Below are 72,089 nucleotides of genomic sequence, written 5' to 3'. Positions count from 1 at the left end.
CTTTATTCATTTCCCCGCTGGGATGCCAGTTTTGATATTAATTTGGCTATGCAAAATGTAAAGCTTTGAAATATTTTTTTTTAACTATACTGGAAAACTAAATATAAGTTATGATGAAAAAGTCGGTTATTGGAGCATGTATCAGTTGTATTTAATTTAATGTATGTTTGACTTTTCCTAGACTGAGCTAAACTTCAAATCACGATGTTTTCGCTGACATTTTTATATAGTTTGTCCATATATCATTATTTCGCGGGAAAAGCGGTACATAAGCAAACGAAATGGAAAGATTTTTTTAGATAACTAAGCAGAAGAGTAATGCCTCTTTCAATAGTGTAATAAACCAAAAGGTTGTTGCTAACGGTTATGTTTTATTACGCAGTTTACAGTTTAATTCATAAGCCTTACATGGTTAAAGTTCTACCCGTTCGAGTCATACGGCTACTGTTTTATGTGCCAAATCTGATTTTACTGCCCATCGGTTCTGTGTGGGTTTGCTTTTTCGACACACAGTGTAGAAAAAAGGGTCCGCATAGGAGTGTGGCGTCTCCTTTCTCACAAGGGACACAAACTCGTACAATTTCAAGATCACTCCGAAAGGATCGTCCACACGGCGTACAAACCTTCGGGGACCAATTTGGTATTGGACACATTTAATCTTGCATCGGTCTCCCCAATCGCCTTATGACAAGAAGCTATGGAAGGAACACCACCTCGGTTTCCCGCCGGGCAAACCCGGCGCTGTCCTTCCGCTGTCCTAATGAACATCCGTTATCATTATCACTAATTTGTGCAGTGCCGACTAAAGTGGGGTTAGGATTACGACACATCACATTCCAGCCCGGTCCGTCGCTTCAATTATACAACGCCACAACGAGCTCCTCCTCCTCCGTGGAAGTGATTACTTCCGGTATTCCGGAAAGCAACCATCTTCTCGCGAACGCGACTCCTGCGCACCCGAGTGTAGTGTCTAAGACTAAGGTCCCGTAATTATTGCGAGCAGCCACCCAGCCGGGTTCTTATGTCAAACTTCGTTCTTGTGTTGAGTCACAGTGGCACGCAAGTAAGACAAAATGGACGAAATCTAAAGCAGCGAAAGGCGGAGGGTCAGCCTCTCACAGGTTTAGTAGCTAATCCGCTGGATTTTTGTTCGCCCAGTTCAACTTTCTGTTTTCCTTCCTGGAATCCACTAACGAACAGAGCTTGCTTCTTCCAACAAGATGATCCGTAGGATTTTATCTCCTTCATTTGCACCTCCTCACGAATCGATTCGCGTTCGAATCGAAGGGCCAACACGCAGTGCTCGTGAAAAGCCCACGAAATTACACAGGGCAATCTCTTTGGGCAGCTCTATTCGGGGAAAAAACAACATTTGCACCATTCCCTAAATCAAGCTCTATCCAACGGAGATCTATCCGCTGGAAGTCCTCCTCGAGTGATAAATAGTCTCTCGCAAACTCGGTTCTCTGAAGTTCCGACCCGGCGTCAGATGGATTGGAAAAGATCATCAAACATTCGTTGGGTACGTAAAAACTAAATAAAGCCATAAACAACCACCATGCTACGCCGTGCCGCGAGGACCGCTAGTCTTTGTCCATCTCGGAGAGTGAAAGTGTAGAGGCCGTTTTTAGCTGTTTGGTGTTTTTACACCCTTTCTAGAGTTTTCACGACTTTCTTCATTTGGCGCTTTTGCTTTCGATAGTCTGGCGGACATTTGCTATTTTTCGGTTTTACTAGCCAATTGGGCCAATTTTCCGATTGGTGCGAAGTAGTACTTTCTTTGCGGTCTTTTTCATGTGAAAGTTTGCAAGTAGGTGTGAAGATTGTGAACGTGTTCACGACCGCTCGCTAGTTCCTTTAAGATAAAAACAACGAGTTTCTCGCTGTCCGATTTGAGGTGGATGCGAAGTACCGTTGTCATAAGGTGAATTCTAATCCTTCATCAGACGGATTGGGACGGATTCTTTCTGGATTTGTGCTGGGCTAAATTGCTGTCTGAGCAATTGTTGTTCAACAGTAAGTAAGGACATGAAAATAAAAATAACACTGGAAATCTGTCATGTGTTACGAATCCACTTAGGGTAAATTTAGATGCGTGAAGTTGCCAAGGAATCAGCATCGTTTTTAACGAATAAATACTGTACCTCTGTACCGTTAAAAGGCTATGGTCGAATCGACACGTAGGCCATTGCCACTGAAAATGGCAATCCAGCGATTGTGTCAGTGGCGGTTAAGTGTGCGATTCTAATTAGCGACAGAAACATAACAAGCATCGTTAGGTGTCAAACTTATTGCTAACGGCTCTGTACAGCAGAAACCGTCAAAATGGGGTGGTGCGTGCTTTAATGCTCTGAAGTAGCAAGAATACGATACCGTATCATGTTAATGAAGCCAGATAAAACTCGTGTTTAGTTTAGTGTTAAATTTAGTCATTGTTGCAGAGTTTTGTAGAGATCTACGTAATACAGCGTCAAAATTGAGAGTGTTAAGCATGTTTGAAAAATAATATCAGGCTGGGGAAAAAGTAATCCATTATTTCTCGGTAGATGACTTTAGTGATCGATATGTCGTGAAGTATCGCTCGTACAGTTTTAAATTTAGGCTTGTTTTAAAGCTGATACTTTACACTAAAAAAGATGCTTTCACTGTTTATTGTTTGTTCCATTCGTTTGTGAGTTACAGGGTGTTAACAATGGAAGTCACCAAAGAAAAAATTGGGTATATTTTACCATTTTTGTCCGATAAAGGCGAAAATTCAAGCTAGGCCGCTGAAATTTTGCATGGTGTTCATGGTGTCGATATTCTAACAGCTAGTTGCTACAAATTTTGGTTTCGTTGACCCTATTCAGTTATTTTTTATGTTAAAGCCTGGGCAGATACGTCATCGAAAATGTCGATAAAATCACAGAAATAATCAAAGTTGATCGGCATGTTAGTAGTCAGAGCATCGGTCAGGAGCTGAAGATTAACTATCAAATAGTTTTAAGCCATTTGCGCAAAGCTGGATTTCGAAAGAAGCTCGATGTTTGGGTGCCACCCTATTTACACCAAAAACCATGATGGCTCGAATTTTCGTCGGCGAAGTTTTGGCTAAACGGAATGAAAACGAACCATTTCTTAAACGGATAGGTACTGCGGATGTGAAATGGATACATACGACAATAATGTGTGAAAATAATCATGGTCTAAGGGTGGTGAAGCATCTTAACCGGTGTTAAAACCAGGAGTCACGGCCAGGGAGGTTCTACTGGGTATATGGTGGGACTCGAAAGGAACCGTTTATTATGAGTTGCTCCCATGCAGCCAAACACTAAATTTCAGACCTCTACTGTCAATAACTGCACCGTTCAAAGCTAGCAACTGCCCAGAAACGACCAAAATCGGCCAACGGAAGAGGTTTTGTGTTCCATTAGGAAAACGAAATGTCACGCACGACTTTAGTGACTTACCAGAAAGTCCGAGATTTTGTTTGGGATGTTTTAATGCATCCACCGTATACTCCGGACCTTGCACTAAACGATTGACATCTTTTTCGCGCATTAGAAAATTTCCTGAGTGATGAAAAACTGAGATCAAAAAAGGGTTGTGAAAATGGATTGCTCCAGTTTTTCGTCAATAACGACTAAGACTTTTACAAAGAGGCATTATCAGCCTACCTTTGAAAAGACAACAAATTTTCCAACAAAACGGTACATATTTGACGTAAATCGGACCATCGGAAGTATCTTAAATAATGTTTTGAATTTCACCCAAAAATAATGGATTACTTTTTCCCCAACCTTATATAAAAACCACTGGCTTTGTTTTCAATTCAAATGAAGGCATGACTCTACGGAAAACTTGGTGCCATGCGCGTGAAATATTCAATTATACGACCAAAACATGGCTATTTCATTGAACATAAGCGGGGACAGCGTGTGGTTGTTTGTAATCCACGTTGCAGTCACTCAACTTTTGATGAAATTTTGCACAGTTCGATCAGCCTGTTGTTGGTCAGTGAGCAGGGGTGCATATATGTCCCACCCTAGCTAATTGCTATTGGCATTGTCTCATAGCAAATTTAATTAACTTCGCGCTGCATCGTGGCAACAGGGTTATCAGTGCTTTTGCATATTTTTGCCTCTGTTGAAGAGCGTGATGGGTTTTAGCAAACACACCATACAGGGACCAGTTTTTCATCGTACAGTCACCGCCACACACACAGGAACATCCTCAGCGTGAATGACTGTTACGAGTTTTGTTATTTTCGTCCAGAATAGACAGATCTTCCTCTGAGAGTCTGTGAAAGATTGACAATCACATCGAACGTCTCACCCAGCAGCAGCAGAGAGGTGTCGTGAATGGTTCACAAACAACATCCTCGCGGACCCTTAAACACTCGTGTTCTTTCACCTCTAGAGAGCACACCAGGTAGCCCTTGGTAGGTAGGTCGTTCGTCTAAGAAACGGGATTCTATTTCATTGGATCCGTCAATACCCTCATAAAGCTCCACCAGCTTCGCCCCGTATTCAACGACACTCAAATTCCACTCCAGTAATCCAGCCACTCCATCGGCCACCAGAGATTGGATTTATTTGGGATTCTTCGCGCCGCTAGCTCTCGTCGTCGCGATGGCTAAAGCGTACGCTAACGAAATGACACTCTTTGAGCTACGTCAATCGCAGTGTGGCCGTCACTCGGCAATGCAATACGGCAAAATCAAAGGACTAACAAGCAGCAGACCACACCGGGACGCGTGTGTGCTCTGGTAAGATAGAAGTCGGGTGGTTGGTCGCCCCTCAATCACATTGAGTCGCCAGAAGCGTCCGCCGTAAAAAGGATTCACATGTGATGGCTGCTCACCGTTGCCACCGGGGATTGGGTCGGTGTGGTTTTTATGTTTTCAGGCAGATAAAAACCGTGTCCTGTGTGAGCTTGCCCTGGACGGACGCCCAATGCACTGTACTCTTTGGGCATCCTTGTCCGGGCAACGAGGTATAATGAATAAGTGAATGTTTGGCAGGCAATCTTTCGGTAATCCGCTTGGAATTACTCCATTCTGCGAGAATCGCAAGAGCTGTTTTGCACTTGTCCTAGCGCCCTTCAGCTCCAGCATCAGACATTCGCATGCATCAGTCATTGCATCACGGCGTTGTCGTACCCTCATTCTAGTGCTGACTCTTGAGCAGAACGTTTGCGAAGCTGCGTCAAAAAATACATTCGCCGCCCGGACGTACCTTGCCAACGGAGTACAATGGAAACCACCCCAGAGCCACAGCTACCCGCATGGTGTCTGCGTGTGCGGTATCTTGACGCGAAAAGACAACATGAAACAATCATCTCTCTTCAGAATACTGCATCGCTCGGTGGCGCCGTTGATGACGTACCTTGAGCCGCGGACCTGAGAGAGATCTTGAAGCAACGATTATCGAAAAGTGGAGCTTCTCCAGGCTAACGGAACGCCTGCTTCAAACCGTTGATGAATTCTTCATCACCATAACGGCCCCCACGTGTCCTATGTGCACTTCAAGTGCTGGACTGTTGGCAGCGCAACTTTAAAGAGTGCTTGCGTTTCAAGTAATTGTTATTTATTTGCAACTCTTGCCTCCTTAAATTGACACCCGGGTGGGCAGCCCTTTAAAAACGCTGCAGGCAACAGACTAAGATTAATGGGGCTTCCATTGTGTGCTTCACTGTGCTTCTCACGGCGCAAGCCACTGGCAAAGGACTTTTGGCTGCGCTCACTGCTGGCATATTGGAGCCCTTTTTGCCGCCGGTGGTTTCTTTTGCCACATAACGCATTGCACATTTTTTATTCGCACACTTTCCATCAACAAAATTCATGCCTTTTATTTCCATAAATCATTCATTCTACAACGTTTGGTGCACGAGATATCCTTTTGGCCCACAGCTTGTTCGAGTATTTCCTTTCGAAGTCAGCTGCCAAGCCTCGGCTAGTTCGATTTATCTTTTCGCTCGATGCGTATAGTTGAACCTGAAAACATACGTCGGGTTGGCCTGTTTTTTCCGAATGGCAAAGTTCGGAAAATAACAGCTCAGAACAGAGGAGCAGAAGTTGTTATTGCTTTCCAGTTATATTTCATCTTACTGTTCTCAGCTCTCCAGACACCTAAATTCATTTTTTTCTGGTCCACTTTGTTCTGAAATAGTTTGGCGACAGAAAATCTGGTCGATTGGTTTTGACTGAAATCGAAATTTCATGAAAGTTTCTTGAAGGCAGAAACGTAAAACATGTACGAAAACCAACGTAACGATAGACTAGGTCGGACTATTAGATGTAATGGCTTTGAGATGCCATTTCCGTGTATCAGAACACTGTTAGAGATTCCATTTCGCAGATAATCCCTTTCGTAGACAATCAATTTTGGATTATTGCAAAACAATTGTATTCCTTTTTTGTTATAGATAATCTGTTCAAATCCATGAATTTCCATTCGCTTGCATTCTGTTGGACTAGCAATCAGCTATAGTGCAACGGTTTCATAAAGTTTGATGAAGGTTTCGACAATGCAAAATTGGCATCTCAGCCCAAACCAGATGAAATCAGCAGACTGGAACAATCTATATCCATCTGGTTTTTAGTTACTTCATAGAAGTTCACTAACATCCGTAGAAGAGGCTAACCTTTTCTTCTTGGCTCATTGGGATGAAGTCTGGGGCCGGGACCCATGAACAACTTTTCAAACGACCACATGTATAGTGTGCTTTAGTTCGCTCCTGACATCGAAACATTCCAAAACATTCAACGCATGGGAGCATGCAGCTCTGCAATCCACAACCCGCCACGGTAAAGGACAAACAAAACATCCTTTCTAGGTTTCTACAGCTTAGGAAACACAAACGACTAGTGTTAAATTGACAAATACCCCAGAGTTTTCTAAACAGTTATCAAATTTATGTTCAAAATTGATTGCTGTGCAAAGCAAAACTCTTTTCTGAAGTGAGTTTTCAACCTGATGTTAATTTTTCTTTTCTACATTTGTATAATAATTATTGGACACTTTTATAATCTTTTTAGTGACACAAAGCAAAGCAAACCCGTGACATGGAAAATGGAAGCAAAACGGGAAAAGCTCATTTTCCTTTCAACAGTTGAAAGCGCGCGATAGTATAACTTTGCGTCCGATGCAAAGGCATCCCTCAATCGCTCTGTGTCATTGTTCTTTTGATGCTGTCTCAATTGCCAAAACCCTTTTCGGAAAAGGATATCAGTCCCTGACCTCGCTGTGTCATCAATCATTCAATGGTTTCTTTGACACTTTTGCTTTGATGTGATTGACAAGGTACATCACATCCCCTTATCAAACTGGAAATTGGTTCTCAAAATGTGTCCTTTTTTCTTATTCCAGTGCGCTTTTATTGATTTCCTCTGTCATGTGCCCATTTCCGAAAAGCTTTCTTTTCATCACTCATCACGGCGCACATTTCTGCGAAGCCCTTTTCTTGTGTGGTACAGTTTAAACGTACCCGTAATCAGTTATATACTATACTTATGTGGTCTATCAAATGCGCTTTTTCACATCAAATTCGGGAATGGCGTGACACCTGGTCACTAACTATCGGTTTTGGGTCTCACACGAATTCGTTTCAGCACCGCGTGATATTCTAGCGCTCCGACGAGCCATGAGGGTGGCCAATGGCAAAAGAAAATTACACGTTAGCAAGATATCCCGGCTAAATCCGTCGGAAAAATAACGTCGGTCCACGTGATAATAAATTTGTTCGTCCCGGGTGTGTCCACCTTTTTACCTCGTTTGACATCCTTCCTCACATGTTCAGAATCTCCTATGAACAGGCTTTACGTGAGCCCCAGCGACCATTGTCGTCATGTTCGATGGCCGGCCGTCGGCGCTCTATCCGTTACGCAGTGACACATGATGATTGATTAATAAAAGCATTGTGAAGCTAGGCAGACGGAAAGAAGGTGTTTATGCGTTTTGTTGCTTTTGCCCACAAGCTGTGCCCTGTTTTGATTAATCTATCACGAACTTTTCTCCAAGCTTTGGTGGCGCAACAAAAAAACAGTCGGACGCGTATCTCCAAGCTAGAAGCGTACGTCAGTAAATTTCTTGTGGTGTAGACGGCTTCAGAGCAATGCGTGCCGCCAATATGTTCAGAGAACTTGCCAGTGGAAGCTATGGGAAGTTTATTGGTACCCATCTAGGTAACGGCAAGCAGTCCTGTTCCGTAGACGAACAGCAGATGTATGCGAATTAAATAGAAATAAATAAAATTATACGTTCTCGACTTGTTGAAAAACAAAATCCGTCATTGCCACATATTCACGTAGAGCTAGGTAACTGGAGTAAAAAGTATTTAAGCGCGTCATCATACAAAATGTTTCATTAGTTTTTAGATTCTGCCACATTAACGCACTGGAACTAAATGATGTTGGAACTAAATAAATATTTAAAATAATCTTAAAGGTTATATCAAACATATTAAAAGTAACGAATATTGAAACATTTGATTTCACGCCGCCATTTTTTAAGATATGCTTTATAGATAGTTGTATATAAATTTGATTGGGTATTTTGTTATGGAAAATAGGCTAACAGGTTCACGATCCAGGCCCTTGTACACGTCACAATTCCAATTTTGCCTTATTTCTTCTCCAGCAAACGGTGCGGCATGGAACTGGCGCCGGAGACGAAAGCTTATTTGTATTGCATTAAATATTCAAACGTAATATCTACCCTTCTCACTTCACTCGAAGGTCGGAACGTCCATCCTATCAGTTTCTTTGGGTCTCAAAAAGCACAACAAAGCGCAAACATAATCCGTCCTCCCGACAAACATGACACAGTTTTTATAATATGACAAAAATATGCTGTAACGATCAGATGGACGTGTTGAATCACAACACACGCGCGGATATGGGGCGTTTAGTAACATTCTTGTTAGTTTTGTCACGCTTTTGGAACATGATGTAATTTGATGGAGCTCATTTTGTTCACAAAACTATTGCGCTTCTTGTGTTCTTATGCAGAATGCATAATCCCAACATCTTACAATGTATACCTTAGTAGTTAATTTTGGTTCATGTGGTGATGCAATAGTTTCTCATCCTAAATGAATTGAAAGACTTTATATTTATTTTATCATGTTACAAATAGATAGTAGATCCAACTTAACTTGGTGTGGATACCGCCAAAAATGTCCAGCAAGGGTCTAGTTTTAGGTCATCAATTTGGCTGTGTAAAAATAAATATAACATCATTAACTGATGTTGTTGGTGGGGTAGCGTGCGGTAAAGCTAAACGTTGCGTAGCTTCCTTCGGAAACGCTTTACAACAACCATTCTTCCGCATTAGCCCAGCCGCCAGAACGTTCCGTATATAGCGCTCCCTTTGACCTAGCCCAGGATGCGTGAAAAAAAAATATCACTGTCGTTTGCCTTTTGCAGCATAAGAGCCACTCGCAGACCACCGACCCTAACAGCGACAACGGCAAAAATTAATTAATCGAATAACAAAAGCTTTCACGTGGTACGCATAACTTTTCGATGCTTCGGAAGCCGGTAACGCATCCACGCCAATAACGTTGTACGGTTATTGTGTGTTATCGAAACGCTGAACAGTGTGTATCGGAAAGGACGATGTTAACTTCGCCGCTGTAGAAGCTCTGCCTTCGCCTCTGCCACTTTTACTTCCTGCATTCGGAAGAACGAGTTGTGTTTGCTTAACTTTAACTTTTGACTCAGTTTCCGGCACAACGACCTGGAAAATGAAAATCAGAAAGGTAAAGTTTTTGGTTTTGATTTCCGATTGCGCACACATTTGTATGTTTCGGAACGGAAAGCAATACAGTTGACTGTCTTTCTTAGCATACACTCTGATTATGCAAAGAAGGTGGCCTAATGTTTTTTATGAAGTTGTTTGGTCGTCTATGCTTCTTGTACGTATTATGCTGTTGTGCTGGTTTTTGCTGATAATAATTGTAGCGATTGAAATGGTAATTGGTTTCAAGTATGATTAGATTTCGAGTTCGAGCGAATCACAAGTAAAAGTTTCACAAATAACCAGGTACCAGGTAAATTTTGCATAAAATTTTTTTAGTTCATTTGTGATGATTATTATTGTTTATATATATTTTTGAAACGCCTTATGATTTTTCATTAATGCAAGTTAGTTTTTATAGAACAGCGATCATTTCGAAAATGGGATGAATCAGCACAACGAATCTCTGGTTATCAGAATTTCAAAAGCATGAAACATCAAGCATGGTGATTCAATCAGGAGGTTATTTAGTTGGAACCCATAACAAAACTCATTGCATAGCAAAATCAGATTGAACGATACCAGCATTTTTTTCTATATAGGTTTTATTGCTCAGCCTTTTGATTTTTTTTATATTCAGCTTCACTTCACGGACCATTTCTGTATCATACGCCCTTCTGTGCCACTGCCAAGGTTATTTGTCGCCGCCGCTATACATTTTTGTCCCACAGGACATGTCCCTGGTGGCCGTGATATACTGACTGACGGCGACGTCTCGCTGGTTTCCGTTTTAATTTCGCTTAATTGTGATGAATTTTTCCACTGGAAATGGCTGGTATGTCCTGGTTTGATTAGTGACGTGCAGACGACACGGCGACGGCATCACAGCACTAATCTGTGCGACACTTGCTGGCTTTGCCTATGTGCTCTGGCCCCGTCGAGTTTTTTCATAGCAGGAAATGATTAGGTTTGCCTTTTTGTGGTACAAGTCATTTTTCTTACTCCCATTTGTAAAGTTAGGATCCCCCTCGGCGCCAAAACTTGGCCACTTTTTTGGCAGACAGTTTTCTCGAGCAAATAATGTAAGCAAATGAAACGTCCTATCTGTTCCTTGGCATCGCTCATAATTCACCTTCTTTTGCATCAACTTGGTCCCATTTTTCAACAGTTTCCACCTATTGCCACCCTTGAGGAAATGAGGAAAGAGGAAAAGTCTTCATTGGCACTTGATGTCACAGAATTCGGATTCTGCTCTCGGTGTTTCGTGGTTTACGTGGTCGCGGCCCACGTTCATTAATATTCCAAGTGAAAACACATTATTTTTCCGTTACTCGAGGGCTGGTAATTAAACTTTTATGCGCTCCGCAGGGATATTTTAATGATTGAGATTTTTAAAGGAATGTTGAAACGACTGTGATATGTATCACATCATATCTGAAGGGCTGTTTTGCACTAATTTTGATATAAAATGATTACCGTAATAATTTACTGAAGTAAACTACAAATAGATTCTCAGAATTATGCATTGGTCAATAACTTTATTTAGTACATAGAGTAAGTCTTGATTTTCGATCTTTTGCGTGAATTGAACAAGGACTACTACTTTGCCCAAGTGATATAAACTATGTTTGTGTTATTTCCTGATCAGAGTTTAACATATTTAGTTCGTGATCAGAGTTAAACATAAACAAACAGTATGTACCACAGACGAGAACGATGTGTGAAACACGGATCAGATTTCTGCAGAAGCCGTGAGTTTTATGTGTGCCGATGGAGTAATTTCGCTCCTTACATTCCGATTGATGTGATGTAAAATTTTAAACACCATATATCAACGTATGCCAACGTAGCGTGCCCCATAACACACGAAACTTGATCGGGACACGGACGTTTGGCATCCTCGCGTTTCGTCCTGCACGTCCACTCCGCCAATCGATTAGTCGTACCACGAGCTGACTAGGCGATGGAGCGAATTTCTCATGATGGATCCCATCAACCTCCTCAACCTGGCATTGAGCAATTGCCCAAAGCTGCTTGCCCGTGTAGCGCCATCGATTGCCAATTTCAGCATCATCAGCGGCGCAACGGCGCGCGTCTCATGAATATTTCAATCACGGCCGCTAGTCTTCCGGCGGTGGTTGTCGAAAGTTCTGACGGATAGGAATCTCAACCTTCTTGAATGTGTGGTAGCGGCCAAACCCGAACCCTGGGATCCTTTTTCGGTCTGATTTTCGGTCGCTGGATGACTGAAACGCAACCAGACGGAAAGATAAGCCCCAGCTCCTGGGGCTCGCTTCAAAACTGCCTTGTAGAGTTAGCGAGCGGAATAATCGGAAAAGGCATCGTTCCCAACCGTCCGCGGCCTTTCACTGTCCTCCGTTATCAGATTGTTGTGGAAAGTTTCGAATCTACCAAATTTCAAAACTGATGTTGGTCACCATAATTACGATTACGGTATTTGGTCGTTTAGCTAGCAAACTATTATGCTATGCTACTCTCGATTGCCGTGTCAAGGGTCCTTGTTCTCTACCAGCTGCCGTGTCCAAAGCTACCACCATTTTTATCGTATGTCTTCGTTTGAGCGAACTTATTGCAATAGGCATTTTCGCTTCATCACGCTCCATTTGCAATCACGAGACGTTCCATTTTTAATGAAGGTTTTAGGTTGTGAACAAATTGAACCCCCAACGCTACCCAACCATCAATGCTGCCCCAGTGGCATTATTCGTTAGCACAACGAAATACTGATATCCAACGTTTCGTACGAGATGGCATTTGGTTACACCCTTCTGAATTGCACAATAATTATCTACGGTACATAAATAGAAAATATTGCTTTATGCTTTATGGCTATGACTGCCAACGGTCAATAGAGATATTATAAAATACGTAGAAAAGAGTAGAAACTTGTTAAATTATGTACGCAATTAATAATATCTATGGTTTAATATTGAATTGTATGTAATAGTTGGTTTTGCTTGGAATAGGTTTTTGTTATTGCAAAAGAAGTAAATTTTGCAATCATTCAAAAGATAAAAGTTCTTGTAGTTGTAAAAGTACTAAAACATTATTAATGTAAAAACGTCCAGCATTGCGTTTTTTATAACTTCATTTGAATTGATTATTTTGTTGATAATGATAATTTATACTGATAATGCCATATTGGCATTACACCATTAGAACAAAGCGAAATTTTCTTTTCATGTTAAATGATAAACGTAATTTAAGCCACTTCCAAAGATCGAAGTTGCAAAAACACAACATAAGAACTGTAACTGTATTCTACAGTTTTGTTAATTATACAGTGTTTTCTATTTGCTCGGTATCTACTATATTTCTCTATTTCTCAATGGTGCCTCGAGAGCACAGGACAACCAGTTTGCAAATGGAGTTGCTAAGCCCGGTACCTCCTCAAACAGACAAGTCTGACACCCTTCGTAACGAAAATGGAATAGCTGCGTCAATGGAAAATAGTTTGCCTACGGCCACTCGATGATAACGGGTTGCATAAACCATATCATTTTCATCCCACAATCATGGATCCAACTTTTCATCCATCCATGCCGTAGGGGCTCTCGCAACCGACGATAGGGCAGGGCGGCGGACGTACTGATCGATCCTTGAAATTTCCCGAGCCATTTTCATTGCGACTTTCCCCAGGAAGCAGCCGGTTCTTAACCTCTGCCCAGGAATGAGAAGAAAAATGTAAAATTGAATTTCATATCATGCCGTGTAATCTGTCATCCCTCGCTCCTCCGTCGTTTCCCGGAACCGCGATGGAACCCCGGCTTTGCATGGCCTGGCAGAAACATAAAGCTCTCTCGCACGGATTCCAACTCTTCCGGTTGTCCTACTTTTGAGCCTTGGCTCATCTGATTCTCCTCCGAGCCTGCGGCGGCGAGACGGTCGAAATGTTTTACCTTTTTCATAAAGGCACATCGCATAACAACGCCTCTGGGCGGACCGGGGCGGACGAATGCCTGCCAATACAGTTTTATACTCAAATGGAGTGAATGGAAAATACGTTACTCTCCGACTCCGATGATATGGAAAAACTTCGAAACGCGCCTCTCAGATCAACGAACGTTCCGGTTCGAGGCGCTTCGATTCCCGCTTCCGGTCCTCTTTAAGCTGCTTACTGTGAGCATCGCATTCGGGGTGTTGTTTTTGCTAGGAAAACACGTGCGCCATGTTGTTCGCGGCGTCTTCCGCCTTTTAATGATTCATTAAAATCTATTACTAGGTCTATACGTTGAGAATCGGAGTTTTAAAAAGATTGCTGTACCTGCCGATTGGGACTTCCCAATTTTGCGGTTCATTCATCATTACCATGTTTTGATATCAGGTAAATGAGTTCAGGTCGAAAACTAAATTATTTCGGTGTGCAACCCATTATTTAAAGGGTTAAACTATGTCAACTTTTGTGCCTGAAAATGATGTTTTGCGGGGATTATTATTTTTCTGCTCCTTTTGAAGAAAACTGCTTCGGAATCGCACCAAATGCTTGTCAGGACTTGTGTTTGGAAGATCACAGTGCTTTGAGTGGTTTAAAACATTTCAAAATGGCGATTTTGACTTTACAAAAAAATCCTTAAAGGACTCCAAAAAACGAACTTTCTGGTGGGACAGAATGTTGTGGTGTTTCACAAGCTCCTAAAATCTGATGCAAACGTTAATTCCGATCGCTACTGACAACAAATGATCAATTTGAACCATGCATTTATCGAAAAACGACCAAAATGCAATTCTAGGGGGTTCCAATGGGGGCGCCTGGTGGCCCGTGGAAACAAGCACGAGGCCCCCCAAAAAACAAAACTGTTTCAGGATACTATCAAATCACTTGGATGGAGTTGCTATCCCTCCCCGCGTTATTCACCAGACTTGGTTCTTTCCGAATATCATTCATTTTCCTCGATAGGACACGTATTGGCTGAGCAGCTTTTCGTTTTTCTACGAGGAAGTCGAAATTGGATGACTAATTAGTTTACTTAAAAAGTCGAAGAATTCTTTCGTCTGGGAATCCATGATTAAGCAGAGAGATAGGAGAAATGTATAGCTAGCGATTGCACATACTTCGAATTAAATAGAAAGTTGCATAAAAATTTTATAAACAAATTGTTGTGTGCTAACAAACTCCGATTCTCAACGTATAGACCTAGTATATCGTACGCTTTTTCGTGCTGGTTTTTTTACCTATCACTGAATAATCGAGACAAGTTTATAAAATTGATAATTTTTAAGCCCTTCCGTTATTCAAATTAAATTCATAGATGAATTTGTAATTTTTAACCATTGTCCAGTTACTATTATCTATCTTAAGTCATTTGATTCCACCATTGCACAGAAGCATTTTTATTTGTAAAACTTAAGCAAATAATTGCATTCCACCAGCTACCAATTCTCGTCATGCCTGACGCTTAAATATTATCGTTTTCCAATAATGTTCGAGATGTTGCCAGCCGATGCTAACTCATTGATATGATAATAGATTTAACCGTGCCACGAACGTGCCCCTTGGTGAATAAATTAGGAATTAGAAACTAAATTGGGTTTGGCAACGGGCAGCGAGTGGAAAAAGGACTGCCAAGAGAAAAGGACATACTCTTTGAGAGTGGGCCATAACCGAAGTGATCCAATTAACGACTATGGCCAGATAGTGAGCAGCATCTAAGGCAACTGAAAGAGGCCACAAATATTGCTTGATCCGAATTCATATCAATATCCTAATATTACCCGTTTTCCAAAGTGTGGCCCAATATGGTTCAACGTTCAACGAATTCACTGTGACGAATACCAGTGGACAGCTCTCTCAAAAGCAGGAGTATTGCGAAAATAGACACGCCAAATGCGATGGTTCGCGATGGCGTTGGGTTGGGTATTGACACAAACGTTCGACAAAATAAACATTCGCCAAATACTTTTCACCCGCAAGGCACAAGGTCCTCGTCGAAAAACAATAAAAAACGGTCAAATCATCCTTCGCATCTTTCCGAGATGTGTTATTGATTTACTGCCTTCAGTCACAGGAAACGGCAAATATCGAAATGACTAAGAGAAAACAATCTAATTTCAACATCTCCTCGTTCATTGCGTCGGCCCATAGGTCACGGGGGGGGGCCGGGAATTTCAATAAGGTAAAGTAGTTTCCGCTTCTGTTGTGTTCTTTCTCTTCCACAAAACGGCTTTCTTCCGTTCGTTGGGACACGTGCGAAGGCGTAAGTCGTTTCTGCGCCACACTTGCTGCTTAGTGCTACTTACTGCTACTTTGTACCTCGTTATTCTAGAATAATTCTTGATTATTTTCACATAACTGTGCTTATGTATGCTTTTCTGGTCCGTTTTAATAAATTCTAATTGAATGGAATATCTTCGAACGGAACGAAACTGGTGCCCAAATTAACCGCCAAAATCACGCAAACGTTAATGCGCCTTTTATTTCAATATTCATCTTAAAGGCTCCGAGGTCGTCCTGAGACACAATCCGAGCTTCAGATAAATCTCAATCTCTACGCGGCCGCGGCCGTTGTAAGCTGTGGAAATAAAACGGGCAGTACGACCGAAAAGGAAAACATTTAATGGCTTGCTAAGCGACTAACTTTTTGCCCTTCCATGGCCTTTTGCGGGGAGTGTACCGCGCAGGCGAGGATCCTTGCACCTCGGGCGGACGCTGCCGGAGTTGCCGTGACCACCGCTCCTGTTTGGTTTGCAATATCCGGTGCGGAATATTTACGACTCTAGCGAAGGCTGCCGTACGCAGTAGTAGTGACCAGTATGGGGACAGGTAGTGGACGGGAGAAAAAGCTGTTCATCATCGCAACGGAGAAGCGACGGTTCTGCTTTTCGCAGAACGTGTTAAGGATAACCAACTGTAGCAGCACATTCAATGAACCTACCTGCTGTCGTTCCGCAGAACTGCCTTCTCTCGGCCACTACTGGGCCACAACGATGAGCCTACGCGTTACGTGCTAATTTAAATTCCGTACACACACATACACTTGTGTAGCTCGGCCAGAGATTAAATTTCAAAATTGGACACTAGAGATTTTTCAATGTAGTAAGAAAATTTTCACCGTTGAAAAATGTTGTGCTGCCAAAAATCTGTATATCCTTCTGTTAACCAAACACAACATTCATTTAAAGGAGGAACCTCAACTTACCGTAATACAATTCAGTTCAGTTCTATTTGTTAACAAGTAAAGCGGCTCGGAACTTCTCCTAAAAGGTTTTCTAGCACATCCTCAATCGCTGCCGTGGCTTCTTTTCCAAAGCAATTACAAAAAATGTTGCTTTAGATGGTCTGGTCGTCATGAGTTGTTTGGTGGAGTCATGGATATCACGTATCGTCCTACACGGCGTTGACTCATCAAAACGATACTCATTAGTCTACCTTCAGCCGTATCACGCGCATAAAATGTTCACGAATATGACGGCACAGCTGGTCCATTTTTCGCTATTAGTTACGTTCTCGAGTGGGAAAATGGGCTCTTGAAAGCTACTTTCACGTCACCGTAGTATCGCACATTGGTGGTAGCGGCAGTTGTTGGCCTACGGCTTTCTTACGCCGTCGTAAACCATCGTACACCGAGAGGCCACACGGTGACGATGATGATGTCTATTTCGCATGACGCGCTACTGTCGCAAGAAACTGGCAAAAGTCAGTTTTACCACCGAGGACAGGTTTTATGCTTCTTCGTCGTGCGCATTGGTGAGGTTCTTCGAAGTAAGTTGACATATTAACAGTCTCAAAAACCGTTTAAATTAAGTGTGATTAAAAAAGACCATATTAGCAAAGTGCATTCCCTTCCAAAAAAATGGATGGCATAGAGTCTTTATCAAATTTTGTGTTAAAAACGAAATTAAGAGCTCGGACGCAATTGAAATGTTAACTGTGGCTTATGGTGAAGCTTTTAAGACCAAAAGCATTGCTTATCGGAGTTTCAAATTTTTCTCAGTGGGCCGAAAAGATGTGAACGTCGAAAAGCCTTCTTTGATCGATTGTGAACAGTTTTGCTTGCAGTTTTGCTTGCAGTTTTCTTGGATTGCAGGGTCGTGGTGCATCATGAGTTGTTGCCAAATGATAGAACGGTAAATAACGAATATTACCTGCAAGTTATGCGCAATTCCCCCGAAACAAGCCGTCACAAACGCGAAATTCATAAACGAAACCCAAAAGTCAAGAAATTTTTTGAAAAGACCACGTGCATACGAAGTTTTTGCATCGTTGCTTGTGTGCGAATTTTTGATCAAAAACTACAAACTAATGATGCCAAAGCCACCGTATTGCCCAAATCTGGCCCACTGTGTCTTTGTTTTGTTTCAAAAACTCAAATTACCGTTTCGTGGCCAATTAATTTAGGAGAAGACAGAAATCGGCGGTGGGTCAAGACACGTGCACACTAAAAAAATTGTAAAAAATTGACTGATTTTTCAAAAAATTTCAACTTTTCACCAAAAAATCAGTGACATGTGTAGCAATCCAACGCCAAAAAAATATCGAAAATCGAATAAAAAGTTTTCTTTAAAATCACAAATTCCGGGTACTTTATTGTTAGTGTGAATTTGGAATTTGATTTGATTTTTTGAATTTTGTAATTTTGGTTCAGTTTTTTTCAATTTGTATGTAAAGTGCTCTGATGATGCAAAAATAGAAACGAAAATTTGGTTAAATATTTTAAATATTACAAAATAGGATAGAATGGAATTGGAAAATTGGAATGATGCTATATTGGCGAAAGGAGTTAAATGTATTCCCAAACAGCACGACTACAACATGTCCCTGAATTATGTATCGCAAAATCGGCAGCTTCAAAAGGCCTCGCCTTCAAAACCATTTCATTACCGCTCGTCTATGCGGGCCACTAGCGCATAGCTTTACCAGTTCCATCGTAACCGACTATGCTCAGGTTATAGGAGTACGTGTTACCGTTGGTTTACCTTGTGACGGCAGAGAGGTGCGACCGTTTAGAGGATTTTTTGTTTCCTACCCAAAAGCGCCTCTGGGTTCATATAGCGTTCGACGATATGGTTCGGTAAAAGCCGCGCGGAAATACGCCGTGCGTTGCGATGCCTTCATCTGCATGCACTTTCCTTCGCACTTTCAACAGGTGCGAGTGCAACCAATTTTGAGAGACTGGAGCTCTACGAGGCTCATGCAAAGCGGAGAACATTTTAATTACGTGTATTGTGTGTCGTGCCGACGAGACGAGGACATATTGTCCCATGCAAGCAATAGGCGTGGACGAACATCAATCCGGCAGAGTTTTCTCATGGGCCCGAACTTTGAATGCAATTTTAATGGGATCCTAAATGTGTTTCAACCTCGAAAACTACTAAAATGCTACGCTCTGATGTTTTTTTATGTTACTGTTCATATTGCAATATTAACAGTTTCGGACAACTTGAGGCAATTTCAAATTTACAACTTTTAGAAATTGGGAACTTTTGAAAATATTTACGTTTCTTTTAATATCAATCGAAAAGCTTCTCACTGACCATTCATTCTGAGATCTAGAATGTTTAATCCCTTAAATAAATTTTAATATTCTTAGTCTTAATTTTCATAAACAACCAAACTAGTACCAAAAACTTTTCGTTCGAATCAGGTATGAAAGGCGCACCTGACAGGTTTTCCAACCTTTGGAACTTAGCCCCAGGGTTCCGTGCGCTCAACAATTTCATCGCCGTTTACACGTTGGCCCCAATTCGACTAGTGAAATTAAGAGCAGAGGAGCGCTGCCAAATTGCTTCACAAAAACGGAGAACGTTCATCATAATTCTTATCTACGTAACCGGATCTCGTAAGCGATGGTGGTTGCAAGCGCAAAATCGATTCAACCTTACCGGGCGACTCTCATCGTTTCGGAACACCCGATGGGAAGCAATTCAATTTAAGGTTCTCGGCCCGAAATCTGCTCCTGGTGCGCTGCCTCGGGATGGACTCTGAACCTCGGGCTAAAGTCGTTCGAAGCCGTTGCGTTTTCTTTCCCATAGTGGGCTGACGTCGGTAATGAAATTTCTTGTTGCTTTGCCTGCGCCGAGATTGCTTTCTAATGAAACGGAAAGTTATGATGAAGATGACGCGCTTGAATCACTCGATATTTCTGGTTCACCGGTTCCGGGTGGTTGTTATATACATAAAACATTTTTCGCTTATACGAGAACATAAACCATATAGACCAGAATCGTTATCATTAAGGGATGATAGAGTGAAGGCAATCTTTCGAATCTACTCGTACTCGTAACTCCATTCGCCCTCCATTTTGTTCTGCAGATGTGTGTTTCCGCTTAAGGCTTTGGCTTAAAACCCAGCAGACTTCCGGTCTGGTCGCCAGGCTGAAACACGCCAGCAAAGCTGGCACATCCAACTCGAGGGGGGAAACTAATTTACCCGCATGACTCTGAAGTTACGCGCTGGCGCTTTTTTTCACCCATCATTTTTTCGGACACCCCACAACTTTGCTGCTTCTTTTATGCTCTGTTATCAGAGGAAAACCAGCCACCGCTTAACCGCCAAACGTCTGTTCGCACGTGAGACACGTACACGAACGTCACAAACGAAGCACGAAAAAGTTCTGGAACTTTCCCGTCGCTCGAAGTTGATCCGGCACTTGATTTGCGATAAATGTGTTCCGTATCCCACCAGCAATTGAATTTGTGCATGTGGGCGCCTTAGATCCACAGGGAGCGGATTCCGTTTTGCAAAATACATCTGTGTTCCCCAGAGTTGTTGTAGCCCAACAATAACCGCGCCGTCGATATGCTCTTCACAATACATTTAAGCTTGAGTAAACTTTCATTTCTTCGAACTCAGTTAGGCATATTTAGACATTTGCCGTTTGATTGATCAGAATTACAGCGCATTTATTTGCTGCCAATAGTAAATAATTAATTTCGCTTCATTTTGACCCCGTTGGTGGTGAAAAATGACCGTCGGCTGGATAATTTACTGTGGTACGTTTCAATTTATTGTGCCAACGCCAACTCGTTGCGGACAAAACAGAAGCCGGAAGCCAAAGAATTCGCAATTAACGAGAGGCAGTCATTCTATTTTCGGTTTCAACAGTCTGTTTCCGTGTGTACCGTCTATAAACCTTTGCTACATGTTTCGTTGCAGAACCAACTTTGGTGTCCTGACGGCACAAAATGGCTACAAAAGCGGCACATTCGCCGGGGGAGAATCCATGGTCGGCAGTCCGGCAAGACGAAGTGAAGTTTCGCCGATACAAAGTCATGTAAGTAAACGGAAATAATGGACCAATAGTATAATGGTGAAGCATTCACCGGAACAGGAGAATTGCGCTCTGTTAGAAAATGGTTTACAGTTTAATTAATCTCTACAAGAGTTTCAAGTTTATAATAGTGTTGTTGATAGATTCTCTAACTTACTAGGCTGTTCATTAAGTTCTGAGCTTTTTCAACAAAGGGTGCTACTACGAGGCTGATTTTTTTTTTGTGATATTGGTATTGGTATTGGTCTTCAGATGAACGTATTTGAAGTTTCATTTCAATCGGCCACTTAGTTTTTTTTTACAAGCCATTTAGTATCGACATGTCACATTTCTGTTTTACAGCTGTCATGACGTCATCATTTGATGAAAAACGTTTTCCGGGCACGATTTTTTTTTGGTTTGAAAACAGGTGGATGTCGCTAAGGGCCAAATCTGGTGAATTAGGTGGATACTCCAACAATTCGAACTGTAATTCATGGATTTTTGACATTTTCGAAATGCTCTTCTGACAGGAGGGTGCGTTGCCCTGATGAAAGAGGTTGTCTTTCTTCTGCAAACCGGCTCTTTTTTCACGAATTTTCGCTCTAAGTTGCTCTAAAATGTTACAAAAACAATCAAAATTTATTGTTTTATCAATTTGCTAGTAATCTGCTAGCAAAATTCCATTCGCATCCCATGAAACTGATGCTAACATCTTTTTTGGCCATTTCTGGACGAACTCGTTTCAGAACCGAAGAAAAAGCTTCACACCACTCCTTAGACTCTTGTTTTGATTCAGGATCATGATGATAGACCTAAGTCTCATCCCTAGTGATGATTCAATGCACAAAATCCACTTTATCCTATCGAAAATGCTTTAAATGTTGTCAAGAAAGATGTATTCGAATGCGTTTTTAGCGAATGCGGCACCCATATTGCAAACAGCTTTCTCGAACCCAAAATTTCAGTCAAAATATTGGTTATACTGCTCAATAAGTTGGCTAGCTCTTGTACTAAATCTCTTTCAGTGGTTCGACGATTTTCCATTACGATATCCTGTATTGTTTTACGATTTCCGATGTTGTGTCTGTTTTTTGACGTTTTTTACATGGATCGTCTTGAAGGCTACTACGGCCACGTTTAAACTCATAACCGCCCCTTTTAATCACCTAATTAAAGGTAAAGAGTCCTTATACACTTTCAACATTCGTTCATAATTTTCCTTTGCTTTTAAACCTTCCAAAAATAAAAATTAAATCACTGCACATACTTGATTTTTTCCATTGTAAAAAATACTGTGACATGCGATACTAAATGGCTTGTGAAAAAACAATTAGGTGACCGATTGAAATGAAACTTCTCATACGTTCATTTGAACCAACATCACAAAAAAAAAATCAGCCTCGTAGCAGCACCCTTTGTTGAAGAAGCCCAGAGCTTAATGAACAGCCTAGTATATGTGCGTTGGTAGGGGAAAACAGCTATAGTAAAAAGCAATGTTCACTACGTATTATTCTTTACTTTCCGATTATTGCCGAATGTTTTATGAAAAGATTTAGAAAAATCACAAACATTTTCAAGTAACATTGCTCTGAGAGCTACGTAAACAGTTCTTCAGCTAGCCCATCAATGGCCTACCATTAACTTTATGTTGACGCCTTGTTTGCAGACAACCAGTCGACGCGGATGGCACTCACCGAATCAGGACAGTATACCGATTTCACCGAAATCCGATCACTACCCGATGCAGCATCGGCTGCCCAACGGTCACACTAACGGTGGAGGCGCCCAGTACTGGACAAACACGTACGGTCCCGTGAACGGCGGCAGCGACCACCCGTCGTCCCATCAGCAACAACAGGCCCAGCATCATTCCGTTCTGTCGTCACCGCGAAGCATCTCCCGCAACGGATCGTCTTACGCGCTCGAGTCCGCGGCAAAAGTGTACTACTCGAAAAGCGTCGACTCTTTTGCGGCCTCCGACGCAACGATGCCTTACGCGATGCCCGAATTCGAGTACCGAACGGCGGAGAGTAACGGCCCGTCGAGCCTCTTGAGCGCTGGAACGGTGGCATCCGTATCGAGCGGTCACAATGGCCACCACCACATCACGCCACGCGCCAACTACTCTCCGGCTACTACGAGCTCGAGCAACGAACTGCTCGAAGAGCTGCACCAGCTCGATGGTGGCACTCGCATCAAGCGCCTGCACCCTGCAGCTGCTCGAATTAACTCTTTCACCGTCAATCACCACCAACATAACGCAAGCAACAACAATAATAATAACCACGTGGCCAACTATGGCCCAACACAACGAGGCTCACAATCCGCGATGGATGGTGGTGGCGAAAGCAAGTACGGAAAACTTTTGCAACAACCACCAATCGGCGCCAGCAGCGCACCTCCATACGGAGGGTCCATCTACTACGACCATCCACAGCACAATGGCATTAACAACAATTTAGTTCACCAATCCACCCACCAGGCGCACGCTAATGGTGCCGGAACTACACCGGCCGGTCACAGCAAAACTACTTCCGCTTCAGGAGCGGCGCCGCCGCATGTGCCACGACGCAACGCGACGACGAAACTCGACGCCAACAGTAGCCGAATTGTCAATGGCAATAACAATAACAACTACTTCGAAGTGCCCACTGGAACTACCGGAAGGGGAAGCCAACACCACCAGCAGCAGCAGCCCGGAAGCTCGTTCACTGCCACCTTCGCCAGCAAGTTCCACAAACTAACGGGTTCGCGAAGTACGGCGCACGAAAGTGCTGTCAACGGTGGAAGCGGTAGCGGCAAATTGAATCATGTAAATAACAACAACAATGGTTCGATGGCCAGTGGCAATGGCGGCGACAGTGCGAGCAACGCACCACCGTATCAGCAGCATCAAATCAATAACGCCACCACACATCTGCATCCGCTGCAAGCACTTACGGCCCTATCTGGAAAGCTGCCACATCCGGCCCCGCCGTTGTCATCCTCGTCGTCGCCTCCGCCACCAGTACAGGGTGCCCCGACACACCTGCACCATACGTCGGCACACGGCGGCGGCGGTCACCATCACCACCATCCACACGGCCATCCGATGGGCCACGCGCTCTCCTCGCCGGAAAGCGCTTACTCCACCGGCTACTCGACCGACGGAACCTCTCCGGGTGAGTTGATCCGGATTTAAGAAAAAGGCTGTCCTTCCCTCCGATTATGCTGTTTTGGCGGCCGCGCCCCGTCGTGGCACATCAATATGCTTTATGCTTACAGCACTTTATCGGACGCCTCTTTATTGGCACAACAGAAGTTGTACAGAAAGCAGCATAGGAGCGATAATTTTATGACGCAATTCGGTAATTTCGGCCACGTCGAGCAAAAATAGAAGCTGTGAGCCGGGTCAGCCTGGAACACGAAATACCGCGCACACCGGCGAGGCTTCTCATCAACAATATTGTAAATTTACTAGCGTTTTACTATCTCGTATCGAAAAAAGTATACTCTATCGGCACGACGTGGCCACATCAACCTGCACTTTTGGCGAGGCGCTGGCTTTGGCTCAACCAAACGAAACATTTTGATGAAAATCCAGTAAAATGATTAACGGCGAAGTTCGGAACGTTACCAGTTGGGTTGGTAGGAAGTCTAGAGTGTGGCATTTTGTTTCCACCCTCTCGTGCCACTTTCAGTGACCGAAGCAGAAGCTTATCGATAGTCGTTAAACGGTGACCGAAGGAGTAGCCATCTCATCTTCTTTCTATTAATGGCCCATTACTTATAATACCTAATGGAGTCCATCGTTTCCTTTTATAGTGGATTTACACAGTAAAAGGCCTGACATTGCCGACGACCGTTGATCGTAAAACTTTAATCAAGCAGCACGATAATTTGACGATCCCAAAACCGGACGTAAACGGTTGATTCTGTAGCGAAAAGGTCGAAAATGTGTCACGTAGGCTACTAGTTTAAAGAAAACAACAGATTTGAGCCGCCTATGTTCATGTATAAAATGTATTTGTTTCAGCATCATAATAGTGCCTTCTTTCAGATTCAAGCACATTATTATGCCATTTTCCTTCCACTCCAATGCGATAGATTTTGTCCGAAAAAAAATGGGCGGAATATAAGGTGTAATTTTTCATCGCAACGTATTTATCTAACAGCCCAAAAGGCCGCGCGAAAGAGACGTCATTCGTTGTGCTAAATCACCTGACCCAGGGTAGCGCAAGCGTTCGTTGTACAAACATGGAACACTGAGTCAAACTCTGCCTGAGGGGCCAAAGAAGCAAGTCAAATTTATGAAATAACACTGTGGAACAAAGCAGGGCAAAATGAGGGAAAAATCGTCAAACAACGACACCACACCACACCAACGTTACAACAACCGAACATTTGAACACCGATTCCGATTTGCATATGGTAATTTGTGCGTAATTTGTTGGATTATTATCCTTTTCTCTTTTTCGGGCGCGCATCTAGTGGATCACCCAAAAATCTGTTCATATAGAGGGACTCGCGTACCCAGGGACGAAGTCCGAATGGTAATTCTCGAAACAATAGGGCGACCATCCCCAATTCTTCCCCCGAGCATTATCCGCCATGGCTTCCTCCCGGGGGACCATTTACCCACTGGACTGAACAGGAGAGGCCTTTCCCCGGCACATCACTCATCACGAAGTTATCTGCGGATCTGCCGCTTTTCGCCTTCTGGCATTCGATACTCGGTTGGAGCCGTTTCCTAGCTTTGTGCTGCTTTGGGCCATCGTTTGGCCAGCGCGCTCCACTCGTGTGGAAATGTTGCAGAAAACAGGAACGGGGCACACAAGAGAGCAGCTACAACGGTTATGTGATTTACTTCCGTTGATTTTGGGATCTTGGAGAGGTGTTTCACAGTGAAAAATAGTCTAAAAATAACGAACAATCGGTTTTCGGGACCGATTCTTTAAACAGTCGGTGCAGCTGTTATGGAACTAGTTTTCCTAAGGATAAACTGTCTTTCCTTCAAGTTGAAGCTACTAGAGCTGTTGTATAGACGATTTGAAGTGTGGACTTTAGTTTTTCTTAATCTTGCACGAACTACGTGAAATGATACCGAATCTTGTTGAAATACTCTCGTTCTATGGTTGAAATATTTACGTTTGCCCAACGCTGCACATGAATTTTAAAAGGCATTTTGAAATTCATTCATTAATAACACAACTAATCACATATGACATTGTGCGAGGGAAATATTTAGGTCAGGAAGCAACGAGAAAGTGTTTTTTTTTATTATTAGAACGGGCAGAGCTGTATTAAGCACCAACTTTTAAGCTCAAGGGGATGCACTGTAAGAATGGATCACTGTATAGCGGCTAATTTTACCCGATGAGCGACAAACTGTGTAGCAATTCTTAGTTCGGCGGATCGCGTCGTCGTTCCCAAAAATCGAGCAGAAGTGAAAAAGTTAAATCGAGAAAGGAGTGTGAGGACTGAAAGCAATGCATATATACGGCCTGATACGGCCTACGGTCTACAACGCTCACGTAGGCCACCTTAGGCGCAGTAGAAGGCAGCACGTCATATAATGAAATCATTGATCAATAACATAAACTTATTATAACAAATTAAACAATTTGCCATTGGTAGAGCCAAACCAATGATGATAAAATGGTGATGTTGGACAATAGAAAATCAAGTCTATCGGAAAATCTAAAACTTTTACAGTGTTGGCCAACGCCGCACCGCATAAACCAAATGTCCGCCACGCTTCGAGCGAAGAAAAACTCTTACACGATGTCGAGATGAGAAAACGAAAGTAAGGCTGTGACGGGCATGATGATAGCAGCACTTTCTTGGGCGATCAATAATTATCCACATTCCCACAATAATATCACGCCGAGTCACGCCAGTGGTACAATTTTCCGGCTCGCCTTCTCCGAAGTCCTAATGATCCAGTTTTGCTGCCGTTTCGTCGAAATTTTGCGATTATTTGAATTCCCCTCTAAGAAAGGCGGAACAAAACGTTCAAGTCATGCTGCGCGGCTATTCCGAATACACACACTTACATAGCATCAGTCGACATCGTCATCGCCGCCGTGAAGGAAATCGGTGGCGATGATCAAGCAACAAGTCGGTGCTAGTTTCTGGAGATGTTTCTTAAACGCAGTTAAACCCTGAAGTTTCGCATAACCAGCCCGTGTTCAGTGTGAACAAAACAAAATACGCCTCGCCACTCGAAAGAGACATTTCTGTACGCCAGAAATAACAGTGGTAGGTTCATTCTTCGCCTTCAGTGTCACTGTGATTTCCATCCTCTCCTTTTCTACATGAACCCGAGAATTCGATTGTATTTAACCAAAAGCTTGACACCATAGAACGGAACTGTGTAAATTCGAAGTCGGGTGACTCGTCTGAAGTACGAGAAGGTGGTTTTACCGATTCTCTGCAACACAAATTGGAGCATTTTGTTTCGGAAAAATAACTTAGAAAGGAACTTCCAAGGAAATTATTCGTTGGTGAGCAGCGAGAAGAGTTTTTGTTTCCTGAGAAAACGCATGACACTTCGTCATCATCGTTATGATCATTTTTTATCGATTGAACAATCCGAAACACGGTCTCTTCATGTTCAACGAAGTAGAACGCTTTTTCTTGAGTTCCATTTAGTACGCCTTTGAAACAAACGACCGTAAATTTTCGATTTTTCTTATCTCCATTTTCTGGAAAATGCTAAAATCGAAGTGACAAATAACTCTTATTGCTACATACCGTCGACATGCCTTGCAAAAGTAAGGGTGCTATTTGAAGAAAAAATATGCTACCGAAAACATCGATACACCATCTCCAGGCGCATTGGGATTGATTTTGTCTCTCTCCATTCACAGGGAAAACTTTTCGCAAAACCTCGGTTATGTTCTCGAAAGCCACCCACTTCGTTACATTTTCAATTTCCACAAAATGCGCGACACAACAAACCTCAACTCTCTCGCGGCATGGACACGGACGCGCTTATTGCTTATTGGTTGTAAAAAGTTCACAAAAACTTTGGCTCTTGAGCCTTGAGATGTTGTGTGCAACAAAGTAACGGAACACACACACACACATTAGGGTTTAGGATAAAATGTGGCAACGAACCCCGAACCCCTCACTACAGAGAGTGGTTAGGGATGGCCCAGAGCATTCCAGCCTCTCGGCAAAGCAGGTGCTATGGATTCTTGTGTAGCATGCACACTTTCAGCTCCAATTACCTACGCTAAACCTTGGGGGCTTCTCAAAACCTCCCGGATTCGACCGAGCGCTGGGTAACATGATATTATTACGTGCGGTGAACGGAAGTTTCCCTTTAAAGGTTCAACTTTAGCATACCACCATCACGGGCCGCCATTCTTCCGGTCCACGTTTCAGCTGCGAATGTCGAGGCAGGTGAGGAGAGCCCCCAGTGAATGGCTGTGCCGTTTTCAAATATAATAAAAATAATAATAACTTGTCAGGCCGTAAAGGATTCTCGAACCGCCGCTCATGTGGAGTGTGCGTCCAAAGCTTGGCAATTGAACGAACCCGTATTCCGCAACCTTCCACTGCGCCGCAGTCAGCGCCGCGCCCGCAGGATATAAAGAAAAATCACGGCCAACTTATCAACATTTGTATGCTAATATACTGGCCTTTCCCGGTTCTCGGCCAAATGTCTACGCCACGAGGGTCCGCTGCTGGCGGGGCTCACAAACCCGTTATTTACAGAACGGAAGAATGTTACTGAATGAAGCCCTTTTTGGGTGAAAAACTTTTGTCGTCCTGCTGCGGCTACGTGCCTCGGTTCCGGGTGACCCGAGCCACAACAGCTGCCACTCGCCGAGGCGAACGTGTTGACGTGTCGTAACGGATTTTGGAGCCCTCCACCATCTACTACGGAGGCCAACGATGACCAGCGGAAGTGGAACGCCAAAGCTAAACCTTTTGCCGACTCTTGAGGGCCCCCCCACCGATCCTGGAAAGGTCGCCATGATGATGTGGGTCAGACGCCCCGCGCGCCTGCCTGGCCATGTTATGCAAATAGGCTGCGCGGGTCCTACCCGGTCAGGGCAAACATTCTCGCTCTACTGTGGGCCGCTGAATGCATTGCAAGAGATGGACGACAAAATGTCAATGCCGGAAGATAGAAGAGGTCGCAAGTGCAGCTTTTGAACATATTTCCTACGCCTCCCTCTACGTAGCTCCAAGAGATGAAAGCAATTCTGCTACTGTTAAAACTTTTAGATGTGGCATCGCATCGATCGACCTAAATTAGGATTATTGGGACGCTAGGAAATGATGAAAGGGATAACAAGGGCCCGGATGGTTTTCCATCAACGTTACACTTGTAATCTCGTATCGTAGTACCCCGCGAAAAGGGAAGAGGGTGCCATAGTGACACATCATTGCCAATAATATCGGGTTAACAAAGCAACGAGCTTTTATGCTTATTGGAAAATTTTACCCGGAAAATGTTTTTAATCTCAACAAACAAAATTTATTTTTCCTTACAAGTGATCTATGGTTATTTCATAGGTGACAAAGGTGATTATCTCTTCATTAGAGAACAAACAGAAGTCACTTGATCCTAGATCTGGCGAGTAAGGCGGACGGTAAACCAGTTCAAACCATAAATCGCGGAGTTTTGCTAAGACAACCGCTTGGCAACGTGATGGCAAGGCCAGCAATCGCAGCAGCCAACGTGCAGACAGCTTTGCTCATTGACAGCAGTCATGTCTAGATGCTGATCTAAATATGACAGACACGTTTTACTTACATGATCATAGCCTTCGCAATTTCTCCCATCTAATTCCGCGTTTCGTCTAGCCACATTCGGTGAACTTTGAAGATATTTTGTCCGGCAGTTGCTATTTTTGGACCAACCGAACATTCATCGTATACTTAAATAGTATTACAGAGAATAAACAGAACCCGACTCATCTTTAATTTGCGAAGAGGTATTGCGTTTCAAAAACAAATATTTAATGACACCTTGATACCTTTTTCCATAGAACGTCTTGCAGGATAGGTTCCTTGTTCTCAGCCAGTTCGTTGAATCTAGTACAAAACCCGCGAACTACGCTTGGGCCTTGAGCCCCCAAGTTTCTTAATCAGGTTCCTTAAATTTGCGTTAGTTTCAGGATTGTAAGTGGTTAAATTAATGCGCTCGAGTAGACTACGTTACCCGGCACGCAGGTCCCGATCAATTTGAACCTCCAACATTATCATTCGGTCATTAACTGGTTTGATGCAAATTCTGAAGCCTTTGATATTGGAATCGTTATTTCTCGGGTGCATCAGCGTGTTTGTTTGCGTGTATCTGTTTCGAATGTTTCCGGTTAATGTTTGTCCCAAGTTTTCAATGTGCTTTAAGCTTTAAGCTGCTGATAAAGACCCTCTAACTAGTCGAGTAAAGCCTATTAGAAAATCTTGTCTTAAAATTGACGGCTTTATTCATAAGAACAACGGAAGTTGCCGTCCTCCGAACCACTTATGTTTTGCCAATTAAATTCGACTTACAAGTAATAGGTAACGATTTAGTCTATTAGATATTTAGTAGACGACATTTTAATATCATTTACTTTTGCGCTCCACGAAAGCCCCTTAGAAAAACTCCGATAGAAAAAGAAAAAGTTGTGGTTTTGTGGTGTGATTTCTTTTCCAACAAATTTTGGTATCAAACTCATCAAATCCCAATTTTGTCATATAAACCGGTTACCGAACAACAAAGAAAGTAATTCTGTTGCAAACCATATTGGTAAAGAAAGATGAATATGATTCAAGCAGCTGATAGCAGCCGATTTGTAAAGCGATTACGATAGACGATCGATTCTGATCGAAAGCTTTTTTTGGCTACTCCTGAGCTGCGAAATCATTGTCAGACTAAACTTTCCAATTTCTTCGGTGCTTGATTTTTACCACGGGGCGGAAGAGATACTCACGATCTGCTATCGTTCCCCCCGGAAGGGCACTTCATATCCTCGCAACCGTCGTTCCCTCGCGAGCCATTGTCTGCATTGAAGCGTTGTTCAATTTTATTGCTTCCTGCGGCGACGTACACTCAAGAAATTTGCGAGCTTTCCACCACACACCGTCTGCTCAGCGTGTGACCAGCGTGAGAAGATGGAGCATCTCCTGCGAAGCGGATTCGTGTTGGTGGTCGTCCCTCTGCCATTTCGCATGTCACGAGGACGCACGAATTTTATTGCTTTCCGTCCGAAGGAGCGACCACCAAAGGCTTATTTGACTTCCGTGCCACTTTCGCTCGGTCGGTTGTTGGCGAACTCAACACGAAGAGCGGAGGTGAGTTCCCGTCGGGAATGTTTTAGCATTTTATTGCTCCATAAAAAAGGCGACTCAAACGAAACAACCATTTGTCACCCACCTCGCGAAACGCGGGTAAACGCATATTCAATAAATCGGCGAGAGGCGACTTTCCAATTCACACCAATATCGCAGCCCTTCAAATAGTTCCAGCATCATACTGAGAACTCCTTTTTTTATCCGTAGGTGGATGCTCCTACACGCCCGAGTATTACATCAACATCCGAACCGGAACGCATTACTTCCCTAAGGCGGCTCCAGCGCACCATGGCCGAGGTGTTCCGGGGTCAGGTTGCATCGAGCGCACTGGACCGGCGGCGGTCGGAGCATCCGGTGGCCACGAGAATGGCGCCAAATTCAAGTGTGCCCTCAATCGGATCGAGGAAAAGCATGTGGAGTTCTGCATCGAGCAGGAAAAGGTAATGGAAAGCGGGAGGAGGATTATTGACGGCGGTGGCGCACCGAAACTACTAAGGAGAAGGCTCTCGGAAGAACTTGTTATTCAGCATGCGAGTTTTGGTGCAGGTTTCCACTACCCTGGCAAGAACCTCTGACACGGACCAGCGGCTCTCTAGGCTGTGGGAATTTAATTTACCTTCTATTCCGTCCATTTACACTCCGTTCCTCTCTCTCTCTGTCCCTGTTCCGGGAGGTTTGAAACAAAAATTGAGGGGCGAGAGCCATACAGAGAGGAACGTGACTAACGATTGGCGCTGGTTTCTCAATGCCTTATCTTGCGTCTTTTCTCCCGAATGGTTTAAAGAAACCGATTTTCATTCAATAGCCCCACGAGAAGACCTCGCATAGGCAGATCTCAAATTCATAGTATTGTGTGTCGTCTGCCCTCTGTGTGCGTCACAGGCACGCCTCGACGACGTGCTCCCGATGTTCAAAGGTTGTTCACTGGCACATATCCTTTCAGCATGCTTCGCCGCGGCGAGGTAGCGCATCGAACGTCCCGCCGCCGGTGGCGGCGAACCAATCGAACACGAAGCCAACCGTTTCCGGACCTGCCACCAATGGAGCGTGCGTTTTATCTCAACCACAACAGCAGCAGCCAAAGCAGCAGACTACAGTGTCGACTACGGGCCCTCAGCCACAGACGACCGCCCAACCATCGCTGGCGCAGCCAACCCCTGCACAATCGCCGCCAAATGCAGTTGCGATGAGCCCCATTATGCAGAAGAACCTCGGGATGCAGCACTACCGGAGCATTGAGTGTGAGTAAACTTTATGCGACTCCAGACTCCGTTTTCGTACGCAAACTGGGACACCGGTCCCCCGGTCCATTACAAGTGTATCATCGTGCTGTTTGGACCGATAATTACTGAAACTCTCAAAAGCAGCTTGTGTCTAAACCACGAATATATTCCCATTTCGTCCTCACACCGTGTAAAATTATAAAAAGTCTGGCGCGGCTTTTTCATTGTGTACAAGCGTAGAGAGGAAAATGGAACGGAACCGAGACTTGCACTCGGGACTTGTAATACTGCGAAAAAAGTAAGACATCCGTAAGATTGTACTCGCAGGAGAAACTTAGGATAGGTTACGAATGCTTCGCAGAGCGACAGGTTAGTTGTTAGGGGCCCACGTTGCGCAGGACTGAAACCCGGAAACGATCTTTACAACCAGAAAGACAAGGCCGGCACATCCGGGAACCGAGATTCAGGGCACACGGGAAAGGCATCGGAAACGAGCCATTCATCCAGTTGCGCCAGCCAGTCTGTCACTTCCGTAAAAGATGCTCCGCGCGCCCCGCACGGCAAAGAAGCCAAAGTGCAACGTTTTTGCCGTTGGTCTTCTCCTGCGGCGTAAACTATTTCCTTTCGCGCTATGAATAATCGAATGAATGCATCTTCGTGGCGTTTTCAGGCCGGTGGTGAAATGCCGAATTTAATTATGCAGCCGCTTTTGATAGCACAATTGTGCATTTAAAAGCACCGCTCGCGACCCGCTTTGCAAAAGGGGTGCACACCGAAGCGGTTTATTAAAACTTAGCCTGACGGGTGAAGATGCAGCAAGCAACGTAGGGCGACGGTAGAGGAGCAGTTCGTGCTATCCTGCGTTTGCCTACGTTGAATGAAGCGCCAGTGAAATGAAGCTGCAAGTGCAAGGACCATTTCATCTTCGTTGACAATCAGAAGAGTTTACTTTTCACCTACAGCATTTCTTTTGACATTTTGTATTTGCCTTTTTCATTGGTTTTATCAACTATTTCTGGGAATGCATCCCATTATTCTTTCTATGCTCATTTAAAGTATGGTCATCACTTTGGTAAACTTGATCACAAAACTTAACAACTTAACAAACTTATCGTATTCTGCTGAAGGAATCGATTTGATTTGAAGATGATTTCAATCTAATGATCAACTAGTTTCTCCAATTGCTAAGTCCTTAAATCTAATCTTTTCTAAACGGTTTCGGCAAAATTGTGACAGTTTTATGAAATAGAACACTAAAACTGGTCGCTGTTTTTGAATTTTTAAAATTTTTGGACTTAATTTTTAAGGCTGGTCCTAGTAAATCGACTTTATAGCTTTAAAAGTTAATTTCTTAATCATCTAAACTATTGTTACCTACGCATCGTTTAGCTCCATCGCCACGTCAACGGTGCCGTATCCGCACGAATCCTTGGTTGACGACCGCTGATGGTGCTCTCGCCAGTAACTGCTTGAAGCGGACAGAACAGGACTCCGGTTCAACCTCTTCTGGCATCAAATCGAGCAGCGGCACGGATGACAATAAAAATGATCACAAGTATTTCGTAGCGCCCGACCTCCGAGAGAAGATGTTTTCCTTAAACTGAAGAGCTTTTTGTGCTTGTCATGTTCCCAGACAAACGATCGCCAATTCCGACACCGATTCTAGCTCGTCGACGGAGAAGGTGGTCAGCAACAAACGAATACTCACCCCGAGGAGTCTGAAGAAAATCGGGGATATCTCACGACTAGACAGCAAGGCGGCGGCGGTATCGGTGACGTTCGGTTCCAACCAGGAAAGCGACGAAGACGCAACTCTCAACGAGATGATGGGCAAGTTCGACGAAAGTTACCACTACGAGAAGGAGACTGATATTCTGAGGTAAGCTGCGAAGGACTCGAATAGAAAGACTTTCCTTTTCCCACTCTATGGAACACATCTAATACGTTGTCTAATCATTACAGTTGTAGTGACTCTGATCCCACTGATTGTCCGACGGACATCGATACGGGGCAGGACGCAGGTGATGAGTGTGACACGGACGATCTGCTCGATTTGGATTTTATCGACACCGGATCGGTGCAGGAAGTGACGGACAAGGAGACCTACCGACACACGGCTAGCTGCTCCATTCACAGCTTCCCGGAAGGCAAAGCTGCGCCCTACAAACAGCGAATGTCGCGAAACAGGCGCACCAACGAGAGTGGCTCCGGCTCCAAACGACGGAAGAAGCTTGTTCGAACGAGAAAGAAGCCATCGGAGAACGCCGCATTGGACACGGGCACGAACGACAGCAGAGACTCGTCCGGCCTCGTGAGTCGCGGATGTAGAAGTTTGGGTGGAACTCCAATGTCTCTGCGACGCAATCAGCCGGACGCGGAATGCCGCACGCCCGCAAGGAGCTCGCCACTTACCAATCGGTCGAACTCGCTCACCTTCACTGAGGTCCATTCCCTGCACAGCCGAATACTAGCCATTTCGGAGAGCGAAAAGGCGCTCCTCAAAGCGGACCTAGAGGCAGACGTTAAGTACAAGCAACTGATCCACGAAGCGGAATCGATCCTCTTCTCGATGAAAAGTAATAGCTCGATCTGCCTCAAGGAGCTGGTGACGGCACCTCCTCCAGTGCCTCCCAGAGACCCTCAGCCTCAGCCGGCAATCCCGCCAAAGGAAGTGCCACCGACAGCCATTTCCAGCCCGCGCAGGGTTTGCAACCCACCAGCTAACAAGCGAGTCGAAATGCTGCGCAATTGCGAAGCTGACCTTCGGCGAGAGTTGGCTAAAACGTGCTCCCAAAAGTGTGCGGACCCGGCAGAGCTGAACCCCGCCGAGGGGGTGATCGTCAACAAGCGGCTCGAGGTGTTGCGCTATGAAACATCACCCTTTTCGCTGTCAGCACCGAACAGTCCAAAGAATACGCGTATCCTGCTACAACGGAAGACGCCGCCCGTTGCCGCAAACTTTGTGCAGTCACAGCAAATGGCGATCCAGAGCGGTTTGTGCACGCCCGAAACACTCGCCACTGACCTCAAATATTGTGCCAACCTCTCATCACCTCCGCCGCCACCACCGCGGTTGGTGTCAAAGTCACCGACCATCATACGCCGGCGGTTCCGCAGCCAAAGTCCGCATCTGAACATCGAATCCGATTCCGACTCGGACGACGTAAGTCGCAATCTTGATTACAAAGCCAAGGACGGCAAAGGACGCAATGGCAACAAGGAGAACCATTTGCATCAACAACCTGCACCACCACTCAATCCGGGGTCGGTAGTGGTTAATGGATCGGCTTGTAAGGGCGTCACTGGGAAGCAGATGAACAACTTTCGGCATACAATTCATGGGCCGGGTAGCACCGTGGCTAATGGTGACGAAACGACGGAAACGGAGTTGATGATCATTGGCGGGGAGGCGCGCCCCGTGAAGGGAATGCACAAGTCTCCGCTGATTTCGTTCCGCTCCGTAGACATTGGGTCTCCGGTGACGGATGATAGTTACTGTCCCCAGAGTGAACCGTTAAAACGTAAAATTTACACCTGTAGTGCGGCGTTCGAAAGAATACAGCGGACTTTGGATCAAGATCCAGGTGAGTAAAGTAATTTTTCATCCTTGTATTAGGTTTAGAGGTTAATTTTTGCATTTTTACTATTAATGGCGTCACTCACGAACGAATCATTTTTTTTAATGAAATACTAGCTGTTCCCGGCGCACGTCGCCACGCCCCATTTCATAATACTTTTGGTACTTTTTGATAACTTCAATATGAAGAAAACTGCTACCGAAAGTAATCAAATTTTCATGGAAGTTTATGGTGAACTTACTCTTACTGACAGAACGTGTCGGATGTGGTTTGCATGGTTAAAAGGTGATGATTTTGGCTTGCAAGACCAAGAGCGACCTGGACAGCCGAATAAAGGTTGATGATGAAGAATTTGGTAGCATTGCTCGATCGGAATGCATGTCAGATGCAAAAAGAACTTGCAGAAATGTTAGGAGTTGACCACACGACAGTTTCCCATCGCCTGAGTGCCGTGGGAATGATTAGCAAAATGTCTTATGGGTTCCACATGAATTGAAAAAAAAGTTACATTGAAAGACGGAAAACCTTTTGCGAATTTCTGCTTGCGCGGCTAAAAAGAAAGGGGTTTTGTACCGAATCGTCACTGGTGATGAAAAAGGGGAGTTATTACAAGAACCCTAAACGCAAAAAGGCCTGGATACAGCCTGGTGAACGTGGTCCATTGCAACCAAACCGAAATGAAAGGTGTGGTGCACTATGAGCTTTCAAAACCTAATGAAATTATTTATGGACAATCCCATCATCAACAATTTATGCATTTGAAGCAACGCTTTGGCCATAAAACGACGAGAATGGGATTCGGACTACTATTTGTTCCGTTACATGAGCAACTATTTGGCAGCTCAGGGGTTAACTTATTGTGAAAGTATTGAAAAAAGGGGCTCTGAGGGGATCGCTGATGAAGATAAGAAGTTCTATCGATACGGAATCGAAATTTGTAGGCAAACATTCTCCATCCACGAACGTTCGACTTACCTGCTGAATTCTGGCCACTAAATGCCCCATGCTCCATTCTACGCTACAAGGTAGGGTAGGTCCTTGTGGGGTAACTGGGGCGTCCTACGACGACGGGTCTTTTAACCGTTGTTGCAGTTTAGCTCAAATTGTTTTTTAGTTATTGGGCCGCAAAAAATTTCGACCACTCGTACTGTAGGTCTTTGTCGCAAAATTTCGTACTGTAGGTCTTTGAGGTGGTTTTGGTTGGCCCCAGGTATATTTTCGAAAAAAATTGTGGGTGAAAATGCATTTCAATACAGTGGTCATCTTAGCATTGTCGCCAGAGATAGGAATAGTGTTCGCTATTTTTGTAAAAATTTGACCTTTTGTCTTCGTCGCTGCTGCGAGGACCTTTAGTTGATCCTCGCAGTCGATCGGTAGCACTGGGAACAACTCTTCCTCAACGTTATCGTCGTCCTGTTGGAATTCTTCGACCTCTTCCTCAACGTTATCGGCGTTGCAATCTTCCGCTCCGTTCCGTACCGCACGAAGGATGTTGCAAGTACGTTCTAAGGACTCTATCCCTTCTACCCGGATTGGGATTGGAAATCGTATCGATGGAATCGTAGTTGGCTCCGGGACGTTCATGACGCCTCGTTTTAAATTTACCGTAGATTACGGGTATTAAGACCCACCTTTTTTGCAAAAAAAATCAGTCTAGAATCCAGGGGGGGGTCTTAATAGGTGTAGTCAGCGATTCGGCTTGCTGGATTAACCGGTTAATGCATGTAGCGGCATTATGAGCAACCTGACTCAAGCACTCGATCTGATTTCTAGAAGAAAAAGTGTTACCTTTCCACAAATTTGTCATCAATACCCGGCAACAGTTGAGCTTTGAATTGTCACAGATAGGCAATATGGATGAAACGCCTCTGAATTTTGATTGTCCTGATAATCACACAATTGATGAGAAAGGAGCCAAGACAATTGCAATTCGTACAACAGGTCATGAAAAAAGTCATTTTACCTGTGTTTTGACCTGTATGGCTGATGGCACCAAGTTGCCTCCACTTTTAATCTTCAAACGTAAAACCCTGCCTAAGGACAAAATCCCCTCAGGAGTATTGATTCATGTTCATTCAAAAGGATGGATAGACCAGCAGGGCACGGACTTGTGGTTTGATAAGGTATGGTCTAGGCGGCCTGGCGGCCTGTTGAAGAAGAATTCTCTTTTGGTTTTTGATCAGCTTAGAGGGCATTTGACGGAAAAAGTAAAGCAAAAGATTCCTCAGACACAGATGATGATGACATGGAAGAATTAGCTAGAAAACTGGTTAATCAATGTTTGAAAACAGAAGATATGTTTGAGACTGAAGAATTTCATAACTTCTATGACGTTGTCGTTAAAAAAAAAAAATAAAGTAATTTAGGTTTTCCTTAAATTTTTGATCTAAAAATGAGGAGGGGTCTTAATAGATGTAGGGTCTTAATACCCGTAATCTACGGTACTTAGTGTAGAAGAGGTTCTTTTTCACCATTAAAACAAACTGGCATCCCTCCCATCATCTTGAAACAATGCCGCGAATCCGTCGCTCCAGTCTTGTCGGCGATTTTCAAGGCATCTATACGATCTCATGCCTTCCCGGCTGCATGGAAAATAGCCCACATGGTACCAATTTTTAAGAAGGGCAACAAACAGAACGCGGCAAACTATCGCGGTATTACGTCACTCTGCGCCTGCTCCAAAATATTTGAAATGCTAGTGCATGAGGAAATGCTTCTGAGGTTGCGATCGGTATGGCCCCACGGCCCCGTATGGCGGTATCATCAGGTTGACGTCATCGTGGGGTTCGCGGCTGCATAGATCGAGTGCGGCGGCGTGATTTCGATGATCGGGGATCATCGACTTCCTTTGCTCCAGTTTTGGTCGATCGGGTGGTGGCCTCCTCGCTGCTTGCGCAATTTGACGCGATCGGAGTGTCGAATGCCTACGCTGCGGTTTCGTTGCTTGTAGCTTGACCGGCCGCTTGGGCGCCGGCGATGTTTCGCTGTTCCATTGCCCCAGTTCTGTAGTATCGTTTGGGGTAGGTTCACTTTTCGGCGACATCAATTCGGCGCACTCGTCTGTTTGAAACTACTGGATAGATCTCGCGCGGGATTTTCTGGGCGCTGCACCTGATCGATCGCACTCGCCGTTTCCCGGATTGGGGGCATTGGGGTTGTTCAACGCGTTGCTCATCTCCGTTCGACCATTAACAATGTTACCGTTATCATTAACGACCAACAACCATTAGGGAATGTTAGAGGGACAATCTCTAACGCCAAGGAGCACCAGGACGGTTTATTGTTAGTCGACTTTTTCCAGTTACTGTAATTCGTAAACAAACGTTTGACGTTTCGCGCTTCTTCTTTTTCTTTTTCTTTTTTTTCCCCCGCTAGCCCGCTAGCGCCATAAAAACGGCGCTAGCGGACGCCAGAGGGCGCTATAATGCTATAATAGTTGCTATAATCGTGGATAAGTTTCTATAATTATGGATATGTTGCTATAATCGTGCTATAATTCTTTTTTCAGACTGCTCGAAAAACGAACTGCTCGAACGGATTTCTCTTCTGCGACGCGAGCGCCAAAACAAATCGCCACGGCCTTCTTGCATAAATCCAGGCGCATCACCACAACTCATCGACATTGTTGCCGACATAAAAAATTGTTTAATCGACCAAAAAATCGAATTAAAATTAACCGAACTTAAGGAATCCGACAACTGAAACTTAAAATGTCGAAAAAATGTGGCGAGTTAAATGAGTCATTCACCGAAACTGTTTTAGTCACTCGAAATTCTCTAGTTCCTTATTATTATTATATTCTTTCCATTGGCTGATAAGTAGTGAATTTCAATTAATTAGGTAACAAAATAATCGGCTCTCACTTTTGTACGAGTGGCCTTCCATGACCTACTACTTTGATATCGAAAGCATCCCATCCAGGGAGATAACCACGAAAAGAATCTATCGGACATTTAACTCTAAATTATAGAAATCCAACCATCCATCCACTAGTTTGTAGACATCGCCAACAAATGCCACCGGTTTTGTGGTGTTGCACTAATTCCTTAACCTTTAGTCTTTATATCCTTAGGATAGCGGAGCAAGCGCCTGTAGTCGACCGTTGATTATTGTTGCAAACCGATCATTATCTTTGGCTTGAACTGATTGACCCCGTCGCTAAACACAAGTGGAACAACCTTGGAAGCAACTATTTGATTCGCGAAACATTCTGATCCACGTCTTGATCCTTTGCAACCATAATCATACGGTCATTTCGTAAACCAAACTACAAATTCTCAATAAAACGTTCCGCAAATTAATAGTTACGTTAGTTACAGTAGTTGAGCCGTAGAAACGTTTTTCATCTATTTTTCGATAGAGACAGAACTTTATTGTCCCGAATAACAAGTTTCGTGCAATTACCACTGAATTAACAGCGAAACAATAGTTTTGTGAATTTAGTTCTCCTTTTTTGTCGGAATGAGTTTTTCATTGTTGTGTTTGTACTGCAAACTTCTCCCCTTTCTCGTATGTACACCACTGTGGGTCAAATTTTGATAATTAGATGATTTTTTTGGGTTAATGTTTTTAACAATTCAACAGCTTCCTTCAACCAGGCAAATACTATAGTTCGCAGTCTCTAGTTAGTTCTTGCCCTCTATTATAGTGAAAATAGATCTTTTTAAGTCGCCATTGGTTTGTTGTTTCTCTCCTGTTCAATAGAACTAGCGTTAGCAACATTAACAGAAACGAAAGCTGAAGATAACTTGAAGTGCTTCCACAGAAATACCACGGTGATAAGAGATAGTCGGGTGATGCCGTAAGCGGTTCTATTAACAGAGGACTGCTATTTTCAGCACAATGTCTGGCCTACGACGAGATACGCTTAACCCCTTTTCTAGCAAATTCCAGCGGAGCAATCAAGCCACCGATGAAACCTTAAGGACCAAGCATTACCAAGCGAGCTTTTCACCCGCAATCGATTTGTGTGACTCTTTTCGATTCGCGACCTGGAAATGCCTTCTATTCCCAATGCCAAAACGCCGCGTTTGCGAGAACTAGATTCACAAAACTATTTGTTCGTATACATGTGAAAGTAGAATAATTTGTCCACACGCCCTGTGGCCACTTGTGGCACCCCGCGAGCAGGTGTGTGACAAAACCAACCAAGCGTGAAAATCGTGAAACTATATAAGTAACATTTAAAGCAAATCTAGGCAAAGCGCAAAATTATAAAATTCAGCGTAGTAGCGGACAGCCAAACAAATCATAGGAAAACCAGGGAAAACGCAAATATGCGCCATTTACTCGTATTTATACACTTACAATATAATCACCGGAACACAGGAGCCAGAACGGCACGCCTGCCGAAAGTGGCCAAACGTCGTAGCCACTTTTCTAAGCAGTGTTCCACAGACAGAGGACAGTGATTGGCGGTGTGGAGATGATTGATGAGTAGTACACTAACTCGAGAATCCTTACAAATTACCAGTAACATACGCTCCACTGGCTACCGAGGCTAATCAAAAGCGGGCAAATAGAAACAGGAAAGTAGAAAATAATAAACGCCAACACACAATTTCGGAACGTGAAAAACAGAAACCTCTTAAGCAGACGGCGCCAGCGATGCGGAGTGCGAAGAAGCCACATAACTAAGCATTGTAACTATACTCATCTCTAGCAATCGGTATACAAGGGCGCGTCTGGCGTCTTAAAGTCGCGCGGACAAAATCAACCTAGCGTAGAATTGGATAATAAAACAAAAACCCCAGTAAACCGCAATCGATCGTTATGATATCACGCCAGGCCTGGTGCTAATTCAGGTAATGTACACTTGCCCAAGCCATGCGGCGTTGACGTCTGTTGCCCGGGAAAAGCCAGTTAACACGGAGAGCCTAAATTCGAACGCGAACCAAAAAAATGTATCGCTGAAAATCCGGAGCCGGAAACGTATGATGAGGTCAGAATGATGCTGGGTTTTTCGTAAACCGGATTCAGCGCCACATCCCCGAGAAGGGAGGGCGATGACACTCCGTCTACCGCAACAAAAAATGGGTCCCATTGGCAGAACTTTTTGAGCCAACATTTGTTATCGACGAAAGCTGTTGCTTGCACTTCCAATCCGTGCGAGATGCTATAATATTGGTTCAGCAAATCAGGGCCCCGTCCGTTCTCTGGAGCATAGCGGGGCGCCCCACGAGAATGCATTACATCATCCATCCATCTAAGATGCGATCTTTAGAAAGACAATTTCGAGAACACATACTCTGCAAGTCAACAACAAGGCGTACTCCTTCTAAAACCGTTCTTGGCCGACAATTACTCTGAACCTTCCGGAAGTTTCGATCAGCAACGTTCTCGGGTCTGTTCATTCAACTCCGCCGGCTGCTCGAACTAAGACCCGGATGTTCGCCTCGATGGCCCAAGGGCATGTAGGAGCTGTTGTTCAAAGTGACGTTGACGCCGGTAAAGCCGGTTTCAGCCGTAGATCGGACGATGTTTATGTCGCAAAAATAGTATTCCCCCGTCTGTGTCGGTCTGGATAGTAGACCGAGGTTCTTAATGGAAAAATTCCTTGATTCCAGACATACACAACCACGCTGGGGCTGGATAGGAAGTTTCCGTTGTTAGTTTCCATCGCCTGCGCTAAAGCGAACGTGAAACGTGATACAGTTCCTCAGCCGACAACAGCTGATCATTCATCCCGAACAGGATCGCGGGTCGAAGGTTCAGTGACGTCCACAACGCCCCAACAAAGAGTCCACCGAGGCTCGACCGAGAAACCGAAACCGTGGCTCGTGGTAGGGAACATGCTGATAACGGCGGCAAAGACACGGCGGCGACTCAACCCGGCAACAGGTGGTATTTCGGCTCCGTCAACCCTCGAACGGCTTGCGGCCATAAGGCCCGCTTTAGAGATTATCGCTAGCACCCGTGCAAGAGCACGATGCATTCGTGCAGTATCATGCGCTGACCAGCGCCGATCATCAGCAAATTACACTCAATCCGTCTCGTTAGCTCTTAATCGGGCGCGGCCTCATGCAAGCCGCGTGGTAACGCAAACAACAGCGTTTAAGGACTTCAGTGCGAAGGAACCACAAACAACTTCCGCGAGGTTCCGTGATTCCGTCCCTGCTTTCGTGTGGCCGATCAATTACTGGCCGATGGTGGGGTAACTTCTGATTTCGGAACACAAAGTCTCTGATCTTAGTTGCTGGGTGCGTGTGTTGCGAAGTTCGTGTCTGTTGTGACGACGGAACCTTGCAGCTGGAACTTCCCCACGCTTATCGTCAAATAAGGTGGGCAAGTGAAAATAATTCCCTTAATCCAGCTCCAGCCAAAGCCAGCTTTTTCCAATTTCGCTTTCTCGTAGGCTATCTCTGGCACCTGTCGGTGAACCATTGGCCCGGGGAATCTTGTCCGTTTGGTTGATAAGATGTTATCTTAAGTTTGCCCCACGATTTGCGGGTAAATTTATAATTTCCGCCTTACTCAGCCAAAACACACTCAAGAATTTTTGGCAGAAATACATAAGTGCCTGCATACAAGCGATTGGTCACATTTATATGTTCACAAGTGACCTCGTTCCGTGATCCTAGTGTGTTAAAACTAACCTTTAAAACCATTAAAACCTTTGTCTTGTTTATATTGCTTAAAGCTCTAGTGTTTTCGAGCCACTTGGTAGTTATAGGGTTGAAGTTCCTGCAAACCGTGGCGGAACTATTTTTTCGAGTCTTAATTCGGTATCTTGCGGGATCATGCCTTATAATAAGACCTATCGACGTATCGCCTTTATAAAAGAGAAATGAAAAAGAAAATATCGACCTAAGGCAAGTTGTATCCAGATGGTCACTGCCTGACGTTACTCAACCTTTCTACGGACAATAAAGCTGTAAGCTGTAACGGAGCAATTAACCTCAAGCGGTTCTTTGTTATGTGACCAAAGTCACGTCCCAAACTTCCAACCAACAGTCCTTAGCATATCCCAACCACCGTGGGATAGTTAACCATCGTTCCGATTACCGGTTTGTAAAAAAGCAACCGTCACAGATGGAGATCAATTCGGGCCGGTCTACGGTAAGTGAAATCAAGTCTCTTGTGAACTGGGTAAAGTAAAATAAAGAATTCACCGAATGAAATGATGCGAAAATCTTAGACTAGATGCGAAAATCTAAAAGAATCTATTGCAAGAGTATAGGTGGTCACTAAAGACACAGTCATTCGATTTCGTATCATCTGAGTTTGGTGAGCTGAGAAGTGAATGATGTGGCAATGTCTTACTTTACAAACCTGAAACTTGCTCACCAAACTCAGTTCAATGTCGTTCGAAATCGTCAAATATGTTGACCGATCGGTGGCGCTCACGGACCAGCTATGTTTTCAAGACTACCGCCTTCTCTTATTCAAGGGGATGACCGACAACTTGATACAGTTAATAGTTCCTTATTGCAATGAGTACCGCATTGCAGCCGAGGTCGCGATTAATAGTGTAATTTCGATACCGTTAGCAAAATTTAAGCAAACCTTTAAGTACACCTCAGGTTCTTCGTTAGACATGCAAACTAAAAACCAAAAGTAGCTGGTCAAACTGCTCTCTGTTTAGTATGCCCAACCTCAGGCACTAATTCCTAATAATCATGCCGTTCGCGTAATCATTAACAAAGACGACGATAGGTGTCGGGGTATCTTAATGACCAACGAAGATCGGTCGACGACGATCGCGGCGGCTAGCCAGCACAGAGAGTTGCTTGGCGCGTATTAACCCGTTCCAGCCAGGCTCCGGACGACGATATGAATAATGGAAACACATCCAACTTTAGTCGGGTGACTCTCAGCCCTGCTGGAACCATCTTGGAACCGTATTCAGTGCGCTCCACCATAATCGGGCCACGAGATTTGCGTTTGCGCTCCATGCAGGCAATATCGAATGTGATTGGCTGGTGATCAGTAAGTGAATCCAGTAAATGAATAAGAAGTTTAATTAAAGAATATTAATCGATTCGAGTTACTTCAAAACCAATCGTTTCTCGTTCTCTGTACCAAAGGTAACTCAGTTAGCGAACGTTCCAATTTGTTAGTTTCAGGCCTTTATCTTCCCTTGATTACAGTCGATGGATGATGGATGCGAGTGTTGTAGTCCCACAAAAAGGGCACGTTATCCGTTTCCCAGCCGAAAGTGTGCAAAAGTTCGCTCTACATCGCTCTCTCTGTCGCTCCTTATCGAAACGGCATACGCATATCAGCACGATCGATGATTTTGCAACGAAAGCAAAACTGCACTACCGCCGTGCGTGGTGGCCGTCGCCGTCGCCGCCATCAGGGCCAACCTTGACCGCGTGCTGGCGAAGGAAGTGCCTGGTGTTGGCTCACGACGCCCTGGAACATAAAGCGAAGGTGTTTCGTTGAGCCACTCGGAAGAAGGTTGCGTACCCATCCAAGCAAGCCAAGTAATGCGGTGCAGTTATGCATACGTTGTGTCGTTGCATGGCAAAATGTTGCGCGAAGATCGTTGATGGAGAAGGAAAATTTCGTTGTTTTGGATACAACATGGGCACATTCCCTAAACTGTGTAAGACCTAGGCCCGTTTTTCCGTCGACAATGACCGAGGTCTAACGGTCTATGCAACGCCATCCCTAATTCATGCGTTCAATTAGCAATTTGTAAACCATTTTTCGAATAAGTTATTGAACTAACGTTTCAAAAATAAGTGGCATGAACTATATTATGAAGCAAACACAGGCACTACAAGAAAATAAAAAGCAATCCATCGCTGGCGAAAGTTGATCCACTTCCGTGACTTTGGGAAACGCTCCCCGCAGCTATGACGCAAATGCTACGGATGAGAGGCTGCCGTTAAACCGTTTGCGGGGCCACTCTTGAGGAAGTACTTCAAAAACACAGCCTCCATCGTCAAGAGCCTTCCACTGGAAGCTTCATCTTGCGCTTCGAAACGAACCCCAACGAAGACGTCAAAGAGGAGAAAACACACGCTGGCCGCAGCATTAACAATTATTCACACTTCCAACTAATTACCTATTTTTGCACCATCATTTCCTGACGTAAAGCAAAACTAGCATTGATGTTTGGCGCAAAACCCAAACAATAGAACCCGACAAGCACCCAACACAATCGTCCGCCAATCTGTCAACCGAGTCTGTGCGGTTGGCAGGGAAAAGATTGTCCGATGCTAGCGAAAGGACGATCGCGTAGACTTCTGAACCCGACGGCCGTTTTGCGATGCTGGACGATCTTGTTGATGAGCCGTAGCCACGTGTTCGGCCCGCGCTGTCCGCTGATGCAACGTTTGCGATCGATTACGGAGCGCGCGCGCGATCGCTCGTCGGTTTCTCTAACGACCATTAACCTCTTTGTTTATACTCGCGAGTCGCCCGAGTCGGCAGTAGCGCTCCGTTTGCCGAGAGCACGCCTCAAGGAAGTGACCGTGTGGAAAGCCGCAAAACAAAAACATGACTTCAAAGAAAAACACGCAAATCATTTCGCCATTCGACGATGTTTTCGAGCGGCAAACACAACAACAGCTCGCGTCCGCGAGGGTGTGTCGTTGGTAACTGTTTGGGAACGAAAGGGAAAAAACGGGTCAAATCGGCCCGCGCTTATCAATACGCTCTGCGGAGGTCGCGCCTGTCACAATCGGCGCGAGAAGCGGCGCAGGATTGGACCCCGGACCACCGCGCAGCGTCCGTCGGAGCAGGAGGTAAACAAACGGACAAAACAAAAAATGACGTTTGCGATTGCAACGGCGATACGGCGGACGGACGGACGGACCCCCAACGGACCCCACCAGAGAGCACGATCGGCTGATTGTGGCCTACGCACACCACCGACGAGCGATCCTTGTGTGGCCAATACCGGCGAGTACACACCCCCCAAAGCCCCACGCACACAACGACGGAGTGCGATTGGCGCGGTGGAATGCGTAGTGGGTGGTGGGCGAGCGAGTGGCATCTTCTCCCACGACGCATGACGAAACTTGGGCTGCAAGGTGAGGTCACGCGATTATCACGAGCTACGAGCTACAGCCACTGGACAGACGGATTAGGGCGCGAAATAAATACGTACATCGGTTACGATCGAAGTAACCACATCGCAAATCCAAATACCTGAAGGTCATGTAGCTGTCAGGAAAGATGGCCAATTCTGCATTAATTCGATTACATTTTTGAATGGCGAATTGGCGAATTGGCGAATAGTAGCTCAATTGACCAAGTTAAGCTTGATCTTAAGCCCAAATTAGCGCTATGCAAGATGTGACCATGAACACAAAACAACAGAAATGTTGTTAAAGGCCTCGGGGCAACCATACCTATTCGCTAAAACAAAAACAAAACCAAACGAAAGCAGTTAAGAACAGCAATTTGAAATCATTTACATATACTCTATGAACACAAAAATACCCAAAATATTCTTAACTAAACCTGACTAAAAAACCTTCCCAATCTTTAAATCGAAAATGAGTTTTTTAAATTGAATATAACAGCTGTACAAAAGATAAGCCTAACAGATTATAAGGAAGCGAATGAACAAACACTTGGCCTTGGACCAACGACGAAGTTAACATCAATGGCAAAGCTGAGAAAGCTAAACAAACAAAAAACTAGAGCAAAACACACGTAAAAGGTTCTTTATGGCACAAACAAATAAGTCTAAAGAGCCTAATAAACTGTTACTGTAATGGCCAATTCTGCTCCCTTGGTCGTCATTGGACGCTTTTAAAGCAACGTGCAGATGGAGAGGAAAAGAAAATTTAAGTCCTTTATCACATTTGCGTGTGGCTTGCAGCAAACACACAGAACGAAGCTACATTTGGCATTGACGACAATTAACATGATGTTCTCAGCCCAACTTGTTTGCGCTAAAGAATCAGAGGCCATTTCCGCCAACCAGCCGCCTTCCGTAATGTGTCAGATGTTTCAGACAAACACTTTTAATTACACAACATTTTTTACACAATAGAAAGATACTGCTCGTACAAGTCTTATGAAACATCGTCCGATCATGTGCGCTTACGGAAGAACGTTGTTCCAAAACGCAGGAAAACCCACAAACATTCGTCGTGGATCGTCGGCCCGAAGACAAACATCTGGCTTGAGCTTTCGCTATTCTTTAACACACACACACATACACGACGTATCTGCCGGAAAATGGGTGCTACCAAAACAAACCCATCGTAAGGAAAACTGCGAGTCTTCGGCAGATAGAGCGGGACCGAGCGATTGAGCCATGGAGAAGGCGCCGCGATAACATGACGCGATGATGCTATCTGTAGCTCAAGGACGCCCAGAAAAACAACGCCAGCTCAGCTCGGCTCAGCCGCCGATCATCGAGCCAACCTGAAAGTGTATCGAAATTCACGGGCCGGACCGTGGCTTGCGTGTGTGTGTGTGTGTCCGTTCACAGGCGCAAGCCAAGCGAGTGGGGCGGTGGCGCAGACTTTTGTTGCGCAGACTTTTTGCGCGTGACGATCAGATGATCGCGAGAAACTTCTCGAACACATGCAATCAGTGCGCCAGTGGTTCAGCCGCGTGGACTTTGGCACTGCAGACACCGCAGCCGAGCCGAGAGAGACTGGCCAATAGACTAGACGGCAAGGCGATGGAGCCTTCAACCGTCCTCAAAACCAAAATGCGCCGAGAGGCTCACGATCAGCAACGATTTGAAACGCACGAAGACGCGTAGAAAAGCGGGAACTACGACGGATTGGCAACGTTGGACAGTGGCCCACTAAATGGACGCTCTAATACCAGAAATGAATTCCAGTTTCCAAACATATTCCAGTATTATGCAAAGGTAAAAGTGTAAATTAAAAGTCACGACGCGGCCCCGTTTAGCACCAATAAAGTTGGGCCTAATCAAACGCGGAAGTCGCTCCGGGGTTTTGTTGTTTCGTTCCCCGCTCATCTGCCAACTGCGAAGAGTTCGACGTACAAACCTGAAGATCACACCTGATCCGCTCTGCGGAGTAAATGAATAAATGCCCCCCATCAACTCGTCCTAAGCGCTCACGCGAGCATCCGGTGCGAGAGACCTCGATCGCTTATCGGAACAATTGCGTGCGATCCACATGATTAGCATCAGACGCTCAACACGACCTGTATGTGTCCACACACATATCCGGAAGACGTGTGGCGAGCATGAAGGTTAGAGGTGGTGGACGTAGAATAGAACCTGTGCCCAGGCGGTGAGTTTCCGCATGCCGCTTAGTAAGCCCCCCCTTTCTGATAGCAGCACAGAGCGACGCACATGGTCAGAAGTGCGAGTGTTCTAATTGTCGCCGAAGTGGACACTTTGAGCGAGAAACTCTCCTGGAAGCTAGCTAACACGACGCGATGTAATCAGTGTTTAATTACACCCTTTCAGGACACTTTTCACGAGCCAAAGGCAAAGGTTGCCAATATACAGCGCCAGCTCTCTAATCTAACACGACGAGCATGAAGTTTTAAATTTTATTCACGACTTGTTGATTGTACTGAAAATTTATTGTAGTTTCAGCAGCATGGTTTCCTTTTTATAACAATAGTGAACTATCTCTTTTCTTTTTAGATAATTCTCACAAAAAATCGAATGTCGCCAATAGAAAAGGAAAGTGTTAGATATAAAACTGGCAAAGAAATGTGCCCTCAATTGCATGTACGAGGTGTGTTCAAAAAGTAATGATAATTTTGCATTTACGCGGGCTACATAAGCCCGATTTTCGATTTTTTTGTGGCGATAAGATACTACACATATCAGAGGTTTATGGTGAACAGTTCGGCCATTTTGAGTAATCGGTCAATTTTTGACAGCTGTTTAGCTTGGACAAGATTTGACTCATCTTCGATGCCGTCTTTATCGCCTAAATCGTATCGTGGCGTCGTCCTTTCATGCCTCCTTTTGGTTTCTGGAACATGAAAAAGTCACAGGAGGCCAGATCTACAGAATACGGTGGCTTTGGTATCATTAAAGTTTTTTTTGGTCAAAAATTCGCGCAGAAACCACGACGTGTGAGCAGGGGCGCGACAGCCAATTTCGGGTTTCCCACACATCCGGACATTTGTGACGGATTGCTTCGGGCGAACTTCGCATAACTTGCAGGAAATATTTTTTATTGACCGTTCTATCATTTGGCAACAACTCATGATGCAACACGACCCTGCAATCGAAGAAAACTGCAAGCAAAACTGTTCACAATCGATCAAAGTAGGCTTTTCGACGTTCACATCTTCTCGGCCCACTGAGAAAAATTTGAAACACCGATAAGCAATGCTTTTGGTCTTAAAAGCTTCACCATAAGCCACAGTCAACAAATCGATTGCGTCCAATCGAATATTTTCGTTTTTCACACAAAATTTTATAAAGATTCTTTGCCATCCATTTTTTGGAAGAGACAAAAATCGAAGATGAGTCAAATCTTGTCCAAGCTAAACAGCTGTCAAAAATTGACCGATTACTCAAAATGGCCGAACTGTTCACTATAAATTACTGACATGTGCAGTAACTTATCGCCACAAAAAAAAATCGAAAATCGGACTTATGTAGCCCGCGTAAATGCAAAATTATCATTACTTTTTGAACACACCTTGTATGTACTTTGCAAATAAGTATCAAACACTTTTTTAGCCTCAGTTTATCATTTGTTGAAGTGCAGTATGTTACTGTAACTTTTGGTGATTTACACTCTTTTCGAAGCTGAATCATCTCTGAAAATCTAGCGACAGATTTTTAAGTTTAGAAAACTGCTGTTCAGAGCATCAAAGATGGCCTCTAATGTTCGATTTTGCCACCAAAGGGCTTAACGTGAAAAAGCAGCAAAATGCTATTCTTAGCGAATACAAGTGATATTTGCTCTCATGTGTTCCATTTCATTCAAAACAGTACACATACAGCATTAGCTATTCTAATTAAAGCAAAAAAAAAACAAATTCAACATAATTGTAGAGACCTTGTTTCCATTTCCCATGGCTCATTCTTGAGGTCTCCCGTTGCGAGCCCCATTTCGTGGCCTATATCGACACTCAAGAGGCCAATACTTAAGATCCGTGAAGTAGCACCTTTTGGAGGGCGAATTTACGCAAGTCGAAATTATACGCCGCTTCCCCATTAAAACCACAGTTTGCGTACACAGTAGATAAGTACGCGCACATGAAGCTCTTCAATTACCCTTTACAATTTTAGGTTGGGCTTGCGTAAGCACGAAATCACCAACCCGATCGGCGTCACAGCACCAAGCACCAATAGAACGCAAAAAAGTCGGCGACGTCGCAGATCGCCAAAAGTCCTGATCAAACCACTGCTGCTGCGTCACTCATTGGAATCCCCATTCCCCGCTCCGATCCGATTCTTATTCAAGGCACGGCTTCAAGCAAGCCATCTGCTTGGGGAGGAAGTCCCCTCGATTTTAACGACGTAGCATCAACCCGCGCACACCGACCGATCGCTGAACAAAAACGAATGGCGACTCTAACGGTTGGATGAATGGAATCATAATTTGCGCGTTTAAACGCGTTTGATCTTCAAATAGCGATTCCTCGCATACGTGAGGGTGTGTTCTGTGTGGAAAGAATATGCAGATAGCAAAAAAAAAACATCCGCAGAGGTGTGTCTGTTGATGACGCAGGACCTTTGTCGGCTCCTCAAGAATGGTACTTCTATTAAAAAAAAAACTCGGGCTGATTTTACCAGCCACGTAACACACAGATTGGTTAACAGTCAATCTTGCGGTGTTATATTTATAAAACTTTGATATTTAAACCAAAAACTGACGTCTTTTCTAAGACTATGCGTGGTCTGAGCACTATTGCAGTGAGCGCTCGGTGGCCTCATTTAAAATGTCAATAACGACGTTAGCCATTGGATCAGATAGTTCAAGCGATAAAACGCATCAAGATAACGTGCTGTTGAAAATTCTATGTTGAAGTTGTACCAACAGCAAACGCACGTAAGATGGAAAGCAAGTGAAGAATCACAAATGCGATATTATTTATTATTATTAATAAAACCATATCGAAAATGGCAATTTACAGTCATTAAAAGCTCTCGAACTATCGAACAACTATCTAAACATCTAGTTATTCGATAATAGAAATAACCAATAACTTACAAGGCTTTCCATTGTGGAAACAGTTTAAGACTCAGTTTTATCAAGAATCAACACACGAAGACTTTAGACATTATCGCTACAATGGTGTCCGTATAAATAAATAACTATTCCGATGGACAGAATGACGTAGACATGGAACGACATATTTATTCTCGTACTTTGTACGTACTGCAACCGATCGTTTGATGAAACCGTTCAATGATGAAACCGTAATCGATTAGTTATTCTAACGAAATGTCATACTCAAGCAGAAAAGGACCTTGAAACGGTGGCGATTTGCGTACGCAGCTCCTGACTGCTGCTGACGCCAGCAGCCCCTGCTTAGGATGCAACAAAGAGTGCACAATTAATCGAGTATATAGATCACATAACAATCTACTCGTCCAGTGACAACACCACTGCACTTGCGGACTGTTAGGGGCTTTGGCCCGTTTGTAACTCGGTAACAGTGTGTAACTATGATTTTAAAGGCTTAACTCGACCCCACGTGCGCGACATCGTACACATCAATCCGTCCGCCAATCGGCACCATCGCGTTCGTCCAGCAGCGGGCACCTTTTTCCATTGCGTCTGTACAACACGCCCAACTGTGAGCTGAATGTATAATTTTCCGCACAAGTTCTACCCAATAAACCACGACTGTACGATGCACTTTCACAACGTGCACCCTCGACAACATTCCAATCGATCCAGTTCCATTTCCTGATTATCGGATAATGGAAGATATAGGTTGGCATCCTGCGAGAAAGATGTCTGCTGGCAACGGACAGGTTGGACTTTGGAACCAATTTGCCGCCAGTCGCTTAAAAGTCATCCAGTTTCGGGTGCCGCGCCAAGTTTCACAGTCTAGTCCACCTTCGGACAGGGCCAGACCCGAAATCATGCGCTGGAATGCCGATCGAGAATCTACGAAGTGGTCCCACGGGACGCGAGCGGTCCCCGGACGGGTTCAAAGTACATGAAATACGGTCTGCCATCGTTAGACCTTTTTGGTTGCCTTCGGTGTCCCTATCGAAACCCTCGACCCTCGATGGAGAGGCTAAAGTGGCTAGCCTGGGCGACAACCAAGGAATAAAGCGCAAAGAGAGCTGAAAGAAAGGCCGTTAATGTGTTATCGCTTTAGCCCTTATACTCTTATATGGTTTTTTTTATTGGAAAAATACCAAGGCACGTCATATTCTCTACGAAGTTATTGAGTCTGTGTTGATTTTACGGAAATTGAAATGAATAATTCCAAATCCAATCCTAGTTAAAAGTGAATGGGTCATTTTTAGCTGCACATTTTTATTGTGTTCTCTCGTAGGCAATTTATTTATTAACGATATTAGTTGGTTCTATGGGTAAAAAAAATCTTAAGTCATGTAATCGTTTTGAAATTTTTTTAATAAAGTTAAATCTACGACGTTTAGTGAAACGGTAAATCCTTTTTTGTAAAAAAAAAACCTATTAAATTTTTTCATAGAATGACTTTCCATGTCTCCAATTGTGGCTCGTCCATTGTGGTGCTGCATCGAATAATTAATAACTTAATAAATTAATTAATAAATAAACAACTAATCTAAATCGTAAAACAACTAACTAACGTTTCTAAAAATGGCGGAAAACGTCTAAAAGGGCTCTCTAAAACATATTAATAAACAATAAAACGAATATTGAACAAATCACTCGACTTATTATTCATTCAAATTTTTCCAATCCCTCATAAATCTGAAGCAACGGACGGAGAGGGAACATCAATCATCTCTCCTCGCATTGCACACCACGGCTACATCACGTGGCGTGACACTCTGACCCGTGCGTCCTTTGCTCTTTCGGACCGATCAGACCCAAAACCGGTCAAAACGAGGTTGATTAACATCGACACGAACCGACGGCTTCCGGGTTGCTGCACATGCCATGCGCGCGATTGGTACACAGCGCCCCGCGTGTGCATCGTGTGTCGGTCGAAAGATCGCCCGGGACGTCGCCGGTCGGCCCAATGATAAGCACCCGCCAACACCATTCCCAACAGAACCACGTGATCTTCTCGTGATCGAAACGAGCCCACATCATGCTCCTGCCCCGCATTGTTACCGATTCTCAAACCAACCGCCCATCGATCCGTCTGCAGGGTTGTCTCCAGGCCCACTGGAACATGCTCCGGTCCGGTCCGTATGTTCCGCCTCGGTTTTGGTTTAATCTATGTGTATCATGGCAAGGCAAGGTTAGGGCGGCACAGCACACCGAAAACCCAAACTCCAAATGCTCGCCCGTGATAAAAGAGACCGAAGGAAGCCTTGGAACGACATAGGAGCGATTGCTGCAAGCATAACCGGTTCACGCCAGTCGCTCTGTCTGTGTCGGTCGGTCTGCGGTCTGCGGCTCCGCTGATAAGGTGATAAAAGCGTCGCTTTCAATCGGTCCCTCCGTGCACCCTCCTCCTGTGACCCTCCCGTCGCTCTTCTCCAGCAGTGGGCAGGGTCAGGTTCTAACGGCGGCGATTCCGGACAGACAACTCTTCAAGGAGATTACGACATTCCCTCGATGCTGCTGCTGCTGTAGTGGTGAAGACTGCGCGCTGACGAGTCGACTCTCGAGCGCGAACGCTTCAGTGTACGAGGAAGGCAAGAGATGAAGGTTGTATCATTACTTCCGTTATTGTTCTACAAGGCGTGAGAACATTAATGGTGACAGTTTGGCCAACTACGCGATCGTTCGACACTCGACATTACAGGCATCACACCACCGTTGCTTGGATCGTTTTTGGTGTTTAAATACAAGTAATCTGTCTGACGAACTCGGCGAACTCGATCTCATGTCTGGCTCATTTGTGGATCAACTCATTTCTGCTACAGTATATTTATAAGATTTATGAACACATGAGGTAAATTTATACTGGAATGCTCCTTTTATTGTAACGACTTTCATAACTATAAATAAAAAAACGTCCGATCCGATTCCGATTCCAATCAAGACCGGCTTCAGCTTCATCGAAACATCGACAGTTGATTAGAAATGCTGCGCGAATGGCATTTCGAGTGGAATGCAACGGAACTGCACACGGATCATATTTTCCGATACTTTATTATCTTGCTCGCCGCGCGTGTTGTTATGACGCACTTTGCGCTCGTGTCGCCAGACGCCGAATGAATTGATTTCGATGGGCATCGCATCGTTTCTTATCGAGATCGAGAAATGTATGCAGCACGAAGAATGTCCACTTGCGGATCTTCTGGAGGCACACTCTAGCAAGGTCTAGCTTTTCGTGCCCCCCATTTGACAACGGTACCACACCGGGGCACGGAGATTCCCGCCAGCACAACCCCCCAAATAACATCATTCAAGCAGTTGACTAGTTTTAAATTCAAAACGGACAAGGTGCTGCCACGACAGTTTTCATCACATACTCGAGCGTGCGACGACCACCCGTTTGACCTTAGTTTTTAATGAGTTGGATAGACAGAGAGAGGCAACGAGCGGGTGTGAGAGAGATTCGTTGGGATGGATTGCAGGCCGTCTCAGCCGTAGCAGGTGAATTAAGTAGTATGCAAAACGGGTTTTTCTTTCGGTAATGTATGAGCGACGTCGTCGATCGGCATCCGTCGCGTGTGGCAAGAGCGCGGGGCGCGGGCCGCCACCTTCAATGGCGTTCGGATCAATCGATTCCGGGGGTCGAACAAAAGACCAAACGCTGCACCAATAAGCCGTCGATCGGCTTGGCCCGTCGAATGGTGATGGTGGCCAACTTATTCAGGCCAACGGTCATTGCGGCACATTGGACATTGCACCAATCCTTCTGCGGCGCCCGCACCCGGGGTGGGGAAATTCAAAACAAACTCCGCCGCACCGCACTCTGCCCGCCGCCGCGCACACACCACCCGTCAAGCGATTCCCACCTCCAGCACCTGTCTTAAGCATAATACCACCACCTCCACAGGGGGACTTCCTTGACCCAAAGCATGCGAGGCCCTTTGCGGCGAGCTGCGGAGCACTACTGCGCGCTAATCTGCGCACACACGGGCACCGCCGTTGGCCGTTGGTCGACGAAAACTCTAGCACTCGGCACTCTAGCAGACGCAGCACTTTGGCCAGTTGGATCGGTGCGTTGATTTCAGCCAAAGTTAACAAGGCAGGTTGAGCCCCATCGCCAGCAAGGCGCAAATGGTTGCATTCGTTCCGATCCGAACCGATCCATTCCCGATCAACGTTCGAAGCGAGGTTAGTTAGAGGTTCTTTCCAGTCCCGTTCCAGTCTCGGCCAGTGTTCTCGTTCAAAGATCAATCGAGATCGAGTTGGTAATTAAATATATTTTCTCTATTTCACTTTTTATTTCTTCGTAACGCTGCATCAGATTCTTCGCACTTGACTTTAACACCGTGTTCCTTTACAGCTAAATTAACATACTTTACAACTGACTTGTGTCCGCGAGAGCGCGAAATCATCATTCTTCGCTTTCGGTGTGAAGATCTCTTCTATTTGCGCGCTCTCTTCCCGCGCTTCGTCCATACGCTTTTTTTTTGCGGGGCAACTCGTATTTTGATTGCGTTGTCTTGTCTCTTTGATATTTATGCAGTATTTTATGCGAATAAAACTCGTATTTGCCCCCCCGGCGCCCTCTCCACGTTTCCTCTTTTCAGTCCACTTGTTGCGATTTGCTCAATCTATTCGTTCCCTTTGTTGTCGTCACTCCCTATCTCTACTTTCCCATGATGCATTTTTATATCATCAACGACACGCTTTCTCTTTTGCCGCTTCTTGCCACTTATGCGACCGTCCGTCCGTCGTGCTCTTGTGTGTTTTTGGAAACTCGCATCACTTCATTTGTAATTCTCTTTCTTTTGCGTTTTGCACCATCATGCCACCCCGCCGCCGCCGTACGGTAACACGGCACGGCGTTTTACTCATTTACTTTTAACGGAATGGGTTACGCATCGTTTGCTATCATATTTAAAGATACTCAGATTGTTACTATTTTCCACCCAACAACGTACCTAAGAATGTTGGTGGTCTCTACGTACCACCGTCGCGAATGTGGCGGATTTGTGTCGCTATTTCTCCCCCCGGCGGCAAAGCGTCAACCTGCGAACAAGCTGATCCAGCCCACACGTGTGCCCCCGTGGGGGATCTTCCCGTTAGAATATTGTTTATTCAAATTTCCACTCGCAGCGCAAAGAGTGACGATGAATTTGAGTGGAAAATTTGCGAAACCCAACAAACAAACCCAGGGCTCTCTGTAGGATATGCTCACAGCGCACGCGCGCCCCTTGCATTCGGCCCGTTTTTCCCTTAACTATCACCGCAAGAACTTAGATTATCCCATTTGCCAGATTTTTATCAAACATCAAAATGAAGCGCATTGTGTGTTCGCGAGTTTGTTTTTTTTTTTATGTATGCCTTTTATCCTACTGCAAGCAGTTCGATTGTGGTGCGCGCATGACGATGATATGACGGCAGGGAGAAATGCAGCAGAAATTTTCCATTCAACAAAAACTACACTAAACTATCGCCCGCAACATCGGCAGAACCAGAATGCATTTTCCGTTTTTTTTGTAATGGAATCCTGAGAAGTGAGTTTAGCAAAGGTTTTTGGTTGGATTATATCCTTCACGATAGCACTCCATTGCTTAACGCAGTGCGGTCGGAGTTTTAGGTAGACTTCTTGGGATGGTTGGTGATGACCGTGCGCGCATGTTCCAGATCGAGGGATATGTTCTGTTTGAAGCGTACTTGAAAAGCGAACCAGGACAATAATAAATAACTATTTTTGTCATCCATATAAGCGGAACATAACTCCCTCTCTCTCAATTGCATATATTTTGATCTTCGAATTGAACATCGGCGAACGAGCATTTGCTGGAAATCTTAATAAACACGTCCAAAGGCGTTTCGATCGTTACGTGTGTGTGTTCTCCATTGAAACAATGGCAACACGCAATGAAAAATATAGAGTAACGCTTCAAGGGGCATATAATATATGACCATTAAAAGTTCTCTGATCCATCCCCTAATGATTAAACACGCAACGAAAGTTTGAAAAAATCTCTCATTGGCGCATTTTTTGCAATAAAATTTACCGTTTGTGACACACGGGTTCCAAACAACAAACCGCACTCCAACGAAAACAGAAAGAACAATCTCTTTCGAAACGCGCCGCTCTGGCAGATAGTGAAACAGCAGAGTAGCTAAAACATGAGACCAAACACACGAATGTTAACAATTTACATTAAATAATTTAGTATGCCATTGGGCACGAACAATTCTTTTCCTACGAGCCCACAACCTATAGCGTGTCCTCGACGAGTCCCAATTGCGAGAGTTGAGATGTCGACAAGCGCGTGGAGATATTTATCTGGAAAACCAAGATCAAGCAGACGACGTGATTTCGGGCCCCCGGCGAAAAATGCTTTTCGTGCAAAAAAAACATTAATTATGTCTGCTTGTCTTGTGAGAAATGGCTCTTCGAATCGGTAGCAATAATGCGACGCGTCACGTCCCTCCTTCTTTCGTTTATCACACTCAAGCAATCACAAACACGTCTTTATCTCTCATGCACACTCACTCATCTCACATGCAAACACACATTGATAGTGATAGGAATTTAACGAACGAAAAGCAAAGTTTTTAGGGGACCAATTCTATCACCACAGGATCGGAAACGGAAAGCAATTTCTCGTAACTTTCTCTCGCTGCTGGAAATCATCATCATAAGGCTAGTAACAACACGGTTCCAGGAGTGGAAGAAAGCGCAAGGAATATGCATCTCATCACTCTATGCTACGCCTTTTTCAAATTGCCGTAACCCGCTCTACTTGCGGCAACTTAACTAGCATTCTCTCATTCTGCACCACTGGCTAATCGCTACATACATAAATCGCTAGAGTGCTGAAAAGCTGCAGATACAATCTCACTGCCGACCTCCTTGAGAGGGACAATCGTCGCAAAACAATCACACGCTGGTGTTGGAGGAGTTGATGGAGGTCTGGGAGTAACCAGCGAGGACGATATCACAGTGCACGAAAGGAAGCAACACGGCGACAGCTGCAGTTCGTCTTCCCACTGCGACCCTCGGATCGTTGTTCTCGGACGTACGTACCGCTGCCGCGACACGCTGCTGGGTTTCTGCGTCTGCACAGTCGCGAGAAACCCTAGACCGGGCCGACGTCACTCTGGTACCGAGTGGTCAAATAGTTGGCCGCTTCACTCATCTGTTCGAGCGACCGGTACAGACCGAGCAGATGGGTGCGAAACTGCTTGGCCAACTCGGTACTCCGGTCCTGCTCCTGATTACCCTCCGATTCGATGCCGGAATCGTTCTCGGCCGATGCTTCGCTGTCGGAATCGCTCAGTGTGCTCGCCGAGTTGGACGACGCCACCGAGACGGTGCTCGGTCGGCGAGCATGTCCCTTTGGCGTACCACCACCGGCCGGTGCCTGTGTTCCGGTGATGCTACTGTCGACCGTCTTTTCGTTTCCCACCGGTGACCCTTCCCTGGCAAGCAGGCTCGCATTGCTGGCGTTCGTGGTACCTTTGTCGTGCACTTTCGACGATGCGGTCGTGCTGCAGCCCATGACGGCCGACTCGTCGACGCTGTCTTCCGCGTCTTGGCGGCCCCACAGCAGATCCACCTTTACCAGCTTCAGCGTGTTGTACAGCTGGAAGAGATCGGACGTGTTGAGCACTTCCCGGATCGAGGCACGGTTTGACTTTTTGCCATGGTGAGCGCCACAGTGCTGTGCTTTCGGCGTTACCGGTAGTGTGTCCGTAGCATCCCCGACCTGTGGTGGCAGAGAAGGTGGAAGAAAACAATAAAACACGTAATGTTTACTCTCGGATCGCGGATTCGTCAAAGCTTCAATGCCACAACTGCCTCGCTCATTTCCTACTTCCGATCATCGGAGGGATCGGAACTTGATAGAACCAATTAGCCTCGCGCACACACGATCCGATGACCGAAACCGTGGGCAGTTCGTCCACTTCACGCACAGACCACGCCGGTTTGCGCCGGTTCGAGCAGAGATCGCTAGCTTTTGGCAAACGAAAAGAGCCATTGCGGAATTAGGATAGTATCACTTTCTATAAATATTATATGTTGCTTCAAAAGAGAGCCACTTGCAGTTCCTACAGACCGGCGTGCAAACTCTTCGTAAATGTGTGTGTGTGTGTGAGCACAGCCTTGTCGGCCGGCCACGTGGTAAAGAGGCATTTGCAAAGCACGCGAACGGTGCACAGTTGGGAAAACGCGAGAATGTTGGCACGAGGGCAGCCAAGTTTAAAAATATCATTGAATCGAAAAGTCACGCTTTGGCGTCATGATGTTCCCTCACCGCCCGTCCGTCCGTCGTATAGCAAAAAATCTGCGACGTTGCCTATCGGGACGATTTCACTTTCATGTTACGCGAAAACATATTTGGGGCCGGGTTAACTTGAAGAAAATGGCAAAGGGAAAGTGAGAAGCGCACAATACGCTGCAAAACCGATCGATCAGTTTCAAATAACACCGTCACATTCTACTGTTTTATAATAGCAGTCATTAAAACAACTTAAATGACGTGCCAAAAGCTTCCCACGGAGCATAAGCACGGAGCAGAGTTAGGAAAACGATCATAAAACATCCATGTTTACAAACGAACAACAAAACGCGGTAAGAAACAACCCCAGGAACACTAATCAATGCCCAGGGCATAAGAAGCTCCGTTCTGTTTTATTGTAAAAAAACCGTTATGGCATTCAAACATCAAACAAAATGCCCATGGGGTACGGGGCCAAGGAAGCAAAGGCTTCCTCCACACTCAATGTGGCCACCAACAATAACCGCAAGAGAAAGGCGAAAATTGCAAAAATAACTGAATAGGGTCACTGAAGAAAAAAATTTAACGTAGCTAGCTGTTAGAGCATCGGCACCATGAACACCATGCAACATTTCAGCGGTCTAGCTTGAATTTTCGCCGTTTTCAAATAAAAACTGTAAAATGTACCCAATTCTCTCCGCGTTGACCTCCATTGTTAACACCCTGTAACTCACAAACGAATAGAACAAACAAAAAACAATGAAAGTGTCATCTTTAAAACGAGCATAAACTTGAAGCTCTACGATCGATACTTCACGAGATATCGATCACTAAAGGGATCTATCATGAAAAACGTCCATGACTTTTTCCTCAACCTGATATTAATCAATCCAATCGCTTCCCTTAAAGTAGTAAAAGAGAATACTTCACACGATGAAAAAAGGTTCATCGGGCAATGCATAAAAAATGAAGATAAAAGTGCAATAAATTAGATAAGCAACAGTTTTTAAAATAAAAACCGGTCATCAGAAACGGACAGCGGATGAGCATAAAACGTTTGAGTCACCGTTGAGTCGCGGTTCAGACCAGAAAAAACCCGCTCCAGCACACCCGCTGATGTCACACAGCCGGACGAATGGGTCTGCTGGAATGCACTTTGCATAAAGTTCCTTCCACTGCAGTGGCCGCGGCCGCTCCTCACAGCAGGAAAGGATCGCAAACGGTGCTCCTCTCCTGGGTGCTGAGATGAGGTCATCAAACCCATTCGTATGGCGGTGGCAAAACATTTTACGACACCCGACCGCCGCATTTTTGTGCGCCATCATTCACTCATCTTTCACTGCTCACGTTCTGCGCAAATTGCTTCGTTTTTTTTCGCAACACTCCAAACCAAGAAGTGCCAATGTTAACAACCCGCCGCGACCCACCATGGCCCAAGGACCGCCCGAGGATGAAGCACCATGTTTTCCATGTTTTTAAGTACTTCCGTCCCATCGAAGCATGTGTGCAATCATTAAGTGTGCAAAACGCTGGCGGTGCCGGCCGGAGCGAAGTGACAAGTGGTGCCCGCTTTGGCGCCCGATGCTGGAAGCAGAACCGTTTCGGCGTCCTCGAGGTAATATTGAATGAAAATTCGATTTCCACCGCACCGTGACTTCCGTGCGCATTAACCGTGCGTTAAGCGAATTTATTCTTTAAGTGCTGTCATTTGTGTTTCTCGGAGGACCAAGAACCAAGGACTGTAGGTTGGCCGTAACTCAACGTCCTTGAAGTCGACGCAAGGCCATCAAAAACATGGCCATCATTTGTTCGAGTCGAGAGCCCATTCCGTTTTGGCTGCGCCTTTACGACGCCAAACGTCGCGAACGCTGCCGCTGAGAGTTCTGATGACGGAGCGTTGATTCGGGCGATCCTCAACGGTGGAAGGTTACGGGTTGTGCCCTTTCCAGATGATCCTAGATTTGTAGAGCGACACGATGTATAACATAAAAATCAAACCGCACTCAAGCGTGACGCGACCCCCTGGCGGGGAGCTCAGGCGCTCGGATCCGTCGGAACTTACTGCCGTCGTTCCCGGAGGAAAAACAGTAAATTATGAAAAATGATTTTTCCATCCATCTCGGGTCGGTGCCGTACAAAAAAAAACCCCAGCGAGCCGTGTGAGACGTGGCTCACGAAATTCATCGCTCCGTGCTCCCGACCATCAGCGAGCATAAGACATAAAGCCCGTGGAAGAACCTCACAAGAACCACACAGCGCCGTGCTGGTTTTGCTAAGCTAATTTTCGGTCCAAAGGCAGGAAAAGAAATCGGCAATGCCACATGAGCAAAAGTTTTATCACCCACCGTTACCGTCGCCAGGACCGCTCCGTTACAGGGACTCGGATTCGGCGGAATTGAATTAACCCGCCGGGGCTGGCCGGCCATTATTTTAAGAAGTTACTTTGGCGTACTTGCTTCGCCCCCTCGGTAGCGCCCGGAGGCGAATTTAATCAGTTCGCTTGGGCCACGTATGATTTAATTTTGAGCCGAGTGGGAGATCTCTGTCATTTCTCGGCTCGAATCGCTGGTGGCCGAAATGGAGCACCCGATGGAATGATTTTCCTTTGGAAATTGGACGCCACCTTCAGGTTCGGTGCTATTCCGACTGAAACAATTCGTGAACCAACTCAAAAAAGTGCCGCATCAACCTTTTTCGAGGCTCGTTTACATATTTTTACATACCGTCTCAAACACTTGAACTTTTACGCCCTCTAGAAACAGCTCGAATTTCTCACCTCGAGAGTCGCTTTTAAGAAACATGACGCTTTCTATGCGCCGTTAAAGTTTTCCCCACCAAGAACCGGGCTTTGAAGAGAGGGGTTGGCCACAAAATTGCTACCACAGGCATCTCGCTGAGACAGCCGATAATGGTCTCCGAAATTAGGCTTATAGTTATTTAATGAAAACTCCAATCCAATCAGCCCACCAGCCCGCGCTGGGGCAAACTTTGATCACGATTAATCCTAATCCACAATGCGGTGCGGTGCCGCGAAAGATGAGCGGACGTTCCGAAACTCACTCTACTTTACTCTAAAGCACAAGTTTGTTGTTGGTTACGAACCACCGAACCTAATGGCAGAGATTTGGTCTCATTAGGTCACAGCAGCAGGCCTACTGCAACAACCCTGCTCCATTACGCATCCTGGCGCTGCGTGACTTCCGGTCGTGAGCCACGCGGTCGCCCACGGTTCACGATTCACGGTGCATTAATTATTAATACCCCAATATTGAGCGGGGCCCACGATTGGATCGGGTTGCCTGCACATCACCACCAGCTGTGTTGGGGAGGGATAAGGAACCCAGAAGGCCTTGAACTGGGAGGTATGTTTTCGGCACAGGCAGCATTTTAATAACTGCCAGAGTAGCTCCTAGAAGTAAACACTAGGGACCTAGGGTTGGCTTCCCGGTACGGTACGTTGGCCTATCAAACAGCAACCACCCCACGGAGCCTTATTTTCCACTCGAACGAGCACTGGATTAGGAGCATTGCCATTCGATTTGGTCGACGGTCCCAGAAAAAAAGAGAGAAAGAAACCAAACAACAGAGTACATAATGTTGTTTCACGCTATCGAGTTAGCAGGCCCCGGAATCGATGAACGACGACGACGACGACGTCGAGACGCTGCGATTCCTAGAGCCTGGTTTTCTTCGGGGCACCGAGAAACGAAAATAAAAAGGGATTCGGTTCACATTCGCTGTTCTGATTGATTGGCCACTCGCTCGCAGCACGCACCGTTGACAGCAGAAGCCACCGGCATCTAGTAACCACCGCTGATGGCCGTAAAAAAGGGACGGCTTAAAATAAATGGCAGACAAAAGCGAGAGAGCGACAGAGAGCGATAGAGGGTCGCTGTTTGACAGTTGCAGATGTCACGCCGGCGGTGGCAGAAAATTGAATTCGGTCGTTACTCACAACCGGAGCAGCCATGTGCCGCTCGTTAGGCCATTTTCTTTCTGACACTCGGAATGAAAGAATTAAAGAAAAACCGCTGACAAGGTTTCATACACAAAGGAAGTAGCGGAGAGAGAGAGAAAAAGTAGAACACCAAACACACTGTCACACGCACACACACAACGCGAAACATAAAACAACCCCGGAAGGAAGTACGTGTTCTGGGTCCGGGTCTGGGCTGTCTCCCGGTCTCAAGATTGGCCCGGGTCGGCCGCGAAATGATCGTTAAATTATGTGCCGATGCCGAGCTAAGGTCGGGTCCCCTCTCTGGTCCTGGGCCAGCATCGTTTAGCGGCGCCCTTAAATGGCCCACCGGCAAGCTCGGAAAATTGCTTTTTCTGCGGATGTCATTAGCCATCAAATGCATGCTAATTGTGGATGATGAATGGTAGTGAGCAGTGGCCCATTAACCATTTGTCCACGTGTGGTATGTAACTATTTTCATAATTTCACAACAAAGACAGTAACCCGCTTTGCTGAGACAGTGGACCACACGTATTTTTGGGGCATAACTAGCAAAAGTTTCTATCAAGTTCTTCTAAATATTACTCCGTGCCGTACTGGTCTGGAAAAATTCTATTACTGTCCGAATAATTAACTAAATTAATAGAGCGATGCCAAACTTATTAGCCTGGGTAGGACCCTCTGGAGCACGCAAGTCCTTAGCCGCAAAATCTAGCGCCCGGTTTTCCCGGTCACTCCGGGCGGGTGAAGATGTGTCAATTAACCGGCTGAGGCTGAACTACGAACCGCGAGGCCCAACACCTTCGGCTGCTACGTGTCCACTGTTAACTACATCAAAGCGGAATCAAGCCCGTTCCATCATCCCCACGTGCCGGGCGTTCCCGCCACTCCCGCCATGTGCCCGATGTGCAACATAATTAAACCGCAAAACGAAGGCACATCAACCCACCGAGAGCATCAACGGCCTTTAAGCGGCAGGTTTATCGTTCGAAATCGTATAAGCTTCATTTGGCCTCGCGGACCCCATCTGCGGCGGAATGGTTTTCCTGGTTCCGTAATAAAGATATTCGTGGACGCGCACAACCGAGCGGGTTGACACATTTCAAGTAGTAATAAACTGAAAAACACTTTAATGACATATTAATTAGCAACACGGCCGTTGCGTTGTTTAATTAATAATTTGAGGGCGGTTGTAAGCATTGCGAGGGATGTTCGTGATGTTTTACAAGGAAACATACGCAGGTGCTACGAATTCGTATGAATTTTTACTGGTTCTTTCTATGTTTTTCTACATATGGCAGATAAATACGCAATTTTACACCAAACAATTATTAGCGTCGAAATACAGATTATTTTATTTGCGTTAGTTACAATCACCTTAAGAAACAGCCATCGAAATGTTCAATGTGTAATTATGTAATGTGAAATGTGTAATTGTTCAATCTGATCTTGTCTGAAACTGAATCTACTCCAATTCGTTGTAATTTTCTTCCTGAAAATCTACTTGACAAGTTTAAGAAAACCTCCATAATGAACGATCGTTAATCGTTAACAGGCCCGTTAATAATCAACTTTAATCAGAAGTAATTAGTTAACCTTAAACCTAGACTAAGTTAACTTGAATAAGGTTAAGTAAAATAAATTTAAAAAATATTACAAAATCTTGATCTGGAACTGGGTCTGGAATCGGAATTTCTGATGATGATAGTACATAAACAAAAAGCAGGTTTTTAAGTCTTATAGTAATCTGGTGACTTCCCAAAAATCGACCAAATCTTACAATTATGTAGTCTAATGACCGAGTGCTCTATACGTCCCGGCACGTCACACGATAATTAATGACGGAAGCATACAGCAGCGTCGCACCGACTAGAAGGAGCCATAAAATGTTCATACGGTAGTACCAGTTCCTGCGCCGAGAACACCTGCTGCTCACGGACCCATGAAGGGGCCGTCGTCATAGACAAATATTCACATTGGTGGGCCGCTGTGGCTCGTGAATAAACTTATGTCCCTGCGCGTCATATTCGGTTATGAGTTCGTTATGAGTTGCTAATCACATGAGCGACTAGTCCAAATGTCCAACGGGGCCGGCAACGACCGCCGCTACAATGCTAGCAGTAGAGCGCTCCTTCGAAGGTCGCTGAAAGGGCCAGCGCAGTTAGATTTTGGCTAAATGACCCTTTCCTGAACACACACACATACACGAAGGGCATCTCTCCCGGGCGACCTGTCCGTCGTGAAGTGACATCCTGTCACGTTATCCACGGTGCCCGGTCTGTTCGGCGAATGATTATAACGAAGCACGGCCTCGTCCAGCCTTGACGTTCGGGCCCCCTTCAAGTGTCACCGTGTATGTCACGATCCACCGCCACTCCGGCTATCCGGCGTCCCGGGTCCTGCGGGGTATTGTTTAAGAGACCAGTTCTTGCGGACCTGGTTTATGAACACTGCACCGCAAGCTGTTACTTTGGACGAGTGTGTCCCAGCAAGAAACATACGCACGCACACTCGTTGGGTGCCAGAAGCACTTCCTGGCCACGCGAGAGGGTCGCTTCCGATCGGCATGACAGCATAATGTTGGCCATCCTGCCACTCTCAAGCCCTCTAAGTGTCCGCGGTGCGAGCAACATAGCTGTCTGCTGTTTTCTGCTCATATGGCAGGTTAAGTCGTCCAGACCGGTCGTCCTTGTGACGTTTGCCCGACCCAACAAACGCGTGGGAACCGCGTGAAAGCCGGAGGACTCTACCAGTTAGTTCTCCGACCCCGACCCAGGATCCCGGGTTCGTCAACGTCTCACATGGTTGTTGGATTAGTTTGCATACCAAACCAGAAGCGTTTCATAATAAACCAACCAACCGGCGACGAACGACCAACCGCGTGTCCCTGCTGCGGTGTAGCAAGAATGAGGTTAGGAGCGTGATGAATTCCCGCCGGGGCCACTCGGTCACGTTAATTATGCTAAATCCCATGGGCAGCGCGTGAGATAGCGTATGTGACAGCCTGGCAGTAACACGGTGCAGCAAGGACTTGGAAGGACGACGTACCACGGTGCGATACGGTGCAGTGCCGACGCTATGCTTCCCGTGCCGGTAGGCCAAGCGACGACTTTAAAAGTCAAGCATCGGCAGAAAGTTTCTTCGAGTACCTACGAAGCCTCGATTAAGGCTAACGCAGTGTATCCCTTTTCCGTGCGAACGGACGGGTTCTCGAGAAATAACGAGTGTTGCTGATTCCGCAAATAATTTGTATGGTTGTCAAATGAGGGGGGGCCATGTTTCTAGGCCCTGAACCTTACTAAGTTTTCGGGTGGGTTTCGCTTCACATTACTTCTGATTTAGGAGAACTACGGCTCCGAAGGTTAACACTTTTGTCCTGCTGCTTGTCCTCTGTTTAAAAAAAATGTTAAATTAAATTCCTCGTTTAAATAAGTTCGGCGAAACAAATCATTGACGATAAAAAGAACCAACAGTACTCTTTAAGTACCAGGGGTGTCACCGAAAAGTGACGCCAGCGATCGCGACTAGAGGGCGCTGCCGCCAGCGATCACGGCCAGAGGGCGCTGCCGCCAGACGCTCATCCGTGAGTGTCCTAATGAGTGCTGCACACCTGGCCGCAGGAGAGACCAAAGTCCACAGATAGAGCAATGTGCCGAAGAGAATCGAGCGCCAGAATAGCGGCAGTACAACTCACCAGGGCAAAGAGACACAACGAGAAATTTTTAAAGGACTGAAGTTGTAAAATTTCTGGGTAGATCCCGAATAAAACCTTCATTCGCGACATCATTTCTCGTTATTTTTCGCCCTTTATCGCTCAACACTTCGCGATTATTGAGTAATTGCGACGAAAATATTATTTTGTTCTGCCGCTCGGTTACAGTGTAAAGTGTAACGTGCAACTGAGCAGCATTACGTTTCACCACCGAAGTTACAGTGCAAAGTGCAACGTGTAACTTAAAAACACCACACCAATAACTAACCAATTCGGAAAGTGCATTAGTGACTGCGCACCAGTGATCTGTGCAATTGTGATATATAATGAACCAGCAACCAGAGGAAGCGAGGCCTGCTGAGGCGCCGACGCGCATCACTGGGAATCCGCTCGCGAACTCAACGACCGCCCTTTTTGCTTCGCCCGATCGGGCTGAACCCCCTGCAGCCGGAAGGACGGAATCCGCGCCGAACCACGCGATCGACCGACTCGCGAACCTAATCGGTGAAATGTCCTCGAAGTTCACCGATTTCAGTGAACGGCTGCTGGCAATCGAACGGCTCAACGACCCGAGGCAGCTTGGCGCCGGCGACCCGATACAGCATGGCGCCCATGAACCACATGGCACACGCCAACCGATGCAGCATGGCGGCGCAGAACGAGAGCAGCATGGCGACCGCGCACCAGGGCAGAATGGCTTCACCCAGCACATGGGAAATGGTGGAGGCCATGTACCCACATCAATGCACCACGCGACACCCATAATGCCGGCACAAACGCCAGTGGCCTTCACGGAACCCCGACCAGCGATGTACCAACATATTCCGAACCCGTCGGGGGTTTATCAGCAGGCACACGATCCGAGACACGTGTCTTACCAGCATGCATGGCCCCAAGCCTCGCTGAACCAGAGCCAGATTTCAGCGAGGCAAGGAGTGCCTAAGGACTTGCCACCGTTCTCTGGCATGGCTGAAGAATGGCCGATATTTATCGCGAGTTTCGAAAACTCAACGGCGATATGTGGCTACAGTGCGGAGGAGAACCTACTCCGACTACAGAAGGCCCTAAGAGGCAAGGCTCTAGAGGCGGTGAGATACCGCCTGCTGCACCCCTCTAACTTGGATGGAGCCATCGCCACGCTGAGGACCTTGTTCGGCAGGCCAGAAGTGATCGTGCACAACATGGTTAGTAAAATTCGTCGGCTGCCGCCCCCTAGTGAGCAACGCATTGAAACACTCATCGACTTCGGAGTGGCAGTGCAGAACATGTGCGCGACGATCCAGGCCGCCGGCCTCGATGATTACATGTGCAACGTGGCCTTGTTGCAGGAACTGGTGGACAAGCTCCCACCTACCATCAAACTAAAATGGGCGTTCCATAAGCAAGCCCTGCAGCGGGTCACACTAGCCGACTTCGGCATTTGGATGGAGATCATCGTCTCAGCAGTGAGCTCGGTGACGCTACCGACGGAAGAAACGCCGCACGACAAGAGGAGAAACAATGGCAGCAAGCAGCGGACAACCAGCCAATATATTAACACACACGTAGCCCATGACCTTCCACCGGCCGGCGACGGATGTGTAATCTGCAAGGGCAGAGACTGTGTGTTGCCAAATTGCAAGCAGTTCCAGGATATGAGCGTCGGTGAACGGTGGACTGCCGTCAAAAGGAACCGGTTATGCCGAACGTGTCTGGTGAACCATGCGGGTCAACAGTGCTCCCAGACATTGTGTGGGATAAACGGGTGCTCATATGCGCACCACCGATACCTGCACCAGGACAAGAAGCTGGGGCCGACCCCTGCCTCTACCTCAAACCCCACACCCACATCTACATGTAACGTACATCAACTAGACAACAAAGAAATATTATTCCGATACGTACCGGTCGTGATAACGGCGAACGGCAGGCGTGTTGAAACATACGCGTTCCTTGATGATGGTTCATCTTCAACATTCATTGACAGGAAACTCGCAACAGAACTTGGAGTGGAAGGCAGGCCGCGGCCCATATGTTTGAAATGGACGGATAACCAGAGCCGAGAGGAAACGGACTCGCTACAACTTTCGCTGCGCATATCTGGAGTCGGGCCAACAGCGCAGCAGTATACGCTCCAGAAGGTTCACACACTATCGAACCTGGAGCTTCCTACCCAGTCGGTTGCGGTAGAAGAGTTGGCGAATCAATATGCGTACCTACGTGGTCACCAGATACCCTCCTACCAAAACGTTAGTCCGAAATTGTTGATCGGGATGGACAATTGCCACCTCGGCTACCCGATCGACTGCGTCGAAGGGGGCACGGGAGAACCGGCCGCCATCAAGACAAGGCTCGGTTGGATTTTACACGGACCATGCCCGGGAAGGAGCCGCGAGCCAGTACCGACATATCACGCGCTCCACATATGTGAATGTCGGAAAGGAGACGCCGAACTTGGTGAAACCCTCAACCGCTACCTGGCGATAGAGTCGCTCGGAGTAGCGCCAAAGGATAGCGTGTTACACTCGAAGGACGAAGAACGCGCCCTTCAACTGTTGGTGAAGGAAACACGGTTAGTGGGGAACCACTATGAGACTGGCCTGCTGTGGCGACACGACGACGTTCGCCTCCCGTGCAACCGCGCCATGGCACTACGTCGCGACACGTGCCTTCGGAGGAGGATGGTAAAAGATCCGACCTTGGCAGCCTCCATACGAACCACAATGGAAGCGCATGAAGCCAAAGGATACATTCGCCGCCTCACTGAAAAGGAAGTAAATGCTAAGGGGCCTCGGGACTGGTATCTACCGATATTCCCAGTAATTAACCCGAACAAGCCCGACAAGATACGAATAGTATTCGATGCGGCAGCGGAGGTCAACGGCGTGAGCTTAAACAAATGTCTATTAACGGGTCCCGACCAACTATCATCATTACCATCAGTACTACATAGATTCAGAGAGCACGGCATAGCCGTAGTGGGCGACATCAGGGAGATGTTTTTCCAAGTAAAAATGAAAGCAGAGGACCAACGGTCTCAATTATTCTACTGGTGTGGAAATGAAAATGACACGAAGGCGGCGTCGGACGTCTACGCACTAACAGTCATGACATTCGGCGCAGCATGTTCGCCGAGTGCTGCACAATTCGTCAAAAACATAAACGCCGAACGGTTTGTTGAAAAATATCCGAAAGCAGTAGATTGCATAAAGACGCTACATTACGTCGATGATATGTTGGCAAGTGTCGACACCGAGGACGAAGCCATCAAACTCTGCGAAGAAGTAAGATACATTCACGCACAAGGTGGATTCGAAATCACGAACTGGCTATCAAACTCAGAACGAGTGCTATGCAGTCTCCAACAGCAGGAGAAACAACCACCACTGCCAAAAGAGACGAGCCAAGTTCACAATCTGTGCCCGACCCCTAGCACAGCAAAGGTCCTAGGCATGTGGTGGGACATGAAGGCGGACGTGTTTACATACCGGCGATCGATAAAACACGAGGAAGAACTGCTATCGTGTAGGAGACCTCCCACTAAGCGCGACGTATTGCGAACGCTGATGGCCGTATACGACCCACTGGGCCTCATTGGACACTACCTCATGTACCTAAAAGTAGTCTTACAAGAGATATGGCGTGCCAAAATCGACTGGGATGAGGAACTCAGCAGCGACTTAATTGTAAAGTGGAAGGCCTGGGTTGAGCTGCTGCCCGACTTGCAGCGTGTTAGCGTACCCAGATGCTACGACAGCACCCGTTATCGGGAAAACTCGATCGTGCAATTGCATGTATTCTGCGATGCAAGCGAATGCGGTATGGCAGCCGTGGCCTATTTCCGCATTGTGAAAGACAGCTCCATAAAATGTGCCCTAATAGGGTCAAAGACACGGGTGGCACCGACGTCATTTGTATCGATACCACGATTAGAACTACAGGCGGCCGTGATTGGGGCACGATTCGCCTCCAACATCGCCCAATCACACGAAATCCCCATAGTTGAACGATTCTTCTGGACCGATTCGCGGAACGTCATCAGTTGGCTCAAATCGGACCATCGCCGATACAGCCAGTTCGTGGCCT

The 72,089-nt window shown here is 45.6% G+C and overlaps 3 protein-coding genes across 3 annotated transcripts in view; 2 read left to right on the top strand and 1 right to left on the bottom strand.

Moving 5' to 3' along the window:
- The first annotated feature begins 16,490 nt into the window (after window positions 1–16,490).
- Window positions 16,491–39,710, top strand: LOC128278953 (uncharacterized). The gene is made up of 9 exons (XM_053017675.1): window positions 16,491–16,570; window positions 20,833–20,950; window positions 22,596–24,090; window positions 31,415–31,647; window positions 32,151–32,448; window positions 33,820–33,985; window positions 34,064–34,309; window positions 34,393–36,014; window positions 39,517–39,710. The coding sequence occupies exons 1-9, from the start codon at window positions 16,491–16,493 to the stop codon at window positions 39,708–39,710; spliced, it is 4,452 nt and encodes a 1,483-aa protein (XP_052873635.1).
- Window positions 39,711–56,372: 16,662 nt separating this feature from the next.
- LOC128278952 (uncharacterized) lies at window positions 56,373–63,155 on the bottom strand. Its single transcript, XM_053017674.1, has 2 exons — window positions 63,078–63,155; window positions 56,373–59,841 (listed from the first exon to the last, which is right to left on the bottom strand). Exons 1-2 carry the CDS (start codon window positions 63,153–63,155, stop codon window positions 59,212–59,214), a joined length of 708 nt encoding a protein of 235 aa, XP_052873634.1. The 3' UTR covers window positions 56,373–59,211.
- A 5,195-nt stretch (window positions 63,156–68,350) lies between these two features.
- Window positions 68,351–72,089, top strand: part of LOC128278951 (uncharacterized) — a 5,490-nt gene continuing 1,751 nt past the window's right edge. The window contains exon 1 of the mRNA XM_053017673.1: window positions 68,351–72,089. This exon is cut by the window's right edge and continues 1,751 nt beyond it. Coding sequence (XP_052873633.1) covers window positions 68,351–72,089 — 3,739 coding nt within the window.

This window comes from Anopheles cruzii, chromosome 2 (assembly GCF_943734635.1).
Source record: "Anopheles cruzii chromosome 2, idAnoCruzAS_RS32_06, whole genome shotgun sequence".
NCBI lineage: Eukaryota > Metazoa > Arthropoda > Insecta > Diptera > Culicidae > Anopheles > Anopheles cruzii.
Note: the sequence above shows the minus strand (reverse complement) of the source record. Positions and strands in the feature narration are given on the sequence as shown.

Bases quoted from the DNA above. Each gene is read 5' to 3' on its own strand.
- LOC128278953 (XM_053017675.1), top strand. From the start codon at position 16,491: ATGGGGACAGGTAGTGGACGGGAGAAAAAGCTGTTCATCATCGCAACG. The intron at 33,986-34,063 runs GTATTTCGTAGC...TCATGTTCCCAG, and splicing joins GACAATAAAAATGATCACAA to ACAAACGATCGCCAATTCCG. The intron at 34,310-34,392 runs GTAAGCTGCGAA...TAATCATTACAG, and splicing joins AAGGAGACTGATATTCTGAG to TTGTAGTGACTCTGATCCCA.
- LOC128278952 (XM_053017674.1), bottom strand. From the start codon at position 63,155: ATGTTTCTTAAAAGCGACTCTCGAGGTGAGAAATTCGAGCTGTTTCTA. The intron at 59,842-63,077 runs GTATGTAAAAAT...CTGCCACCACAG, and splicing joins AAGTTCAAGTGTTTGAGACG to GTCGGGGATGCTACGGACAC.